General features: G+C 45.2%; 1 protein-coding gene across 1 annotated transcript; it reads right to left on the reverse strand.

The window, feature by feature from the left end:
• Positions 1-30,186: 30,186 nt before the first annotated feature.
• DPP3 (dipeptidyl peptidase 3) lies at positions 30,187-60,403 on the reverse strand. The gene is made up of 17 exons (XM_056852303.1): positions 60,125-60,403; positions 58,788-58,877; positions 58,435-58,572; positions 58,215-58,289; positions 57,215-57,305; positions 55,088-55,218; positions 46,478-46,608; positions 45,736-45,794; positions 44,493-44,687; positions 42,247-42,359; positions 40,134-40,226; positions 38,044-38,106; positions 37,381-37,505; positions 35,980-36,100; positions 34,225-34,404; positions 32,820-32,982; positions 30,187-30,423 (listed from the first exon to the last, which is right to left on the reverse strand). The coding sequence occupies exons 1-17, from the start codon at positions 60,392-60,394 to the stop codon at positions 30,278-30,280; spliced, it is 2,184 nt and encodes a 727-aa protein (XP_056708281.1). The 5' UTR covers positions 60,395-60,403; the 3' UTR covers positions 30,187-30,277.
• Positions 60,404-60,948: the final 545 nt, after the last annotated feature.

Genomic DNA, 60,948 nt, shown 5'->3' on the forward strand with positions numbered 1-60,948 from the left:
CGGAGTCTACAGGGTGGTATTGTGCGTGGGCAAACCTACAGAATGTCTAATCTGTCCTGTGTACCCAAGAATCAAGGAACACTAAAATAAACACTATAATTTTGATCTTTGCTGAACAGAAAACTCATGAGGGAACTAGACCTCCAACAGAGCATAACAACACAACAACTCTGCCTCCCCTACCATCATGTCCAGGCTGAAGGCTGCACATTGAAGAAAGCTGATAGGAAGAAAGTAGATTCCTTTGAAATGTGGTGTTGGTGGAGAATGTTACAAATACCGTGGAGGGCCAAAAGAACAAATCAGTGGGTTATAGATCAAATCAAGCCTGAACTGACTCTGGAAGCTAAAATGACTAAACTGAGGCTATCGTATTTTGGTCACTGGAAAAGACAGTCATGCTAGGAAAAGTTGAGTGCAGCAGGAAAAGAGGAAGACCCAACAAGAGATGGATTGACTCAACAAAGGAAGCCGCAGCCTTCAGTTTGCAAGATCTGAGCAAGGCTGTCAAAGATGGGACATTTTGGAGGACACTGATTCATAGGGTCGCCATGAGTTGGAAGCGACTTGATGACACTTAACACACACATTTGGCTTAACAATGGTGGCAGCATCCTTGGGTCAGACCTGGGGGTGCTGTCATGTCTGGTTCAGCCCTGAAACTCAGCACAAAGGTACAGAGATTCCCACTCACCTCCCTCTGTATAGGAAAGATATCATCCCTCTTGAATTTTGTGGGAGTTTGCCCATTTTGAGGGAGAAAATGGCTACTTTTCTCCCCGCTTGGGAGTTTTCGCAGGCATGTTGAAACCTCCCTCTAATTTACAGATGGCTCTGTTGAAGAGGATCGCTAAGCTGTTGTTAGAGGGAATGATATAACATCATGGTGATGTTTGCCATTTAAATTTCCTTCCCCTGGTGATTCCTAGCATTGAATTTGCCCTTTTCACGTGCTGCTGATAATGGAATCGATGTTTTAATCGAACTGCCAACTGTGACTGCAACGTCTGTTTCCCAGACAGCTCAGACTCCATCATTATATTTGTGGGGACCAAGTTCCTTTGGGGAGAGATCCTTGGCCTTAGCTTTCTGTTTCCTCTAACTTCTGCCCCACTAGAAGAGCTCCAAGAGTCCATCGCAAGGTATAAATAATCTATCTACCAACTCCCTGCCTTTATCTCTTTATAGATTTTGATCCCCTGCTTGCTCTTGATGAAACCAATACTGGATTTTTGCAATGACCTGTGTGGTGTGCACTCAGATTGCCTGGGAGCTTGAATATGCCGTGACACCGGTTATGGGCAGGCAAAGTGTATCGATCCCCAACTCTTTGGCGAGTTAACAGCCTAGCTGGGCATTATCGCCTGGAGGGGACGAAGCACAGCGAGGCCAGGCTGGAAGTAGACGCAGCAGGTTGCTTCCACACAGAGGCAATTCCCTGTTTGGTTCTCATTTGCAATGGAACCTCTACAGGGGACAATTCTCCATTCTTTCCACTGCCCACTGCCACTGCTGGTTGGCTTTTTGCCAACTAAAAAAATTGTAGTATGTATAGTATTAACAACAATCTACTGACAATAATTCTTTAAAATGGCAGAAAGTCTACTAGAGGTCTGAGTGGGGTGGGAATGGTGGGTGGGAGGGAAAATGGTGCCAGATCTGGTAAAACCTTTCAGGAAATGTACCAAATCAGGTTTGGGGGAACCCACAGCAGAGCCAGGGGGAAACACAGAAGTTCAGCAAAATGATACCATGCAGGAAGGAAAAATAAATAAAAACCTATGTGGAATTTTTGGGTGGGGGTCAAGAGCTCCCTGTGGAAGTAGGATACATCAGGAATAACATGTGTGATTCTCAGAAGCATTTCAGTTGAAGGGGGTTGGACTAGATGACCCTGGTGGCCCCTTCCAACTCTATGATTCTATGATTCTAACTCTCACATTTTCACCCGAGCACCAGTACTCTGCCCTTCCCATTTTAAAGCACAATCGGATCTTTTTGTGTAATGACTAACCTTTCAGGAGGCAAACGCTGAGCACGCGCTGGACCTTGGTCTCTCTAGGATCTTGCATTCATTTTAAGATTCATTGACTGCATGGATAACAATAGGGGCACCATGGAGTGGCACATTCTGTTAATACTTCAGCCTAGCAAAACAAGCAAATAGTTTGCTGAGAGTGGCAAGAGGGGTGATGGATACCGTGGACTGCCCCAAAAAATAAAAAAATGAATGGGTTATAGATCAAATGAAGCCTGAACTGACCCTAGAAGCTAAAATGACTAAACTGAGACTATCATACTTTGGTCACGTTATGAAAAGACAAGAGTCATGGAAAAGACAGTCATGCTAGGAAAAGCTGAAGGCAGTAGGAAAAGAAGACCCAACGTGAGAAAGATTGACTCTATAAAGGAAGCCACAGCCAGGGCCGGTGCCAGTCATTTTTGCACCCTAGGCAAGGCTAACTACTCGTGCCCCCCATTGCTAACCGATTTTCAAAAACAGATGTCTTGTCGAAAAATAAAAGCACAAAACTTTTTATAAGACATTATAATTAATAATATTCCATAGCACTGTTATGGTACTTACCTTAAAATAAAAAATATATATTGTCAGTTGAATTTTTTTCAAGGAACGAATCTGTTTAAAACTGTGCCCCTCGGGCCAGTTCTGTGTCCCTCTGAGGTCTGCGCCCTAGGTGACCGCATAGATTGCCCAATGGTAGCACCTGCCCTGGCCACAGCCCTCCGTTTGCAAAATCTGAGCAAGGCTTTTAAAGATTTGATGTTTTGGAGGACATTGATTCATAGGGTCGCCATGAGTTGGAAGCGCATGACGGCACTTAACACACACACACACATAACCTGTTACTCTGGAGGGCCAACAACAGAGCATAGAGGCCAAGATCTTCACCTGTTGTTGCCTCACAGTACTATTGTTCAAAGGTTTGCTGCCTCTACACATGGAGGTTTTCTTTAGGCACTGTGTCTAATAGCCATTGATGGACCTATCCTCCTTGAATCTGTCTAACACCCTTTAAAAGCTATGCTTGTGGCCATCACTATGTCCACTGACAGTGAATTCCACAATGTAACTGCTCATTGAGTAAAAGAGCATTTCTGTGTACCTGTCGAGAACCTATTGCCCATCAATGTAAATAGGTGCCCCAGAGTTCTAGTATTATGGGAGAAGGAGAAACAGCTTTTTCTATCCACCTTCTCTACCACATTTATAATTTTTCAACCTCTATCTATCTTCCTTAGCTATCTTTTTCTAAACTCAAAAGTTCCATCCTCTTCAGCCTGTCTTCATAGAAAGGTGCTCCAACCTCCCTTATCACTTGGATACACTTTCTGTACTTGTTTCCAGCTTTGCATTATCCTTTTTGAGATATGGCAACGAGAACTGTATACAGTATTTCAAATGTGTGGCTGCACCATAGCTCTATACAAGGTTATTAAATATTGGCTGTTTATTTTCAGTCCGTTTCCCTCTATCATAAGCTAAGGGCTGGCATAGGTGGCAGATTTTCAAATTATTTCATTTTTTGTTAGTGTAGCTATAGATAGGGTTGCCAGTTCCCTCTTCACCACCAGCTGGAGGTTTTTGGGGCAGAGCCTGAGGGCGGCAGGATTTGAGGAGGGGAGGGACTTCAATACCACAGAATCCAATTGCCAAAGCAGCCGTTTTCTCCAGGTGAACTGATCTCTGTTGGCTGGAGATCAGTTGTAATAGTGGGAGATCTCCAGCTACTACCTGGAGGTTGGCAACCCTAGCTGTAGATGGCCCTGACCTGGATGGCCCAGGCTAGCCTGATCTCGGTAGCTGAGCAGGGTGCCAGTTCCCTCCTTCAGTGGGAGGTTTTGGGGGTGGAGCCTGAGGAGGGCGGGGTTTGGGGAGGGGAAGGACTTCAATGCCATAGAGTCCAATTGCCAAAGCGGACGTTTTCTCCAGGTGAACTGATCTCTATCGGCTGGAGAGCAGTTGTAATAGCAGGAGATCTCCAGCTAGTACCTGGAGGTTGCACGTGGCTCAATAGTAAAACTAAAGTAAACCCAAATTGGGATATATGTATACATTGTATCCTTATTCGCCTTGTTTGTAGTTTGAGGTTTCCGTGTGCATTCCAACACAGATTATATGACCTCCCTCAAGCTCCTGTGCATTATTTGATGTATGCTAATTATCTGATGTTGGTGTATTAATACTGTTTTGGTTTAGAATTAATCACCCTTGCAGTTCTTTTCATACATATATCCCAATTTGGGTTTACTTAGTTTTACTATTGAGCCACATGCTGCCTTCTCCAACAGTCTCCACTAGTTCCAGCATAGGTTATCCTCTTTGTTTCTAGTACCTGAAGGTTGGCAACCTTAGCCCTGATTAGTGGGGGGTGGCACGCTGGACCACCAAGGAAGTCCAGGGTTGCTATGCAGAGTCAGGCAATGGCAAACTGCCTCTGAATGTCTCTTTCCTTGAAAACCCTATGGGGTCACCATAAGTCAGCTGTGACTTGACAGCATCTTCCACCACCTCCAGCTACAGATGGCCCCCTACCATTTTAAAGAGCAAGGTAGTCTTCTTGTGTAATAACTAAGGCACTTTTCAGTTACTCTTCCAAACACATAAGGGGTTTGGGGGGAAATGGAGCAGAGTAAGGGGAAAACCTGAAAAGTGGATGATTAGGGGACAATGTTGTGTGGATGATTCCCCCCAAATCTGTTTGAATTTGGATGCCAAACTGCAGCAAAACCTCTGTATAGGAGCAGTCAAATCTTCCATTTGTGGACAAAGAAAGATCGAATTCTCCCCGCTCCTCCCACTTCGCCACCCTTCTTATCTGCAGTGTTGCTATCAGGTAGCAGCATCTCTCAGTGTTCTTTCGGTTTCCTTTCCAAACTACAGATGTGAAAGAGACCTTAAGAGAAACCTTTGGCTGGTGTTGCATATATGTCTTGCTCTCCATTCTCTCACTCGCGCCCACACATGCACACAGGACTTTACAATGAGCATCTTCCTTCTGTTTCTCGGCTGTCACCACTGAGCTTACTGCTTCAGCCACATTCTTGGTGGTACAGCAGGCCCTGAAGCATTTCAGAGTCCTCAGGTTTCACCTCATCCTGGTTCTGTCACTGTCATAACTCAGAACACCAGAAGTGCTAAGTGATGGTGGTAGGGTTGCCAACCTCCAGGTACTAGTGAAATGCCTGAAATCATTATATGTTATTGAAAATGTATTCTTTCACTGAAAATGTATTGGAAACGTATTCTCTGATTTGAACTATATTCTTTGTACTCAATAAAGTATATCTGCACTCATGAACATGCCACACTCAGCATATTAGAGGTGGCTTGTATAGTTACACCAAGCACTTGCATAAGTTACAGGCCTCAAGTATAAGAGGCCCACTGTTGCTCCTTAGTTAGAAGCTAATTAAAGAATCCATAGATGGCCTTAGTATGCTTGCATAAGCTGGTTTTCCAGATATAAGAACCAGCTAGGAACCCTCTTAGTTAGCCTTGGCAGCTGCCAGGGTCCAAGATAAGAAGAACTGCAGTAATTTAGGATCAAATAGAGAAGCACCTGGGAATGTGTGTCTTCACTGCTCATTAGTGAGAATGAGATCACCATTTCTATGTAACGCCTCCGAATCTCTAATAGGGTATTCGAATCCTTAAATATCTATTATTGGTTCTATGTATTGACGCCATGTATTTCATCTTTTGTACCTCCCATTACCAAAGATTATATCCGTGCTTGCACTCCTTTGATGTTTATGTGAATTGTCCTGCGCATTTGGGCAATTTTCACCCGGTGTGTATATTGGGCCTAATAAACAAACTGCTTTGGAGTATCAACCTCCTACTGTGTTATTATCATTGGCTACTAAATAATAATACAGAGGCATATCACTAGCTGGAGATCTCCTGCTACTACAACTGATCTCCAGCCGATAGAGATCAGTTCAACTGGAGAAAATGGCGGCTTTGGCAAGTGGACTCTATGGCATTGAAGTCCCTCCCATCTCCAAACCCTGCCCTCTTCGGGCTCCGCCCCCAAAATCTCCCGCTGGTGGCGAAGAGGGACCTGGCAACCCTAGATGGTGGCCTGATTCTCTCTGCCCCATGAGATAGGCCTCATGTACTGCCATAAGGCCTCTTTCTAAAGCTGCACTGTTGTGATGTGTATGGCCTGGCCCTGTGGAAGAGATGCCAGGCCTTGGGTACCAGCGGTACAGCTCCACAATGTTGGGGATCATAGTAGCCCAAGGTGCCCACTTTTTTTCTAACCTCCACTAAGGATGGGTCGGGCTACTGAATTATTTATTCAGATTTTCCCCCCTGCTTCCTCTCCAGGGAACCTGCCTGAGGCAGCTTACACAATAAAACAAAATAAAAAATATAAAACATTAAACGTTTTTAATTAAAACCAAGCATTAAAAAGCCAGCCAGAGCATACAAACACAGAACTGTGAACAGCCTGAAATGAATTTAACAGTTTTCAGACTAAAAGCGCACACTATAAAACTAAATATCTGTTTGGTCTCAACTCAGAGATGCAATAGAAACACCTCTCAGGGAAGGCACAGTAAGGTCTTTAATGCACGGCTGTTTCCCTCGCCATCACCGCCTGACTCTCCCCCTGCATATCCTTGCGTTTTCAAATTTGAGATAAAACAGGTCTCTGAAAACCCCGGGGAAAATGCGGGGAAACGTAGGGGGTGACAGCATACATAATCAAAACAAAGACCCAAAATCGTAGGAAGAGTGAAGGTGAGGGAAACAGCCATGCATAAAAGACCTAAGGCCAAACTACATGTTACATCTACCATCCGATCCACCATGGGGTCTTACAAGAGGATGACAGCTGTGAGTTCTCTGTGGGAAATACATTCAGAAGTGCCATAGGGGCTCAGTTTTGTTGGGGCTGCAGTACTTGGGAGAAGGGCTCCTGCATTTAACATAAGAACAAAAGAAAGGCCCTGCTGGATTGGACCAAGGCCCATCAGGTCCAGCAGTCTGTTCACACAGTGGCCAACCAGGTGCCTCTAGGAAGCCACTAACAAGATGAGTGCAGCAGCACCATCCTGCCTGTGTTCCACCGCACCCAAAATAATAGGCATGCTCCTCTGATACTAGAGAGAATAGGTATGCAGCATGACTAGGGCTGTTGAATTTAAAAAAATTCGGTATAGTTCGGATTCGGCCGAATTCAGCCCGTTTAGATTCGGGATATGCCGAAGTCCGAAGTCCCCCACTTCGGGTCCGTTCAATTCGGCGGGAATTCAAAGTTCGGGAAAAAAATTCGGCCGAATAAAGCCTATAAAAACACAATAGCGCCTTTCCGAGGCTCTGGGGGGGGCATTTTTGGGGTTAGAGGTCCCAAACTTTCAGCAGAGCTTCAAAGGACGTTTATTGAAAGACTCCCCAAGTTTTGTAAAGATTGGGTCGGGGGGGCTGAGATATGGGCCCTGAAAGGGCTCCCCCCCACCCTTAATGTGTATCTCTCAGCAGAGCTTGCCGCCCACGGCAAAGCTCCCAGCCCCGACAACAGCTGAAAAGTTTGCAAAGCAACTGCAAAGTAAAACAACACCTTTGCAACAGGGAAAACCAGAAGACACACAACTGAAACCTCCCCCCTCAAACCAGGGAGCGAGAGACTCGAGGGGGAACACACACCCCAGGCAGAACCGACGAAAGCCCCCTTTGGCTTCCCCCCCACCCACAGAAACTACTCCCTCCCCACACACACACAGACTCTGCTTTCCCCCCCACACACACACACATACACAGGAGAAAAATTATAGATTAAAGCCCCCAAAGGGGTCTTATTGTGGCTGTCTTCTGTTCCATCAGGAGGGGCTGGGGAGGACTTGTAATCCAAGATGATTCCAATTAGGCATGGGACGTTTTGCTCTGGAGATGCACAGGATCGGCTGATCAATTCATCCCAACAGGGGAAAAGGGAAAGGGGAAAAGGGAAAACGGAAAGCCCATATCTCGGGACCCCCTGACCCAATGTTCACAAAACTTGGGTGGTCTCTTAAGAACACTTGTCTGAAACTCCGCTCAAAGTGGGATCTGCACCCCCAAAAATGCACCCCCTGCAGCCACGGAAAGAGAAAAGGGGGGAGGCGATATTTCTGCCCCCACTGAACCCATCTTTACAAAACTTGGGTAGTATCTTAAGAATGATTGTCTGAAGCTATGCTGAACGTTTGGGGGCTATATCCCCAAAAAAGCGCCCCCTGCAGCCACATAAATGGAAAAAGGGGGGAGGGAAAAGGGGGAGAGCCCATATCTCGAGACCCCCTGACCCAATGTTTACAAAACTTGGGGGGTATCTTAAGAAGCTTCATCTGAAGCTCCACTGAAAGTTTGGGGTCTGTACCCCCAAAAATGCGCCCCCTGCAGCCATGGAAAGAAAAAGGAGGGAGCCCATATCTCGGGACCCCCTGACCCAATGTTTGCAAAACTTGGGGGGTATCTTAAGAAGCTTCATCTGAAGCTCCACTGAAAGTTTTGTGTCTGTACCCCAAAAAATACACCCCCTGCAGCCACAGAAAGGAGCGAATGTGCACAAGCACCCCCACACACACACACGAGGATTTCGCTCTCTCTCTCTCTCTCCCTGGCCGGGCCGCACATCAGCTGATTCCTCCAGTACTCAATCCTGACTGATTGGCCAGAAGACCCAGCTTGGCCACCGATTGGCCGGGGGAGGAGAATGCTGCTTACTGACGGTTATGCTGCTTACTGACGGCCCCGAATTTGCCGGATTTATTCGCGAACTCCCGAACTTGCTGAATTCGGCTCCCCGGTTGCCCGCCAGTTTTGAGTTCGGTTCCTCCCGAACTAAAAACCACTGAATCAGGGGAAATTCGGCTGATTTTCAGTTCGGGCCGAACCGAATCAACAGCCCTAAGCATGACTAATATCCATTCTAACTAACAGCCATGAATACCCCTCTCCTCCATGAATATGCCCACTCCCCTCTTCAAGCCCTCCAAGCTGGCAGCCATCACCACATCCTGGGGCAGGGAGTAACACAATTTAACTATGCATTGTGTGAAAAAATACTTCCTTTTATCTGTTTTGTATCTCTCACCCTCCAGCTTTAGCAGATGACCCCATGTTCTAGTATTATGGGAGAGGGAGAAAAACATCTCCCTGTCCACTCTCTCCAAACCATGCATAATTTTATAGACCTCTATCACGTCTCCCCTCAGCCGCCTTCTTTTCAAGCTAAACAGCCCTAAGCGTCTTAACCGCTTCCCATAGGACAGTTGCTCTAGTCCCCTAATCATTTTGCTTGCTCTTTTCTGCACCTTCTCAAGCTCTGGTGACTAGAACTGTACACAGTATTCCAAGTGTGGTCTCACCATAGATTTGTACAAGGGCAGTATGATATCAGCAGTTTTATTCTCTATTCCTCGTCTAATTATAGCCAGCATGGAATTTGCCTTTTTTACAGCAGCCGCACACTGGGTTGACATCTTCATTGAGCAATCCACTACCACCCCAAGATCCCTTTCTTGGTCTGTCGCTGCCAGCACAGATCCCATCAGTATATACGTGAAGTTGGGATTTTTTGTCCCAATATGCATCACTTTACACTTACATTGAATCTCATTTGCCATTTTAATGCCCATTCTTCCAATGTGCAGAGATCCTTCTGGAGCTCTTCACAGTCTGATTTTGTTTTAACCACCCTAAATAATTTGGTGTCATCTGCACATTTGGCTACTCCACTGTTTAACCCCAACTCCAGGTCATTGATGAATAGGCTGAAAAGCACCAGTCCCAACACAGATCCCTGAGGCACCCCACTGCTCACATCCCGCCATTGTGAGAACTGACCATTGATTCCTACTCTCTGCTTCCTATTTTTCAGCCAGCTCTCAATCCATAAGAGGACTTGTCCTCTTATCCCGTGACTATGAAGTTTGCTTAGCAGTCTTTGGTGGGGGACTTTGTCAAAAGCTTTTTGGAAATCCAAATACACAATATCCACAGGCTCATTCCTGTCCACATGCTTATTGACGCTTTCAAAAAACTCTAATAGGTTAGTGAGACAGGACCTACCCTTACAGAAGCCATGTTGGGTTTTGCCCAGCAGACCTTGCCCTTCTATATGCTTGATAATTCTATCTTTAATAATGCTTTCCACTAATTTAACCGGAACAGACGTTAAGCTAACTGGCCTGTAATTTCCTTGGTCCCCCCTGGAACCTTTTTTATAAATGGGTGTTACATTGGCCCTTCTCCAGTCCTCTGGTACAGAGGCTGATCGAAGGGACATATTACATATCTTTGTTAGAAGTTCAGCAATTTTCCATTTGAGTTCTTGAAGAACTCTAGGATGAATACCGTCAGGTCCCTGTGACTTGTTAGTTTGCAGTTTGTCTAGACGTTCTAGGACTTACTGCCTTGTTACCACTATTTGCCTCAGTTCCTCATTTTCCCCTCTCCAAAATCTCTGTTCAGGAGAAGGAATCTGCCCTGTATCTTCAACAGTGAAGACAGATGAGAACAATTCATTTAGTTTTTCAGCAATCGCTTTATCCTCCCTTAGAGTTCCTTTACTCCCATTGTCATCCAATGGTCCAACCGCTTCCCTAGCTGGTTTCCTACTCCTAATATACTTAAAGAATTTCTTATTGTTTGTTTTGATGTGTTTAGCAATATTCCCCTCAAAATATTTTTTTGCATCTCTAATTATCTGCTTGCATTTCCTTTGTGCAAGTTTGTGTTTGCTTCTGTTCGCCTCGTTTGGGCAACCCTTCCAGTCTCTGAAGGAAGACTTTTTTCTCTCTCATTGCTTCCTTCACCTTACCCGCTAGCCATGGTGGTGACCTCTTGGACTTATTACTACCTTTCCTGACCTGCGGTATACAAGCTAGCTGAGCCTCTAGGAATGTGGACTTGAGTAACCCCCAAGCCTTTTCAAGAGATTTAACCCTCCTAACTGTTCCTTTCAACTTCCTCTTTACCAGTTTTCTCATTTTAGAGAAATTCCCTCTTTTAAAGTCAAAGGTAATTGTGTGAGATTTCCCAGTCACTTTACCACTTACATATAAATTAAATTTGATGCCATTGTGATCACTATTGCCAACTGGCTCAACTACATCCACATCCCGCACTAAATCACTGGCAGCACCACAGAGTATTAAATCCAGGATCACCTCCCCTGTGGTTGGGTCTATGACCAACTGTTCGAGGGCACAGTCATTTAGGCTGTCTAAAAACTTTATCTCTTTGGCTTGACTGGAGCATACATTTATTCAATCAATATGAGGGAAGTTGAAGTCTCCCATTATTACTACTTCATTACCTTTACATGCTTCTCTAATTTCATTCTCCATCTCAAGATCACCCTGAGCCATTTGGTCAGGGGGCCGATAGAACGTCCCCAGGACTAAATCTCCTTTGGAGCCCGGAATCGTCACCCATAAGGATTCTGTGGACGAGTCTGCCCTTTCCCCCCCCAGCACTGTTTCCCTGACCTGAAACAGCCCCTGTGGGGTGTTATTTGCCCCCTTAGGGGGTTGCACGTGGAAGCATTCATTGGTTCTTGTAGGTTATCCGGGCTGTGTAACCGTGGTCTTGGTATTTTTTTTCCTGACATTTCGCCAGCAGTTGTGGCAGGCATCTTCAGAGGAGTAACACCGAAGGAAAGTGTCTCTCAGTGTCAAGTGTGTAGGAAGAGTAATATATAGTCAGAAAGGGGTTGGGTTTGAGCTGAATCATTGCCCTGCAAAAAGTATCAAAGGTAATGTGCTAATCATTGTCCTGTAAGTATCAAGATAATGTGCTAATGAGGGTGTGGTATGTTAATATGGAACCATTGTATCCTGAAGTGATCTGTTAATGTGTGACATCCAAAGCTAATCTGCATGGTTATTGTTGACTGTAGTCTTTGTTAGTCTGGAGGTTTTCAGGACAGGAAGCCAAGCCTTATTCATTCTTAAACTCTCTTCTTTTCTGTTAAAGTTGTGCTGATGTTGATGAATTTCAATGGCTTCTCTGTGCAATCTGACAAAATAGTTGGTAGAATTGTCCAGTCTTTCTGTGTCTTGGATTAAGACCCTGTGTCCTGTTTGAGTCAGTCCATATTCAGCCACTGCTGATTTCTCAGGCTGGCCAAGTCTGCAGTATCTTTCATGTTCTTTTATCCTTGTTTGTATGGTGCGTTTTGTGGTCCCGATGTAAACTTGTCCACAGCTGCAAGGTATACGATATATTCCTGCAGAGGTGAGGGGGTCTCTTTTGTCTTTTGCTGATCGTAGCATCTGTTGTATTTTCTTGTTGTTTTCAGCTTGCTGCTCGACCTTGGGCCAGTCAGTGCCTCTCATATTAACCTGCCTAATACACCCCACTGTCAACCCCCTTGTGCACATACCCTTCCCCAGACTGGACGTGCTGTTCCCACTGAAAAGCACATTTGGTTGCTCCAGGCAAGAACAGCATCTGCCCTTGCGGATGAGTGGGAAGTAGCCCTGCCCCAAGCCCTCCCCTTCCCCACCCTAAACTGGTTTAAATCCCAGCTTGTCTTGCCTGTGAGACCCTGACTTCTCTTGGTTGGCTGTACAATGCATCTGGGGTTCTTCGCCCTCCTTGTGGGGATTCTCATCCTCTGCCCTGAGCTGGCTTTGGCTGATGGTGAGTACACTCCTGTGGTTTTGTCAGGGCCAGACTTTGGGGCAGAAGTCCGGGCCCAGGGCCCAAGAGCAGGCTGCACCGTTACTTTTAGACGTATACATTACCATCATAGCTGGGGGGGGGGGGGAGGAGAAGACCATTATGACCAGTGTCTAAAATCACCAGGGGTGCCAACAGGCCCAGACTCAAATGGTAACAAACATCTTATTAAATCTCGATTAAAGGGACAGGACATTAGGCCTGTTGGCAACCCTATAATTTACCCAGACCTTTAACTGGCATAATCAACTAAACTATTTCACCTATTGCTTTCACCAGATTTAAAATTCCCTGGGTTTTTAAGCATATTCTGTTAAAGGCTTCCTTAAAGGGGTCATCCACCAATCTTGGCAATTCAATTCAAGAAGTATAGTTTCCCCATGTTTTGGCCTTTGGGATGATGGGTTGTTTTGGGGAGATCAGCCTCTTGGGCTATTTACTAGTATACTTGTGAGTTCTGCCATAAGGATTTGATAGAGGAACAGTTCTTGAAACAAGTCCTCTGTCATGCCTGGCGAGAAAACATGCTGGGCCAATGACTCCTTTTTTTTCGGTGAGGAGTCTTCCTTTCCTTGCATTCAAGCCATCATCCCTGTCTCTTCGTTGGTGTTTCAAGTTCCACAGTGAACCAGGCATCCAAATGGGCTCCAAATAGGGAAGGGGCCTTTTATGGCCAAAAACGCATAGTTCCTTAACCCACTTTATTCCCCATTCCAGCCAGGATCAAATTTACCCAGGCTGGGGGGGAGGGAACTGTACACATTACCTTGAAAAGCAGGGACGAAACTGTGCCAGTCGATCCATGTAAACAGAAAATGTGGGACACATGAAGTTCCTGTTTAGTTTGGCACACACACACACACACCCGGTGATTGGTCGTTTCAAATTGACCAATGAGGGCCTCCCCTGCCCCGGGAAACAACCAGTCACCGGGGGTGAGGGTGTTGCAAGCGAAACAGGAACTGTGCATGTCTCCCGCATTTTCTGTTTACATGGATGGATTTGCACAGTTTTGTCCCTGCTTTTCAAGGGATGCGTACAGTTTCCCCCCAGCCAGGGTAAATTTGATCCTGGCTGAAACGGGGAATAAAGTGGGTTAAGGGACCATGTGTTTTTGGCCTATATCACCATCCATGTCAACTCTCAACCAGAGTTTCGACAGGAATACCAGTCTTAGGGCTGTTAGGATACTCTTGGGGTTCATCCGCCTCTGGAGTGGGCCAATTTAACTGATCTCCAGTTCACCATTACCCTAGACGACAGAAAACATCAAATCAAGGATATGACTTGCTGATTAACGAATTGTTTTCCTTGATATATCCACAGAGTTGCCAGAGCAATTGCAGTCTGCTTATATTCCAGCAGTATATCTATGGGTAGGATGTTCCTTTGGGGTAGACATTCTTCACCTTAGCTTTCTATTCCCCCATGCATACACTCTTGACCCACTCTTGATCCAAGACCCATCAGACACAAATATTTTGCTCTATCTTCTTTACAGTAGTGCTGTTTTGGGGAGCATCCCCATGACGTTCTCTGTTGGACCTGGTACTGTGTTTCCCCCCAACTTTGGAGCCAGCGTGGTGTAGTGGTTAAGAGTGGTGGACTCTAATCTGGAGAACTGGGTTTGACTCCCCACTCCTCTACATGAGCGGCGGACTCTAATCTGGTGAACCAGATTTCTAATCTGGTTTCCCCACTCCTACATATGAAGCCAGCTGAGTGACCTTGGGCTAGTCACAGTTCTCTTAGAACTCTCTCAGACCCACCTACCTCACAGGATGTCTGTTGTGGGGAGGGGAAGGGAAGGAGATTGTAAGCTGGTGTGATTCTTCTTTAAAAAGGTAGAGAAAATTGGCATATAAAAACCAACTCTTCTTCTTTTTCTTCTTTGCTGTGATCTTCCCCAAGCCTGCTTTGGTATGAGCTTTTTGGAAAGATCACTGTGAAAGTGCCAAAGTGTCTTCAAACACTGCAGGGATGGGAAGATGTGCATTTTTGTAGGGTGTGCCCATATTGGCGCCATTTTCCTTACCTCAGCCCCTGCAACAGGCATTCCATCCTGTTCCCTCTGGGGGTTTTAAAATAAGTAATTGGCAGATCGTTATAGTGTTATAATGAACTGCAGCAACAATGTACCAGTTCCCAGCTTTCATTTATCTTACAGTAAGTCTCCTGCCCTTTTCATACCAGAGTTGTCAAGGGGAAAGGTAGAGGCTGTACATCTTGGCTTTTAAATCTGTAATGACAAGGGCCAGAGATCTGCTGTAGTGATCTGCTGTAGTGATCTGCCAATTACTGTTTCTTTTTTTTTTAAGCCCTAAGAATGGGGAGGGGGGAATGGTGGCTGCAGGGGGCTGAGGCAAAGAGTAGGAAGGACTGCAGCATAACTGCACCATTGCTGCTGTGAATGCCTCTGCATTCACACTGGCAACGACCGCAAGAAGGGGCCTAGGTATTGGTTATTTTTTTTTACATGCTAATTCCCTGCCCTTCTCCCTTTATAGGTCCTGGACCCTGCCCAGTAATTAATCCTGCATATCCAATGCTGGGTTTATGCAGAAATACGTGTAATCTTCACTCAGAGTGCCCAGGAGATTTGTTATGCTGCAGAAATGGCTGTAACAAAATGGTCTGTACCGATCCCACTAATACTGGTGAGTTAGTAGCCTATCTGGGATTTTCTAACCGGTAAACATGCAATATAATAACAAAAATATTTTCTGGCAGGGTATGAGCTTTCGTGAGCCACAGCTCACTTCTTCAGATCAAGTCTCTGGCCCTTGTCATTACAGATTTAAAAGCTGAAATGTACAGCCTTCAGTTCTGAAGAAGTGAGCTGTGGCTCACGAAAGCTCATACCCTGCCAGAAAATATTTTTGTTAGTCTTTAAGGTGCTACTGTACTCTTGCCCTTTTTGACTACTGCAAACAGACTAACACGGCTACCCACTGTGAATTATGCTTCTCACATTGTCTCTTTGCATGCTTAATTATTGACTTACATTTCTTTTGCCACATAATATTTTTTGCCAATGCTATCTCATCGATTATATCATCCCTTTGTATACATTTGATGATATAAGGCAATTATTGTATTTCTTTGTGTAGTTTACTGGCAACTGTTTAATTATTTCAGGTTTCTCCTAGTGAGAAAGAAAGAAGCATATTCCATATCTGAAGAAATTATAACATTTATCTGAAGAAGATAGCTTGAAACGTCCTGCTAGCAGCCGTAATATATGTGCTTCATCAGGTTTCTAGCTTTTTGATTTGTGACTGACTTTCAATTATGTCATTCAGTTCTTTTGTATCTCATCCATGTTTTCTTGCAAGTAGTTATTGGATTTACTTGTATCCTGGTATACCTATTGCTCTTATATAATTGTATACATTTTCTAAATAGACCTTTCTATTTATTTTTCATCATTAGTGAGTAGCTGATTTTTCTCTCTTCTGTGCTGTTCCACTTTTTTACAGGGTGTTTTGAAGGGTTGCCTTTTCCTTTACCTTGTTCATTGTATGACAAGTTTTAGTATAATCAAAAATAGACCGTTGAACCCCATGATATCAATACCTATGAATACAATATATTGTTATCACACCAATGAATAAAGGACAACTTAATAAAGAACTAACAATCTACTCAGTTCTTATATAAAACCAGGCCGCCTATTTATGCAGAGTGATTTTTAAATGATATAAGATCCTGTACCCATACTTCAGGACAACAAAGACAGCTGGCAGGAAGAAAGCTGTTTCCTTTGAAATGTGGTGTTGGAGGAAAGTTTTATGGATATCATGGACCACCAAAACAAACAACAAGTGGGTTCTAGATCAAATCAAGCCTGAACTCTCCCTAGAAGCTAAAATGACTAAATTGAGGCTATTGTACTTTGATCACATTATGAGAAGACAAGAGTCACTGGAAAAGACAATAACACTAGAAAAAGTGGAAGGCAGCAGGAAAAGAGGAAGACCCAACATGAGAAGGATTGACTCAGTCAAGGAAACCACGTGTCAGACTCCAGGACCTCGTTGCATCTCAGGAATAATAAACTTCGCTCCAGACGTTGCAGAGAGTTTTTAAAAGTTTTATTTAGAAAGCAAACGAGTTCAGTGGTCTATAAACGTAAGGTTAGAATGGCAACGGAGATTTTACAGATCAGCTTTATAGGATGCACACACTAGAATTGTTTACATGTAATGGCTTTGAAATGCAAAACATCAGAGTTCTCTCAAACTTCAAGAGAGAGAGGGTTCCGGCAAAATCACACCTTGAGATCAGAGCAGATTTACATTAGGAAGACTACTTTGAAATGGAGACATCGGAGCCTCTGGCCATAGCACCTCTCTCCCAAACTGAAGAGACTTTCCCACGGGACCAAAAGGTGGGGGGGAAACACAGAGCTTGCTATCTGGGGCTCGACTGCATGCCCTTGCTGACACTCCGCCTCCCCAAAGACCCCTCCCCCGGGATTTCTCGGTTTGGCAGGGTAGTGACGATGGAAATCCGCTACTAGGGTGGGGGCTTGTACGTGTACAGCGGACACCCACTCATCGTGACTGGAATTCAGATGTTTCCAATGTACGAGATACTCCAGCTGGCCCCTCCGCACCCAAGAGTCTAATACCTTGGAGATCTCAAAGTGTTGTTCCCCTTGCACCATGATCGGGGTCGCAGCTGCGGGTTCGGGGTGCCATCCGGGCGCCGGTAGGAAGGGTTTTAACAGACTCACATGAAACACCGGGTGCACCCCCTGTAAGGTTTTTGGCAGTTCCAACTCCACTGTAACCTCATTGATAATCCGGGAGATTGGGAACGGCCCCACAAATTTTTGACTCAGTTTCCTGCATGGGCGTAAAGACCTGAGATTCTTGGTGGAGAGGTATACCTTCTCTCCGACCTTCAACTCCCACTGTGGCGCCCTGTGTTTGTCAGCTTGCGCCTTGTACCTGTTCTTCACCTGTTCCAAGTTTTTTACAAGCCAGGGCCAAGTGTTCCTCACTGTGTTAGCCCACACAGACACCTCGGGGGGGTCGCCATCTGGCGGGAGGGGTACGGCCCCCAAGGGTCCGAAATCCATCCCGTAGACCGCTTTGAACAGGCTTATACCGGTCGCAGAGTGTACCGAGTTATTGTAGGCATACTCCGCCAAAGGCAGCAGATCAACCCAATTGTCTTGGTGGTAATTTACAAAACAACGCAAGTAACATTCTACCACCGCATTAACCCTTTCGGTCTGCCCATCCGTCTGCGGGTGATAGGCAGAAGACAACCCCAGTTGTACACCCACAAGTCCTAAAAACACTTTCCAGAATTTAGACACAAACATGGACCCCCTGTCACTCACGACCTTCCGCGGAAAGCCGTTCAGTCTGAAGATGTGGTGTACAAACAAGAGAGCCAGTTTGTGTGCAGATGGCATTCCTTTGCACGGAACGAGATGAACTTGTTTAGAGAAGAGATCCGTGACCACCCACAGAACCGTCTTCCCCTTGCTAGATGGGAGGTCAGTTATGAAATCCATCCCAATCACCCGCCAGGGTGCCTCTGGAGTCTCTAGAGCTTTAGCAATCCCGGGGGCTTCCCCATCAAGCGCTTGCTTGTCGCACACACAGAACAAGATTTAATGAACACATCGATGTCCTGGTGCATCCCCGGCCACCAGAACTGCCTTCTTACTAGTTGCAAGGATTTCACGAACCCGAAATCCCCCCCCCCCCGTTTTGGAACTGTGGCTCCATTCCAATACCTCTCGCCACAGCTCCAGGGGGACATAGTGTTTGTCCTTATGGGTACCATTCTCGTCCGTTGCCTGGGACGGGAGAGACTCTCCCCCCCCCGCTCCCGCCGAAGAGCTTCCCCCCACCTCCTCCTGACAGCTTCGGGGAGGTTCCCTGGAACTGCCCAGAAGCGGGAGACAGCAGCATCCGACTTTTGAGAGGAGGCTGGAACCGGCTCCTCAGCCCTGTTCTCCGATCTTGCTGAGGGGACCCCCTCCTCCCCAGAGACTGTATTCGGAAGATCCCCGGGGGGCGCTGGGGGTGAGGGGGCAGGAGCGGCCTCCTCCCGAGAGGGACTTGGGGTTGACCCTTCCGCCCCAGCACGGGTTTGGGCTCTGGTCAGAACCCCTGCGCGGTTCCCTTCCGGAGTCAAACCCAGGTGTTCCCGTGTAAAAAGAGAACCCACCGGCCGCTCGACCTTACATTCATATTGCGGCATCCAGGATAGTCTGTCAGCTAGGCAGTTTTCCTTCCCGGGCATGTGTTTAATGGTGAAACGAAATTTGGAGAAAAAGTCTGCCCAGTGTAGCTGTTTGGCGGACAGCTTTCGCTGACCCAAAATAGCCTCAAGATTCCGATGGTCCGTACAGACCTCAAAAGGTTCGGCCGCCCCCTCCAGGAACTGCCGCCAAACCGTGAGGGCATGCTTAATTGCCATGGCCTCCTTCTCTCCAATCGGCCAGTTGAGCTCCAGCCCAGAGAATTTCTTGGAAAAATATGCACAGAGTTTAAGCCTCCCTTGGTCATCCCTCTGAAGGAGTGCACCTCCCATCGCCTTCTCCGAGGCGTCTACCTGAAGGGTGAACTGCCTGGAACAATCTGGGTGAGCCAGCACGGGCTCGGAGGTAAAGCGTTCCTTAAGAGTCTCAAAAGCCACCTGACACCGGTCAGTCCAAGGCACCTGGTACTGTGCAAAGGTGGCCTCTTGCCCCTTCCCTTTGGTTTTAAGCAAATCAGTGATTGGTAAGGCTATTTGGGCGAAATCCTGGATAAAACTTCTATTAAAATTAGCGAACCCCAAGAATTGCTGAACCTGTTTGCGAGTTCTGGGGGGTTCCCACTCCCATACCACCTGAACCTTCTCGGGGTCCATGATCAACCCTTGGGGGGATACAACATATCCGAGAAACGACAACTGGTCCTGATTGAACGCACATTTCGACAGCTTAGCATACAAATGGTTCTCCCTTAAACGACGCAAAACCTGTAATTTACCTTGTTTAGACAAGGTAAATTACAGTTGTAAATTATTGAATTTTGAATATATGCAAGTACAAATATTGAAGATGGCCATTTCAATAAACATATCCTATCTTTTTGCCAACTTATTTTTTTATCCCTGCTTTTGGAATTTTCCTTCGGGGACTGGTGGAAGCGAGGCAAGGATTCTGTGCTGATTAGAGCCATGGCAGACTTTTTTAAAAAGAGTTCTATACCAGCCGAAGAGGCTAATGTGATGGTGCCCCCACGTGGCTGATCGTACTATTATCACTGCCAGTAAGACAGGAGGCAGTAGACGTTCTAAGGTCCCTTCTGAATTATGAAATCCAGAATTGTCGGCCTTACGATGCCACTATTTCCTATAAAGTGCCTACCTTGTATGAATCCTGGTGCTATTAATAACTTTCAAGGTTTCCAACAAGATTATCTTGTGCTATAGATACTCATCGTGTTTTTTTTCTGATAAATCTTATGGGTCTCCCCTAAGATAATTCAGTAACCAAAATGCTTGATCAGGAATATCCATCTGCGTCTCTAGAATCCTAAGTTAACGCCTATACCCCACCAGTTTACTCTCTGCCCTATTTTTTACATTTAACCCCCTCTCTCAGTGAATTTAGCTCAGCTATGTTCCACATCCTATTTCTACTCAGCTTCTGAGATTGCAGACTACATCTCTGATACCCTGCTGCCCTATACCTTGTCAGACCACTGGTCTATTGCAGTCTGTTTTGGTTACTTGAAGGTCTCAGGAAGAAGTATTTCACACCACTGGCAACCTGAATCTTTTTAAATTGGAGTTGCTGGATTGAATCTGGGATCTTCTACATGCAAAGCAATGCTTGGACAATAAGCCACAATGGACCCATTACCTCTGGCCCTCTCCATCCTACTGTTAAAAGCGCACAGCTCCCAATACTAAACCCTACTGCACTAACTCTCCCAATCAAGACCACCTTTCGCTACCTGCTCAGGTTACACGTGCTTGTGAACATTCTACTAATGAGTATTCCCCATTTGGAATGCTTCAGGAATGTTCTACAGCACACTCAAATGAAGGGAGGGCTCGCTCACAAAAGCTGGGCGTTAGTTTAAGGCTGTTTAATAAATGACTGTTGGAGGAGAGGGTTACAGATTCCGTGGACTGCCAAAAAAACAAATCCGTGGGTTCTAGATCAAATCAAGCCTGAACTGACCCTAGAAGCTAAAATGACTAAACTGAGGCTATCGTATTTTGGTCACGTCATGAGACGACAAGAGTCACTGGAAAAGACAGTCATGCTAGGAACAGTGGAAGGCAGCAGGAAAAGAGGAAGACCCAACAAGAGATGGATTGACTCAATAAAGGAAGCCACAGCCTTCAATTTGGTTGCACGTGCAAGCATTCAGCTTGCTGCGCGACCTTGGGCCAGTCAGTGCCTCTCAGATTAACCTGCCTAACACACCCCACTGTCTACCCCCCTGTGCACAAAACCTTCCCCAGACTGGACATGCTGTTCCCACCGAAAAGCACGTTTGGTTGCTCCAGGCAAGAACAGCATCTGCCCTTGCGAACACTAAGATGGGATGAGTGGGAAGTAGCCCTGCTCCAAGCCCTCCCCTTCCCCACCCTAAACTGGTTTAAATCGCAGCTTGTCTTGCCTGTGAGACCCTGACTTCTCCTGGTTGGCTGTACAATGCATCTGGGGTTCTTCGCCCTCCTTGTGGGGATTCTCATCCTCTGCCCTGAGCTGGCTTTGGCTGATGGTGAGTACAGTCCTGTGGTTTTGTCAGGGCCAGACTTTGGGGCAGAAGTCCAGGCCCAGGGCCCAAGAGCAGGCTGCACCGTTACTTTTAGACATATACATTACCATCATAGCTCGAGGCAGGGGTGGGGTGGGAGAAGACCGTTGAGACCAGAGTCTAAAATCACCAGGGGTGCCAACAGGCCCAGACCCAAATGGTAACTAACATCCTATTAAGTCTCAATTAAAGGGACAGGGCATCAGGCCTGTTGGCAACCCTATAATTTACCCAGACCTTTAACTGGCATAATCAACTAAACTATTTCACCTACTGCTTTCACCAGATTTAAAATTCCCTGGGTTTTTAAGCATATTCTGTTAAAGGCTTCTTAAAGGGGTCATCCATCAATCTTGGCAATTCAATTCAAGAAGTATAGTTTCCCCGTGTTTTGGCCTTTGCGTTGTTTTGGGAAGATCAACCTCTTGGGCTATTTACTAGTATACTTGTGAGTTCTGCCATAAGGATTTGATAGAGGAACAGTTCTTGAAACAAGTCCTCTGTCATGCCTTTGGCGAGAAAACATGCTGGGCCAATGACTCCTTCTTGTTCGGTGAGGAGTCTTCCTTTCCTTGCATTCAAGCCATCATCCCTGTCTCTTCTTTGGTGTTTCAAGCTCCACAGTGAACCAGGCATCCAAATGGGCTCCAAATAGGGAAGGGGCCTTTTATGGCCAAAAACACATGGTTCCTTAACCCACTTTATTCCCCATTCCAGCCAGGATCAAATTTACCCAGGCTGGGGGGTGGGGTGGGGAACTGTACACATTACCTTGAAAAGCAGGGACGAAACTGTGTCAATTGATCCATGTAAACAGAAAATGCGGGAGTCATTAAGTTCCTGTTTAGTTTGGCACACACACCCACGCCCCCGGTGACTGGTCGTTTCAAATTGACCAATGAGGGCCTCCCCTGCCCCGGGGAAACAACCAGTCACCGGGGGTGAGGGTGTTGCAAGCGAAACAGGAACTGTGCATGTCTCCCGCATTTTCTGTTTACATGGATGGATTTGCACACAGTTGTTTTTTTTTTAAATAATTTTTATTGGGTTTTTTTACAACTATAAATTCTTCATAATTTTAACAACAATTTTAAAGATAATGTCAAAGCACGCTTGTAACAATTGTTGTCTTAATTACAAATAGATATAAAATAAACAATTTGACTTCCCCACCACCCCGTTCTGCCACTTAATAAAGTAATATAATCCATCGTTAATATATTCTGATCCTAATATTAATCTCATAGCATGTAGAATATTACATTCCGGATCAGGATAAAAGGTAACCTTTCATTTTTCCCAAATCTTATAAATTCTAAAAATTAATTCAATCTTCCCATTTTCCCATAGATATTCATTAACTGTTTAATTTAATTTAACAAATTAATTTCTCCATCTCCACCAGCTCTAAAATCTTAAAATTCCAGTTTCTTTTCTTTCTTTTTTTTCCTGGAACTTCCGCCTCTTTCCATTTGGCTACAGATAGTGATCTTGTAGCCATTATAAGATAAATTCAAAAATATCCTTTTAACATTATACCATAAATAGCCATGCCAATACTGTCAATACCATCCTATTCCAATAATCATATTTGAACAAGTCTTTTAGCCATGATCTAATATTTCCTTCTGCATTTGAAGTAGGTCAGTTAGAAACAGAAACAGGGTCTCTTTGTTCTCTCTCAACTCCTCTGGCAGGTTACACACACCAAAATAATTTTATCTGGAAAAAAAAATTAAATAAAAAAATTAAAAAAAAAAATTAGAGAGAAGATTTGCACACAGTTTTGTCCCTGCTTTTCAAGGGATGCGTACAGTTTTCCCCCAGCCAGGGTAAATTTGATCCTGGCTGAAACGGGGAATAAAGTGGGTTAAGGGACCATGCGTTTTTGGCCTATATCACCATCCATGTCAACTCTCAACCAGAGTTTCCACAGGAATACCAGTCTTAGGGCTGTTCGGATACTCTTGGGGTTCATCCGCCTCTGGAGTGGGCCAATTTAACTGATCTCCAGTTCACCATTACCCTAGACGACAGAGAACATCAAATCAAGGATATGACTTGCTGATTAACGAATTGTTTTCCTTGATATATCCACAGAGTTGCCAGAGCAATTGCAGTCTGCTTATATTCCAGCAGTATATCTATGGGTAGGATGTTCCTTTGGGGTAGACATTCTTCACCTTAGCTTTCTATTCCCCCATGCATACACTCTTGACCCACTCTTGATCCAAGACACATCAGACATAAATATTTTGCTCTATCTTCTTTACAGTAGTGCTTTTTTGGGGAGCATCCCCATGATGTTGTTCTCTGTTGGACCTGGTACTGTGTTTCCCCCCAACTTTGGAGCCAGCGTGGTGTAGTGGTTAAGAGTGGTGGACTCTAATCTGGAGAACTGGGTTTGATTCCCCACTCCTCTACATGAGCGGCGGACTCTAATCTGGTGAACCAGATTGGTTTCCCCACTCCTACATTTGAAGCCAGCTGAGTGACCTTGGGCTAGTCACAGTTCTCTTAGAGCTCTCTGAGACCCACCTACCTCACAGGATGTCTGTTGTGGGGAGGGGAAGGGAAGGAGATTGTAAGCTGGTGTGATTCTTCTTTAAAAAGGTAGAGAAAATTGGCATATAAAAACCAACTCCTCTTCTTTTTCTTCTTTGCTGTGATCTTCCCCAAGCCTGCTTTGGTATGAGCTTTTTGGAAAGATCACTGTGAAAGCGCCAAAGTGTCTTCAAACACTGCATGGATGGGAAGATGTGCATTTTTGTAGGGTGTGCCCATATTGGCGCTGTTTTCCTTACCTCAGCCCCTGCAACAGGCATTCCATCCTGTTCCCTCTGGGGTTTTTAAAAGAAGTAATTGGCAGATCATTATAGTGTTATAATGAACTGCAGCAACAATGTACCAGTTCCCAGCTTTCATTTATCTTACAGTAAGTTTCCTGCCCTTTTCATACCAGAGTTGTCAGGGGGAAAGGTAGAGGCTGTACATCTTGGCTTTTAAATCTGTAATGACAAGGGCCAGAGACTTACTTTAAAAATAAAAAAGGAAAGAAGAAATCTAGGAACTGGTACATTCTCGCAGTAGATTGTCATAATGCTGTAGTGATCTGCCAATTACTGTTTCTTTTTTTTAAGCCCTAAGAACGGGGGTGGGTGGGGGGGAATGGTGGCTGCAGGGGGCTGAGGCAAAGAGTAGGAAGGACTGCAGCATAACTGCACCATTGCTGCTGTGAATGTCTCTGCATTCACACTGGCAACGACCGCAAGAAGGGGCCTAGGTGTTGGTTATTATTTTTTTTACATGCTAATTCCCTTCCCTTCTCCCTTTATAGGTCCTGGACCCTGCCCAGTAATTAATCCTGCATTTCCAATGCTGGGTTTATGCAGAGATGAGTGTAGGCTTCACTCAGAGTGCCCAGGAGATAAGTTATGCTGCAGAAATGGCTGTAACAGAATGCACTGTAGTGATCCCACTGATACTGGTGAGTTAGTAGCCTATCTGGGATTTTCTAACCGGAAAACATGCAATATAATGTTGGGGATGGGGTTCAGAGTGTCATAACTAACCTACACATATCCTGGCCCTTATCAGCCTGCCCATACTGTTACGCCAAGCAGAGGGGTCTTCTTTTATTGGGGTAAATTAGCTGGAGACTGATTGAGCTTTGCAAGAGGTTGGCATGTGGGTCTTCGCACCAATTTTTAAGGAGAGGGGCGCACCAGTGGAAAAGGTTACCAAATAAAGAGGCTTTTAATGAATAAGGGCTTTATTAAAAGTAATCAGATTCATTGCACACACACACAAATCCCAAATACATACAGCGCTAAGAAAGTTAAGTTATGAGGGGGATGTTGATAGTAAAATAAAGCTGTGTACTTGTTTAAGAGAGTGACTTGCTTCCCACCTGTGAACCTTGGTGAGGTTGCCAACATTGCAAAACAGCCTCATTTGATGCTCCTCCTGACATCAAACTGGGCTGGGGGTAAATAGCAGGAATTTCTTGTGGCTCCAGAAGGGGAAGGTCCCCCGAAGCTCTTAAGCGAGTTGGGGAGCAGCAAGGGATTCCTACTGGGTTACCCTCAGCAAAACAAGCCCCTGCTGCTTTCTAGGCGGGGTTGTGTCTCACTGGCCTGTTTTTTGACTTCTTGCACAAGTCAGGAGCGAGGGTAGCCTGGCAGATGGGGAAACGTTCATTTATGTTTAATATTTTGCTATTGTGGTTTAATTAGTATTATATTATGTTAATGATTTTGACGGGGGTTGTTGTTTTTTTAAGTGCTCCGAATATGAAAATTGCGCTAATGTAGATTGCAAGGCTTGGATTTTAACTCTGTGATTTAAGGAAGTTGTCTTTTTTATTTCCTTTGCCCTTGTCTGCCTCTTGGTGCTTTGAATGCTTTACATAAAAAACATCACACGCACACATTTAGAGCCCTTTTAGGAGAGGAAACCAAATTGATGCCTACACTAGAGCCTCTAATAAGAAAGCTTTCAGGGGCTTTTTAAACCTAAGGAGGAAGCAACAGAGATGATGATGTCAAGGTGGCAAGTTGTGGAGGAAGTGATGTCACATAAGAACATAAGAAAGGCCCTGCTGGATCAGACCCAGGCCCATCAGGTCCAGCAGTCTGCTCACACAGTGGGCAACCAGGTGCCTCTAGGAAGCCACAAACAAGATGACTGCAGCAGCACCCCCCTGCCCGTGTTCCACCACACCCAAAATAAGAGGCATGCTCCTCTGATACTAGAGAGAACAGGTATGCAGCATGACTAGCATCCATTCCAACTAATAGCCATGAATACCCCTTTCCTCCATGAACATGTCCACTCCCCTCTTAAAGCCTTCCAACTTGTCGATGAGGGGAAGACCTTCCCCTTCCTGACCATGCTGGCTCCTTTAGCAATCCCTTTATTCCTTGGTCATCCAAAGGCCCACTGCTTCTCTGCCTGGTTTCCTGTTCCGGATATATTGAAAGAAATGTTTATTGTTTGTCTTGATGCTTTTAGCAACCTGCTTCTCACATTGTCTCTTTGCATGCTTAATTATTGCTTACATTTCTTTTGCCACAGAATATATTTTTGCCAATGCTATCTCATCGATTATATCATCCCTTTGTATACATTTGATGATATAAGGCAATTATTGTATTTCTTTGTGTAGTTTACTGGCAACTGTTTAATTATTTCAGGTTTCTCCTGGTGAGAAAGAAAGAAGCATATTCCATATCTGAAGAAATTATAACATTTATCTGAAGAAGATAGCTTGAAACGTCCTGCTAGCAGCCATAGTATATGTGATTCATCAGGTTTCTAGCTTTTTGATTTGTGACTGACTTTCAATTATGTCATTCAGTTCTTTTGTATCTCATCCATGTTTTCTTGCAAGTAGTTATTGGATTTACTTGTATCCTGGTATACCTATTGCTCTTATATAATTGTATACATTTTCTAAATAGACCTTTCTATTTATTTTTCTTCATTAGAGAGTAGTTGATTTTTTTCTCTTCTGTGCTGTTCCACTTTTTTACACGGTGTTTTGAAGGGTTGCCTTTTCCTTTATCTTGCTCATTGTATGACAAGTTTTAGTATAATCAAAAATAGACCGTTGAACCCCATGATATCAATACCTACGAATACAATATATTGTTAACACACCAATGAATAAAAGACAACTTAATAAAGAACTAACAATCTACTCAGTTCTTATATATAACCAGACCACCTATTTATGCAGAGTGATTTTTAAATGATATAAGATCCTATATCCATACTTCAGGACAACGAAGACAGCTGACAGGAAGAAAGCTGATTCTTTGAAATGTGGTGTTGGAGGAGAGTTTTATGGATATCATGGACCACCAAAACAAACAAACAAGTGGGTTCTAGATCAAATCAAGCCTGAACTCTCCCTAGAAGCTAAAATGACTAAATTGTGGCTATTGTACTTTGATCACATTATGAGAAGACAAGAGTCACAGGAAAAGACAATAACACTAGGAAAAGTGGAAGGCAGCAGGAAAAGAGGAAGACCCAACATGAGAAGGATTGACTCAGTCAAGGAAACCACACCCCTCAGTTTGCAAGGCCTGAGCACAGCTATTAATGGTAGGACGGGTTGGAGGACATTAATTCATAGGGATGCCATAGGTTGGAAGCAATCTGACAGCACTTAACACACACACACACACACACACACACATATCCATGCTTCAGAAAAGAACATTGAAAATATGCATCTAAATGGAGTACGTTTACACAATACAATACGTGTGGTCCTTGATCAGATGTTCCTCCCACTTCACATAATCCTGTACCAACATTAGAGTACTATTGTTTAAGTTGTTCAAATGATTGTACCGAATCCTAGTTAGAGGAGCCCCGTGGCACAGAGTGGTAAGCTGCAGTACTGCAGTCCAAGCTCTGCTCACAACCTGAGTTCGATCCCAACTGAAGTTGGTTTCAGGTAGCTGGCTCAAGGTTGACTCAGCCTTCCATTCTTCTGAGGTCGGTAAAATGAGTACCCAGCTTGCTGGGGGTAAAGGGAAATGACTGGGGAAGGCACTGGCAAACCACCCTGTAAACAAAGTCTGCCTAGTAAACGTAGGGATGTGATGTCCCCCCGTGGGTCAGGAATGACCTGGTGCTTGCACAGGGGACCTTTACCTTTACTTAATCCTAGTTAACTTGTAACATATTTATGGCCAATACTTAGCCACATATTCAAGAAAATATTCCCTTCCAAACTAGCGCCATGCTATTTGGATATTTGGATAAGAACAGAGTCACCTAGGGTTGCCAGGTCCCTCTTCGCCACCAGAGGCAGGTTTTTGGGGTGGAGCCTGAGGAGGGCAGGGTTTGGGAAGGGACTTCAACGCCATAGTCCAGTTGCCAAAGCGGCCATTTTATCCAGGTGAACTGATCTCTATCGGCTGGGGATCAGTAGTAATAGCAGGAGATCTCCAGCTAGTACCTGGAGGTTGGAAATCCTATACAGTAGCAAACTCCCATCCCATGCCATTTTGGAAGTGGAACCCTATGGTGGCTGTAGTTGGGGTGTCCAGGTGGTGTGGTTTTTCTCTGGATTGAAGAGGAAAGCCCCAGGAAAGCTGTGAGTCATGCTTGGAATGAGCATGATGTCATGAGGATGGACTTCAGAAACCTGGGAGCTTCCTGCCTTCTATGCAGGGAAATATTACCATGTTGATGCAGCACAAATTTCAAAGTGTACATGGGAAAAGGAAACAGCCCCCACTAGACCCAACTGGCACAACAGAGTCTAGTAGATTTTGGTGATGCATAGAATTGTTGTTTAATCTCAGAACTGTAATGGAAATGGGTCGATCCTTACCAGGATGTAGCCACCAGGCCTATTTCCCCTTATTGAAACAGCTGGTGCTCTTGCTAAACACCAGCTGTGTCTGCCAGTTCTCATGGCCTCAGTCGAGGTTCAAACCCTTACTTTGCCACGAAACTCACTTAGGCACAAACTTGCTCAAAGCTTAATTTTCTTAACTTGCCACCTAGGCTAATAACTTCCACACTGAACACAGATTTATCTCACCGCACTTGACACCCCCCCTCACTCAGCCCCTTCACACACTTCACCTGTCTCTCACACAGAGCCTCTCTGAACCCCTGCAGTCAACTCCGCCCCCTCAGGTACAGCTATCGATCACCCATCCAGCTGGGAAAGAGAAGGCCCCATGCTGGTTCCACATGCTTCTCCCTCGTGCCATCTTTGCTTCATACTCTACAGGCCTGCCTTTTAAATCACAACACCTCAAACGTAAGACTCCACATTAAAACACAGAACTAAAACTCGCACAAAATATTTACACGGTGAAAACACGGCAACTCTTGTTGGAGTTTGAGTTCTCGGAACTGCAGAGGGTCTCTAGAATGCTCCTTCTGGCTAGAAGAAATAATCCTTGATGCTCGCTCAAGGTTGCCAGCTCTGGGCTGAGAAATATCTGGCGATTTTGGGGGGGAAGCCTGAGGCGAGTGGGTTAGGGGAGGGACTTCAGTGGGGTATAATGCTAGAGTCCACCTTCCAAAGTGGCCATTTTCTCCAGGTGAACTAATCTGTTGCCTGGAGATCTGTTGTAATCCCAGATCTCCTGCCACCACCTGGAGGTTGGAATTCAAAGTATGGCACCAAATAAATATTTCCAATAGAGGAAAGAGACAAAGCAATACTTGCAATTAGAAGAATATAATGAGAATATTGAAAACAGGTACACTTCCTCCACCATGGCAAATTGGTCTGAAACATTTGCTTATACAGCAGAATGCTTCAGGAACGTTCTACAGTACACTCAAATGAAGGGAGGGCTCGCTCACAAAAGCCGGGCGTTAGTTTAAGGCTGTTTAATAAATGACAGTTGAGCCTCTCCAGCCTAGCAGTGTGCACAGAAATGCCGAGTGCTGCAGGGCCGAGTCCAATGCAAACAAGGCCAGGGACTGTCTGGTCTGTGCCTCAAACCTAAAGTTAGTTGCCCTGGCCAAGCCAAGCAAGGATGAGGACATAACAAAAAACGGAGTCAAAGCACTTTAAAAAAAGCAGGCTTTATTGAATTATGAGTGCAACAGGAAGCCAGAAGCATCCCTGGCATTCCCGTAAGTGGATGGTGGGTATCTTGCACTGAGAAGGGCCGGGCCATTCACTAGTATTGTACCGCATGTTTGACAGGAGAGGGTCGAGGAACTCTTGGCATGCCTGGGCGGCAGGCCAAGGGGGAGTCCACAGAGGGTAGGAGGGCCAGGGCCTGCGCTGCTCAGGGCCTCAGCTTGCCCAGAAGTGGGCATCGGCCTGTGCCAGCTTCAAAAGCTGCTGTTCCAGGAATTCAGCATCTTCAGGAAAGCGGTCACGGAAGGATTTGATCAATCCTGCTGCATCGCTGTCGTATTGCACCAGTACCACATCCTCGCCTGCAAAAAAGGATAATTGTTAGAAGGCCAGCACAGCTATCTGGAACCCTGGAGCTGGAAAAGCCATTGTCATGGAGAGTTAACAATACAAGTTGCTATTAGAGAATTAAAAAAAAAAAAAAACATTTACACCTCACCTTTCTCCCCAATGGGGATCCAAAGTAGCTTACGTCATTTTCTTATCCTCACAGCAACCCTGTGTGGTAGGCTAGGCTGACAGAGTGTGACTGGCCCAAAGTCACCCAGTAAACTTCTGTGGCCTAAGTCAGGGATTTGAATCTGGGTCTCCCGGATACCAGAAAGCCCCATGGCGCAGATTGGTAAGCTGCAGTACTGCAGTCAAAAGCTCTGCTCACGACCTGAAGTCGGTTTTGGGTAGCCGGCTCAAAGTTGACTCAGCCTTCCATCCTTCCAAGGTCGGTAAAATGACAGTAAGTTACAGTACTCTTACGGTAAGAGTTGTTCGGCAGTGGAATCAGCTACCTAGGGAAGACTGCTGCTCACTGGCAGTCTTTAAGCAAAGGCTGAACAAGCACTTGTCAGCGATGCTCTAGGCTGATCATGCATTAAGCAAGGGATGTTTGTGCTGCACAATCACGGAGTCATCTGCGCGGTGCAAAATGCACACAAATGTCTATGCACGCACTCCTTCCCCGTGATCAGCAACATTTGTTAAGCTGTCTCATTGATCGAGGGGAGGGAGAACATGCACAGAGGAAGGGTCTGCGTATTCACGCTGCATGGACAGCCATGCAATTGCAGGGAGGCAAGGCCAGCGTGCTTGTGCCTGCTCTCCCCTCCCCTTGGGGACTTTCTTTTCAAATATTTTATTTTCAAAACAATATAGAATAAAACAGACAAAACAAGCAACATATACACATTATACATAAACACAACTAAGTACCTATTACAAAATATCCATCGGCTACTTTTTGGAGTGGGTATAAATCATACCAGACCTATTTACTTAGTTGTAAAACAAGTCTTTTAAAGGGAGAGACCTAACCATATTCTCCTACCTACCACCATATACATGAGTAACAATATTTAATTGCTATTATTTAATCCTAGCAAATATACTATATTCAATATACGTTATGTCTTTAGTAGGTAGCAATACATAATTGTTATTCTATAGATCTAATATGAAACACTTCAACCTCTCAAAATTGTATAGTAAAAATAATGTAAAGTCATGTAATGCAAATAGCAGATAAGTCTGGATAATTATTTCCCCGTGTGGACACACAGATGGGTCATCTGTAGAGGGCTTAAACTGCAGGGCAGGGTCAGTATTTGTGTTCCTCTTTATTAATTAGCACTGATGGATTCACCAGCCGTTTATTGATTAGTCCGTTAGCTATTATTTTCATTGCATCTCTCCATGTCTACAGGGAGAAAACTTACTGTTTCTGTTGTATTATTCTTCAGTTTCATAATCTTGCTTTACTTGTAAGTATTCTATTAATTTCTGGTGCATTTTCTAATTCTGTAATCCAGCATATTGTTTGTGTTGTTAGTCTGTTCCTATAGCATGGCTTTAAACTGTGTAATCTGCCTTGAGCCTCAGTGAGAAACTCAAGATTGTAAATTAAGTAAATAAATAGAAACTGTGGGGGTGACTTTCATTTTGAGCTGTCCTGAAGGCTGCTTTCGACAAAAGGGAAAGGGAGACATTTTTTAAAAGGAACACAGCAACTAATGTGTGTGTCCCTTTTCTGGTTTATGTAAACTCTTCTGATCTGAGGTAGGGGAGATTCTAACCCATTCTGTCTGTTTCATTCTATATTAATGCCTAATTCGTTGTGTTCACTGACCCTCCTGGGGAATGGGGCAGTTAAGAGACTGGGAGCTGGTCATGTTCCAGCCGTTAGATCTCTCCCCTGCAGTAATACAGAACAGCCTGGCTGCTCCATAAGAGTGGGGGTAGATACCAATTTCTATGTATATTTTAGGATGGATTTCATCCCAGTATAGTAAAGCTGGAGCAACTAGACACCCACCCCAATCCAGTTTTAACAAGTCAGTCTTAGGATACCCCGGCAGGAAAAGAGTTAAGGACTCTTGGTGTGCCACTGGCACCTAGAGTGTTTCACAGTATGTTGCATTTGGTGGCTACATCCCTTGGAGCACAATGTATTATAAGCGCAAGGATGCTCCTTTTTATGTACTTCAGTTGCTTAGCTGCAATCAGAGGGCTTAACCCCTTCCTCATCAGCATGAAGTACCAACGGAGGCTTTGGCCGTTCCCTTAAGCACCAGGCTCTCCTGCCCTTGCATGGGTAGAATATGGCCTCAGCTAGTTGCCAGCCTAGTGTGGATACCGATTAACCTGATTAATCCGTTCCAAACCAGGCAGACACCATGAAGTCTGTCAACAGTCCTGGAGCCCTTACCTTCCAAGCGGGTGTTTGCTTGTACGAACAGCTTACGGGCTTCTTTGCGCAGTAGCACGGTGTGGCGCAGGGTGAGGAAGCGTTCCGGCTCTTCATCTGTCACGGCAGAGTATGCCTCGTAGAGCGCACGCCCCCCTGCCACATCTGCCGTGGACTTCAGCACCTTCAAGATGGACAAGCAGTGGCAGAACAGGGCTGCTGCACCTTCTCTCGAAGCCCAACCCACGATCAACTTTCTCCCACCTTCTCCTTTTAGCGTAGTGCTCTGCCACCCTCCCCTGCCTTCACCTATTCCTGATTTGACCCAGTTCTTCTGGACTGTGTCCAAATGCATGAGTTAATTTTAGGCTTCCAATATTTAAACAATTAAAGCTTTAATTGGTGCAGCCAAAATCTGTTTAGTTCTCAGCCTATTTGGTTTTTGGTGTGTTACTGTAAGTAAGGTACCAGGTAATAAAACCGTCCCTCCTCTCTAAGGACCTCAGAAGTGAGAGCGACTGACACCCCCCTTTATGTGTCTTGTCTTTTTTGTTAATAAACCTAAGGGCTCGGCCTCTTTTTCTTAATTATTATACATTCTCACCACTTCCTTCAACACCTGTAACAGCCCATTCCTGAGCTGGCGGCGTGCGGGGACGGCAGGGAAGAGGCGCAGCTGCGCCTCCTCCTAAGCCATTTCGCGCATGCTGCGAGAACGAAAAAAGACTTGAAAAGGCTTTTTGTGTTTTCAACGGGGCTAAAAACACATGAACAAGGGTTGTCTGTTGATCAGTCTGTACAGGAAAAGGAAGTGATAGATAAGTTTATGCTTATCTGACAATCCTGCCCGTGACCAGCTGGGCCTGTAGTCCCTTAGCGGTGAAGGAAACATGCTTGTCACATACTCAGAGACACTGCTAATATTTCCTGTTCTTCACTCCCCAGACCCGAGTGATGGAAGAAGGCATCTGGGGCAGAGGCTTGATGCAAAATGAGGCCCAATGGTTTCCCTGTCCATTGTGTGGCTTAAACTGCTCAACAGCCTTCCCTAGATCAGGCGTGGAAACAACCAGCTTGTCTGGCTGACTGTGGGGTTGGTGGAAAACAGCCTTTATCTGCCCTGAGCCCAACTTTGGCTGGGAAAGGGCAGGGTAAAAATAAACAAATAAGTAAAGCGTATGGAAGATCAGCAGCCTTTTTATTTTTTGGATCACTACAATGAACATGAGTGTACCTAGAGAGAAGCTAGGAGCACCTTTTATTCAGCTGCTGTCATAGAGTCCTATGGAAGTCCCACTTTCAAAGTCGCTCTCCCCACCCAGTTCCTGGCTTTTCACCAGAACCCACAGCTCTGCCAAGACAGGCAGACATGGGCCCCCTCCACGCAGCACTGAAGGAACCCCTCTCCCATCTCGCTACCACCTACCTGCAGTTTGCAGAGAAATCTCTCAAGGGCAGGCTTCCCCACCGTGGTGATCTTGCTGCGATCCAGGGAGACAATCGCATCAGGCTTGCCGTCTGCCCCTGTGATGCGCTGGAGCGACACCAGCCCTCCACCGGCCTCCAGGAGAACCCTCAGGATGACAAAGCGAGCTTGCATGTGAGCCTGGCTCAGGGACAAGGAACACAGGGAGAAATTGAACACTGGAAGCTGCCTTATACCAAGTCAGATAGCTCATCTATCAAGGTTAGTATTGTCTGCTCTCACTGGCAGCAGCTCTCCAAGGTGAACACATGAATACATGAAGCTGCCTTATACTGAATCAGACCCTCGGTCCATCAAAGTCAGTGTTGTCTACTCAGACCGGCAGTGGCTCTCCAGGGTCTCAGGCAGAGGTCTTTCACATCACCTACAACCTGATACTTTTGACTGGAGATGCCGGGGATTGAACCTGGGACCATCCACATGCCAAGCAGATGCTCTACCACTGAGCCACGGCCCCTCAGGCCGAGATGTTTCACATCACCTTCTACTTGATCCTTTTAACTGGAGATGCTGGGGAATGAACCTGGAGCCTTCTGCACCCGAGGCAGATACTCTACCAACTGAACTGTGGCTGCCATAGGAGGCAACCAAGGTAGCACCTAGGAGTCTTGTCGCTCAACCCCACCCATAAGAAAATACAAGTTGCTGTGTGGGATCAGACCAAGACCCAACTGTCCCAAGCACACTGCTTCTGACAATGGTCAGCCATTTACTGAGGCACCCACAGTAGCTCCCCCGCCCCCGTCAACTCACCGCTGACTTATGGCAACCCCGTAGGGATTTTGAGGCAAGAGATGTTTGGAGTTAGCTGGCCATTGCCTGCCTCCACGTCAGGACCCTGGTATTCCTTGAAGGACTCCCATCCAAATACTAGGCAGGGTCAGGGCTGATAGGGTGTGACTGGCCCAAGGTCACCCAGCAAGCTTCCATGGCACGGTGGGGATTTGAACCTGGGTTTACTGGGTTTCAGTCTGCCACCTTAACCACTGTACCATGCTGGCTCTCCAAGGTAGCTCACATGTTTGAAAATCCGTATTATTGCTGTTGTCATTATTATTAATAATAATAATAATAGACCCAGAGAGAAACCAGAAGCACCAGCCTTTAGACCTCAGTCAGTGGAGGAACATTTATGACACCAAGCCTCTGAGGAAGGCAAAAGTCTGAGATACCAGCAGGGGGTCTCACATCAGTCATAAGAAAGATCTTAGCCATGTCATTGGGCTGCACAAACTGAGAAATGGACCTGGAAGCAACGTCTCTAGTGTGACCCAGAACCAGCTCATGGGTTAAACATCCATTTAGGTATTTATACCCCATTTTTCTCCCCCATGGGAGCCCAAAGCAGCTTACAAGAGTGTTCTCCTCTACTCTTATCCTCACAACAACCCTGTGGGGCAGATTAGGCTAAGGATGGGCCCAAGGTCACCCAATGAGTTTCTATGGCAAAGGGGGAATTCAAACCTGAGTCTCTCAGATACTAGTCTGGCACTCTAACCACTACACCATACAAACTGCTCTGCAATTTGTCTGGCAGGGGTGCAGAGAGGGTTCCTCCGACTCCCCTTGTGGGTCAGAATGCAACAGATTCACCCCATCCACCAGCAAACGCTCCATCGGCCACCACTGCCTAGACACAACGGTGAGGAAGGAATGAGTTCTACTATATTATAAGGAATGAGTTCTACAGCCTACCTGGCGCCACGTTCCAGATTCTGGCGTGTAGAACTCCAGTGCCAACAGTCCAGCGCGCACCATGTTCAGCCAGTTAATATAGATCACGTCCTCAGCGTCTTCTCCTTCAAGGTCAAAGATCCTGGTGGAAAAGGGAAGAAAGGAAAAGTGGGAGGGAATGAAAAGAACACAGAAGCAAGAAAAGGGGGGCAGCCAGCGCTAACGCGGAATATTTAGTGTACAAAGTGCTTTCCCCATTTCCATCTTGCACAATCAGCTTGTGAGGCTCAGGGCAACCATTGTTCCCATTTGGCAGATGAGGAAGACCGAGGCTGAGGACTGACTCAGCTGTGAGGCAAGACTGGAATGTAGCTCTTTCACAGGCAAGCCCAGCTCTCTAGCCACTGGAATGCACTGGTGCTCAAAAAGAAGAAGAGCTGGTTTTTATATGCCAATTTTCTCTACCTTTTCAGGGGAATCAAACCGGCTTACAGTCTCCTTCCCTTTTTCTTTCCACAACAGACACCTTGTGAGGTAGGTGGGTCTGAGAGAATTCGGAGAGAACTGTGACTAGTCCAAGGTCACCCAGCTGGCTTCATGTGGAGGAGTGGGGAATCAAACCCGGTTCTTCAGATTACAGTCCACCGCTCTTAACCACTACACCACGCTGTCTCTCATTGTACCAACGATGCCTTCATGCCCCAGTGGTGACACCCAGTGTCTAGTAGCCCTTAAGGATGCTAATAGAGATGCAAACTTTTGAAACAACTTATTTATTCCCTTAAAGGACGTATTTTAAAGGGTCACAGCTCAGGGGCAGATCACCCTCTTGGCATGCAGAAGGATCAACCCCTCAGCATCTTCCCACCTTACCTCCAATATTCCATCTGGTATAGCTATAACAGCACCAGACTAGGGCTGGGGGACCCTAGGTTCAAATCCCCACTTAGCCAGGAAACTCATTTGGCTGACCTTGGGCCACTCTTTCAGCCTAACCTACCTCACTGGGTCGTTGAGAAATTAAGGGAGGAGATAAGAACATAAGAAATGCCCTGCTGGATCAGACCAAGGCCCATCAAGTCCAGCACTCTGTTCACACATAGGCCAACCAGGTGCCTCTAGGAAGGCCACAAACAAGACGACTGCAGGAGCATTATCCTGCCTGTGTTCCACAGCACCTAATATAATAGGCCTGCTCCTCTGATCCAGGAGAGAACAGGTATGCATCATGACTAGTAGCCATTTTTACTAGGAGCCATGAAGACCCCTCTCCTCCATGAATATGTCCACTCCCCTCTTAAAGAGCTCCAAGTTGGCAGCCATCAAGAAGCTCCACCTCCACCATCTTGCTCTTTAATGACGCTCCCCCGAGTCCAAGTCCAGCCCCACACCCTTGGTCCCACTGGCATCTCAGGCCCTCACCTCAATACCTCCTTGTTCAGGCAAAGGTACAGCCCCACACACTCTGCCCGACACTCCTCGTAAGTCGACGCCACGCTTGAAAACTTGCTGTCCCAAGTCTCACCACCCCGGTACCAAGTCCGAACCTGTGGGAATAGGACGAAACTGAGGGGCTAGATCTCCTTGCACTTCAGAGATAGGTAAGGCGGCTCTGGCCAGCCCAAACTCTTAAATCATCAGGCCAAATATTTCAAATATGATAAACTTAAGTTCTGTGCTTTAAAAAAAAAAAATCAAGGGAGGGGGAAGAACTTTCTACATCCAGATTGTTTATAAGGATTTGCATAATTTATACTACTTTTGATAAACATGGAGGGCAACTCTACCTCCTCCCTGTTACAGGAACCCTGATTAGCACTACTGTAGCCTTTGGAATTTAACCAGGCATCTCTGCAGCCTTGAGGACCAGACACATGGCCTTCAGGAGAACCAGCTGCGATTCTTGAGATGCTCAAGCGAGGGTTTCATCCCAAACTCCGCAATCCTTGCAAAGGCAGTATCAAAAAATAATAGCTTTGCTAGTATTATGGGAGTTCCTATTTGAGAAGGACGGAAGAGATGGAATTAGAGCATAAACCTACCAGGTTTGTAACCCCCCCTTCCAACCTTTCCTCAAGTCCTCACCAGTTCCCCAGTTTCTGGGTTGATTACTGCATCCCGGTCGAAATTGAACGCACCCGAGTCGTCCTGCCCGGAGAAGAGAGAAAGCGTTTAACTTAGAGCAGATTTTGCTGCAACAAGAGAGGCCACCTTCTTGGTGGAAACAGCATTCGTGTGCCTGAGCTGTTCTACTTCAGACTACCCAGGACTGATACCATACGAAAATGAACCCCTGAACACAGAAATCTAGTGTGTCAGGGAGAAGGATTTGAGCATAGCCCTCTCTTTGACTCACTGGTGTGCTTTGTGCAGGGATTATTTATTTATTTTTGCCTGCAACAGCATCCAATCATGTGAGCCCTACCTACAGTCCAGATCAGCCCAAGTGCACTTTGACCAACTAAACTTACACTAGAGTCATTCAGAAAATCCTAGCAAGTTTAACTAGGCAGGGATGGTTCCTTCCCCCAACTATCAAGGCTAAAGCATCTGGCACTCAAGCAACCCCCCAAATTAAAGAGATGACAACTGGCAGTTTTTTAAATGGAATCAGCCCACTTGCTTTCAGTCTCTCCATCTGCAACATGGGTACAATGTTACTGGCTGATTTAAGGAGGCTCTTAAGGCTGTTGATGGAAATGAAAATGCTTTGAACTTTCTAAAAAGCAGAATCATTCTCACGAGACATAGGGGCTGCCATTTAAAAATTACAAATAGGAGACCTGCATCCTCTTTCTTCTCTCCCCTCCCACTCCACACCAACCTTACCACTTGGTTAGGGTCATGGAACATGGCAAGCAATTTTGGGTTGCCACACCCAAAATTCCATCAAAGCATCACTTTTTCCCTTTAACTTTTTGGGGGAGTGTTAACCCCCCTCTTTTAAATGTTTCTGTGTTCTTCTGCAAATCTGGGGAGCAGTCCCCAGAACTGCAAAAAGATATACCCTAGCCCTGAGCAGCCCCCTAGTGTTTTTTAAATAAAAGCTGCATGGTAGAGCCATTAGATATGTGATGGCAGTATGGGGTAGTGTCTAAAGTGCTGGACAGGAACCATTTGCTGGGTGCAAATTCCAGTTCAGCCCTGAAACTCACAGGGTTACAATACAATCTTTTATCAGCCTAATTTACCTCACTGGGCTGCTGAGAAGATAAATAGGGAGCAAGAAGTCAAATAGGCTGCCGTGAGCTCATTAGAAAAAGGGTGACATTTGAATTTAAAAAAATCTTTCAAATTCCATCTCTAATTCGGCAGCAATTCCCATTCCATTTTTTTTGGAGGGGGGTGTCAAGTCACATCTGACTTATGGCAACCCCTGGTGGGGTTTTCAAGGCAATAGACGTTCAGACGTGGTTTGCCATTGCCTGCCCCTGCATCACAACCCTGGTATTCTTTGCAGGTCTTCCATCCAACTACTTGCCAGGTTTGACCCTGCTTAGCTTTTGAGATCACTGCTATAAATCTCCACCAGTGCTGTAGGCTATGGTAAGAAGGCAAAACAACAACAACAACAAAACAGCACTGGAGCTCCAAGTGAAAAACGTTCCTAAAGTTCATACATGTCAATATTTCTAAACACCTTCTGCAAAATGTGAGGTCATACAGCAAGTTATTCATTTTCAAGAAGAGGACTTACCTGCTGTGATACTGACCTGGAAGGATTTACCTGTTTGATATGGATTTAATCCAGTTGTATAGCAGTGTTCTATAAGTTCTCCTGCTGCCTGTCTTATGTTTTGTCGCATGTTTGTATCTGTGTCATTTTGTACAATTAGATAGTTAGGTTGTTTATAAGATCTCACATTGTTTGGTGTATGACTTCACATTTTGCAGAAGGTGTTTAGAAATATTTACGTGTATAAACTTTAAGAACATTTTTCACTTGGAGCTCCAGTGCTGTTTTTTGCCTTGTTACCATAGCTTCTGAGCTATCCAGATCAGGGCCATTCCACCTTAACTGAACTTTTTCCTGCATTCAACCAGATGACAACGATGTACAAAGATGTGGAAATGGGACACGTTTATGTGAAATGCACCCTGCTGTACCACTTGTGCAAGGGCCCGCAGCATGCCATGCTCTCACTTGAGCAAAGAGTGTGCCCGAGGACACCCACCTGGACAAAAAGCTTCCCGCTGCCATGGCCCAGGAGTTCGTGCAGTCCGACCTGCACCTCGAAGGAGGGTCCCTTCCACTTGATGTAGAGATCCTGCAGGAGAACACCACAGATCACACTTGAGGGCAGAGGCCCCTTCTCCCCGACAAGCCTTCTATGGTTGGCCAGGAAGGATCGGTTCAGCACACCAGATTTCCCCAAGATTTCACTTCTCAGAATAGACCTTGCTCAGAAACTGTGATACAGCTTCCGGTGTATTAACAGTGTATTTCACAAACGCCTGTAACTGTTAATCTTGCTTTGTAGGGTTTGTTTTAATGATATACAGCATTCCTTCATGCATAGCATAAAAAATTCCGCCCCCCCAAAAAAGCCGAATCATTGTGCTGGGGGGTGGGGGGAGCCACAAAGAGCAGAGTTCCATCAATCCATTAAAACTTAAAAACAGTAACAATGAAGAGAAAGCTTTGCTAACCAGGAATGTTTTAGTGGTAAGGAATTGTCAAGTTGCAGCCATTTCATGGCAATCCCGTAAGGTTTTCCATAGCAAGAGGTGGCTTTGCCATTGCCTGCCTCTGCGTAACAACCCTGGACTTCCTTGGTGGTCTCCCATCCAAGTACTAACCAGCACCAGAGAGCTAACGAGATCAGGTCAAAGCCTGTATGTTTCACACGCCCTGCAAAAAATCAGCCTGGAAGGCACGTGATGCCCCATTCCACAGATGCCCTAAGAGCAAACCTGGTGCATTGGAACAATGCTCTATCACATGGGTGTCAAACATAAGGCCCGATAGCTGGATCCGGCCCCTTGAAGGCTCTTATCTGTCCCGTGAGCAGCCGTGGCAGCCACCTCCCCCCAGTCCCGAGGTGTCAATGGTCAAAGACTGTTAAATAAAACACTGTAAGAGTGCAAACGGTCCCTCAGTGGAACAGGCTTCCTCAGGAGGTGGTGGGCTCTCCTTCTCTGAAGGTTTTTAAGAAGAGGCTAGATGGCCATCTGTCAGCAATGCTGATTCTATGACCTTAGGCAGATCATGAGAGGGAGGGCACCTTGGCCATCTCCTGGGCATGGAGTAAGGGTCACTGGGTGTGTGTGGGGGAGAGGTAGTTTGGAATTTCTGGCATTGTGCAGAGTGTTGGACTAGATGACCCTGGTGGTCCCTTCCAACTCTTTGATTCTATAATTCTATGAGTGTTATTCTGTAAAGCATGTTTGTATTTTAAGTAAAAAATAAAGTAAAAAATCATAGCACTAATTGGCTTTTCCTGTATTTTCTATAAAGTTTTATCTCCGGTACCTGGCATTAAATTTCATGGTACATATGCACCGGCCCGACCAAGTGAGTTTTATGTAATATCCGGCCCTCATAACGAATGAGTTCGACACCCCTGGTATAGACAGAAACTCTTTTCATTTAATTTAAACCCATTGGTTCTGGTCCGACCACCTGGGGCAACAGAAAACAACTCAGCACCATCCTCTATATGACAGCCCTTGCTGCTTTAATCACACTCGCTGTAACCGATTCTTGAGCTCCAGTTCTTGCACATCACCCTCAGGATGCACACGCCAGCAGAAAGGCCATTTGTAGGTGTTAAACAACATAAGAACATAAGAAAGGCCCTGCTGGATCAGACCAAGGCCCATCAAGTCCAGCAGTCTGGTCACACAGTGGCCAACCAGGTGCCTCTAGGAAGCCACAAACAAGATGACTGCAGCAGGACCATCCTGCCTGTGTTCCACCGCACCCAATTAATAGGCATGCTCCTGATCCTAGAGAGAATAGGTATGCATCATGACTAGTATCCATTTCAACTAGTAGTCATGAATACCCCTTTCCTCCATGAACATGTCCAGTCCCCTCTTAAAGCCCTCCAAGCTGGCAGCCATCACCACATCCTGGGGCAGGGAGTTCCACAATTTAACTATGCATTGTGTGAAAAAATACTTCCTTTTATCTGTTTTGAATCTCTCACCCTCCAGCTTCAGCAGATGACCTCGCGTTCTAGTATTATTGGAGAGGGAGAGACATGCAAAACAACACCATCTGTTTTAGAGGATGCTGCACAAGCCCACCTCAACACGGTCCCACAGACCCACACACAAACAGACCTTGTCCTCCTCTGCAAGGAAAGTCAGCTTTTCCTTCTGCGTCGAATAAGCCACGGCCAGGACATTGCCCAGCGAGACGTTCTTGAACCCATCTGTCTGGCGGATATCATCATCTAAAAACACAAACATGCAAAACAGCCTCATAGAAAGGCAAACCACTGGTCAGTCTATCTACCTACTGACCTACCTACGGGGAGGGGCCGTAGCTCAGCAATAGAGCATCTGCTTGGCATGCAGAAGGTCCCAAGTTCAATCCCTGGCATCTCCAGCTAAAGGGACTAGGCAGGTAGGTGATGTGAAAGACCCCTGCCTGAGACCCTGGAGAGCCACTGCTGGTCTGAGTAGGCAATGCTGACTTTGATGGACCAAGGGTCTGATTCTGTATAAGGCAGCTTCATATGTTAATGTGTATCTACAGTTCAGGACTGTCTGCTCTGATTGGCAGCAGTTCTCCAGGATTTCAGGCAGAGAAAGGCCTTCCTTGAACACCTGCAATCTGTGACACTTTAACCGCAGATGCCAGGAATTAAACCCGGGACTTCTCCAATGCGAAGCTGAGAACAGTGTACAGGACCTGCCGGCTGGGTTTCCTGGGGCACCGTAAGATGAGAGGAGGGGGAAATCCCTCATTCCCCACCCCTGTCCAAACACAGAATTCTGCAACAGCAGCAGGATTCAGAACCCCCAAAGCTCCCTTAAAAGGGGGAAAGGGAGCGACAGAATGGTTTGTCAGTCCAGGATGCTGCTCTCTTTTAAAGGTAAGGAACATTCAGCTTGAGCCATCCTGGATGGGCACTCTTCTCCGGAGAGGAACCAGATAAAATTAAAAAGCAACTGAAAATGAGAGGCACCGGGGCTCGAGTTGCCTGCAAGCCACTCTCTGTGACCAGCAAAACCTAGACACGCAAGGACTGCTCTAAACCAGAAAAGGACTGGCACTCTGTACATGTACTTATGAAGTTGCCTTATACTGAATCAGACCATCAGTCCATCAAGGCCCGCACTGTCTATTCAGACTGGCAGTGGCTCTCCAGGGTCTCAAGCAGAGGTCTTTCACATCACCTACTATCTGATCCTTTACCTGGAGATGCCAGAAATTGAACCTGGGACCTTCTGCATGCCAAGCACTGTCACTGAACCGAAGCCCCTCCTTACATGTTCTAGGCCTAAACCCTGCCATTCAAACTACATTTCAGGGAACAGCCCTGCCCCATGTTAAGACGCAGCTCATACAAACAAGATTTGGGGGGTGGGGGGTGGAGAGTGAAACGGCATCTCTTCTGGAAAAAAATGCAAGAAGGTAACAAGTTAGTCATAAAGGCGAGGTGTAGTGGTTAAGAGTGGTGGTTTGGAGCGGCGGACTCTGATCTGGAGAACCGGGTTTGATTCCCCACTCCTCCACATGAGCAGCGGATGCTAATCTGGTGAACCGGGTTAGTTTCCTCACTCCTCCACATAAAGCCAGCTGGGCGACCTTGGGCTAGTCACACTCTCTCAGCTCCACCTTCCACACAGACTGTTGTGGGAAGGGGAAGGGAAGGTGATTGTAAGCCGGTTTGAGTCTTCCTTAAGTGGTAGAGAAAGTTGACATATTAAAACCAACTCTTCTTCTAAAAAAAATAGCTGTGCCGGTGAATAATGGGGAGGGGGAGGCGTGCCTAGGGAACCCACCAAGCTGAAAGCACAGAATGCGTCCAGGAATTTGTCATCTGTAGCCTCAGTTCCTCTCCTCCTATCCTGCTTCACAGCAGGGCTCAGCACCTGTCAGTCCCTGGACCACATCTGACCCCACCTGGTGCCTTCGTGGAGCCAACGTGGTATAGGGGTTAAGAGTGGTGGTTTGGATCAGTGGACTCTGATCTGGAGAACCGGGTTTGAGTCCCCTTTCCTCCACATGAGCAGAGGAGGCTAATCTAGTGAACTGGATTTGTTTCCCCACTCCTACACATGAAGCCAGCAGGGTGACCTTGGGCAAGTTGCAGCTCTGTTAGAGCTCTCTCAGCCCCACCTACCTCACAGGGTGTCTGTTGTGGGGAGGGGAAGGGAATGGGATTGTAAACTGGTTTGAGTCTCCCTTAAGTGGTAGAGAAAGTTGGCATATAAAAACCAACTCTTCTTCTTCTGTATCCACAATTGTTAGCCCAGAGGGAAACAGGGCAAGATGTGAGCCAAGGGGGCCTGCTAGCAGGTCATTCAGTCTCTGGGCCACCATCCTCCCACAAAGATGCTTGCTGACCAGGCCTTACAGTTTGGGATGTTTATGCCAGCAGGGATCCCGCTTCCAGCGAAGGTCAACACATCCAGTGAAGTGAAGTCAGGCTTCAGGAAAGCGTCTTTCTCGAAAGCACGGGGCCAAGGCAGCTTCTCCAGCAGATCCTCTGCAGCTGCCACCAGCCGAGCGAACTTTGCGCTCATGGCTTTGTTCACAACAGCCACAAATCCTGGGAAAAAGAAAACATGCCAACAACTGGGCAACAAAGCCCACTTTCCTTCATCCTGCCACCTCTTTGTCATTCAAATTTCTTGCAGCCTGATCCAGCAGATGTTTACCGGGAAGTAAGTTCTACCAAATTCCTATGGACTGACACCCAGGTGACTGTGCACAAGATTTCATCCCCAAAGAACCCCTTCAGTAGCAATGCAGGCATCCCAAGTCACCCAAGAAGTTTCACTGAAAAGGTTTAAAACTGGGTCTCCTCCAATGAAAGAAATGACGGCACTCATTTCAAAATCTAAGCCGGGCTGTGCACATCCTTTGATTTCACTATACAAGCACCAAACTGGATACTTGGCGAAGAATTCTATGATCAATGGAAATTCAGCCATTTACTTTTGTTCCTCAAAGCAAGTTTCTAGCCATCAAGGAAGGCTTGGCAGCAGACAGCTCCAGTACAGACTCTGTTCAACACCTTTCCTCTGACAGTTTACGGTAAAGGCAAATACATGCCAATGTGCTGAATTCCGCATGAGCAAAGTCACAAAATTTGATCTGATAGATTCTGAGAGACTATGCACAGCCCTGCACTTAAAAGGTACAGAACCAGAAGGCCCATGCACCCTTAAACTGACTCCAGTCCACTGCAGAAATGCCCTGGAGATACTTTGCAGGCAAAACAGAAGAATGGGCACCCTTCAATTTCAAAATGAATGTGACAATGGAATACTAAGAGGAGGTTCAGGGCCAAATCTAGTCCCGCTTTATGGTATTATCTACCTCGCCCAACTTGCCAAACCAGGGAAGCCGTGGCTGTAACAGTGAGACTGCCGGGCAGTGACCTTTCATCATGGGGCGGGGGGAGAGGGAGACCAACTCTGGCCCAGAGTGTGAAGCTTTTCTTCCTTGCAGGACACACTAAATACCAGCAGGATGCTAGGTATCGTGTGTGTGAGACGTCTCCTGCACTCCTCATCAAGGTAGGCCAGTAGTCCTACTTCGGTCAGATCTGACAACTTAGCCCCAAATACACCACTGCAAAATCAGGGTGGTACCTTCAAACTCCCCTCTTGAGCCATATGGATCTCGGTAGCTTTCAATGAAGCCGATGTAGCTGTGAAGGAGAGCAGAAAATGAAAATTACGTTAACTTGGCTAAACTTGGGGCGAGCGATGCTCTCCCCTCCAAGCATTCAGAAGTGAAACCCAGTTCTCAATCAAAAGCAATCCTTTCCCTGTTCCTCTGCCCTCAGTCACAAGGTCCCTTAAAGCCACCATGTGGTCTCACATGAACACATGAAGCTGCCTTATACTGAATCAGACCCTTGGTCCATCAAAGTCAGTATTGTCTACTCAGACTGGCAGCGGCTCTCCAAGGTCTCAGACAGAGGTTTTTCACATCACCTACTTGCCTCATTCTTTTAACTGGAGATGCTGGGCATTGAACCTGGGACCTTCTGCTTGCCAAGCAGATGCTCTACCACTGAGCCACAGCCCTCCTCCAAACGAACACATGAAGCTGCCTTATACTGAATCAGACCCTCGGTCCATCAAAGTCAGTACTGTCTACTCAGACCGGCAGCGGCTCTCCAGGGTCTCAGGCTGAGGTCTTTCAGATCTCCTACTTGCCTAGTCCCTTTAACTGGAGATGCCAATGACTGAACCTGGGTCCTTCTGCATGCCAAGCAGATGCTCTACCACTGAGCTATGACCAATTTTTACCCTGGAGTAATAGCCCAGGAGTAGTAACTGGGCTTGTGCATTTGCACCGCAGACGTCAACGTGGCCTGAAGCTCACCTCTCCACAATGGGCCCCTTGTCCCGGATCCAGCAGCGGGAGCCCTCCTTGTGAGCTGCAATGGAGCCCCGGGTGAAACTGCTGATGTAGTGGGTCAGCATCTCGGCCTGCATGGGGTTGGCTGCGTGTGGCTGGTGAGGAAGACAAGATAGGCAGGCAATTTCAGAGGGCAGCTGTGTTGGTCTACAGTCGAATAACTACATTCAAGTCCAGTAGCCCCTTAGAGACCAGCAAGATTTTTGGGGTATAAGCTTTCGAAAGTCAAAGCTCTACTTCGACTCTCGAAAGCATATGCCTCGAAAATCTTGTTGGTCTCTAAGGTGCTACTGGACTCGAATCTAGTCAGGCAACTGTCTCCTACCCTACAACTGAGTTTTGCCCCATTCACCTCAACTTCTGCTATGGCATTCTTCTACCCTCCTCTCTCTCAAAAGGGATGCATGCATATCAGGATTTTTCAGGAGCACACAATGTGGTTGAAGTAACAAAGGAGAGCTTCCCAAGGATATTAGCTTCCATTTAAGTTTCAAGTCCTCATGGCTACAAAGATGACCTCCAAGGACAATGCCTGCAAAACCTTAGAGCTGCCACTGAAAATGGCAGCCAGGTTCTTTTGCCCTGCCTGGAGTTAATCCAGATCATGATGTATGGTGCTCCCCAGATCCTGATCTATATTACAGTCTTGGGGGGAAGGGGCAGGGAAGCACAATGCCTGTGTCCTGATGCAATTTTTATTGGACGTTACAAAGGGGGAACACACATGGCAGCCATTTTCAGCAGCAGCTGCACATTTATTTATTTATATTTTTGTCCTGCCCTTCCTGACTGAAACCAGGCTCAGGGCGGCTGACAGTATGAAATCATTGTAATTAAAAGAATAAAAAACATATATATAATTAAACACATAAAATTACTGATAAACAATGTCACCTTGATCATGGGTCCCATATGATGATATGATTTCAAATTAGTACCCAACATGGGGAGCTAGAAGATGTTAATGGATGGGAGGGAAGAAAGAGGGAAGGGAAAAGGGGAAAGATGGAGGGAGGGGAAGGGAGAGAGAAGGGAGGGGAAGGGAGGGGGGAAGAGAAGACCAGCTAAAAGAATTGTTGCCATCTTCATCTGTAAGCCTGGCGGAACATCTCCATCTTGCAGGCCCTGTGGAACTGCGCCAGGCCCTGCAGAGCCCTGGTCTCATTTGACAGAGTTCCACCAGGCTGGGACCATGGCCGAAAAAGCCCTGGTCGAGGACAGCTGGATATGTTTTGGGGCAGGGACCACCAGGAGATTGCTATTTGCGGAACGCAATATTCTTGGGGGGGGGGCATAATGCCCCCAGGGAACACTAAGCCAAAATCCATTCTCACAGGGCATTATCATCAGTCACATACAATGGATTTCCTAGTAGGTACCTGTGGTGGTTCGCACACCACTTGATACTTTAGGGATCCAAGCTACAATAGATAATGCACAGTATTTACTGTGCTCACAGATTTATCCCCATTGCTTCCCTTCCCCAACCCTCCCAACCATAAACCCAACCCTTACACAATAATTATTTTAAAAAATTGTCAAAACGCCAAAAGATCAACAAGAACCTACAGTAGGAGCATGAAAAAAAAATCAGAGGGGGTGGGAGGTCAAGTATGTAATGGCACAGCTTGTATCAAGTAGTCAATTCTGATGACTGAAGAGCAGAGGGCAGGAGCCAATTATTTGCTTCCACTGTAGACCCCCATTTTGCCCCCAATCTTTTTTATGAGGGTTACCATGATCCCCAGGATCAAGATTTTGGGTTAGGTGGGTGGAGCTCAGTGAGAGGCAATGAGAAGCGCAGGTGGGAAAGTTACTCTTTGTGAGCTCTGCTTTGTTTGTGGATCTCGCGATGTACGGTAGACTCTTATCTGGAGAACCGGGTTTGATTCCCCATTCCTCCACTTGAGCAGCAGACCCTAATCTGGTGAACTGGATTTGTTTCCCCACTCCTACACATGAAGTCAGCTGGGTGACCTTGGGCTAGTCACAGTTCTCTTAGAGCTCTCTCAGTCCCATCTACCTCACAGGGTGTCTAGTTGTGGGGAGGGAAGGTGATTGTAATCAGTTTTTTTTTTTATATAAATTTTATTAGGTTTTATACTAGAAGTTTTCCATTACATTGAACAACATCTATAACAATATCAAATTTCAATTCTAACTTAAAGTTGTTATAATTCCATATCATATAATAAAAAAAGAAAAAAGAAAAATGGAAAAGTTTTTAGACTTCCCCTTCACCTCTGTCTGCCTCTTAATAAAAAGTTCATCCCGTCGTAGGTAATCTAATCTTAATAAACTATCAATACTATATATAGAAAAAAAAATCATAGTCTGTTAGTAAATATACTTATACTTAATCATTATAAAAAAGATCAGAAATAATCCTCTGGATCAGATTAGAAAATATTCTTCCATTCTTTCCATTTTTAACTCATATTCACAATAATGCATCCACGCCCCCCATTCCCCCAAAAACCGAACGTCATTTTCTTCATTTAGAATGGCTGTGAGTTTTGCTATTTCTGCCACTTCAAACATTTTAACAATCCAGTCTTTTTTCTCAGGAGTTTCTAGCCCTTTCCATTTCGCTGCATAAAGCAGTCTCGCAGCTGTTGTGGCATAAATCAAAAAAGTTCTTTGTATTGCTAAGTCGTCTGGAATCATACTCAATAGCATCATTTCTGGTGTTTTGGGTATATTCTTTTGTAGTATTAATCTCAATTCATTATAAATCATGTCCCAAAAGTCTTTGGCTTTGTCACAGGTCCACCACATGTGATAAAAGGAACCAATTTCTTTGTTACATTTCCAACAAGTAGGGGACATCGTTTTATAAATCTTTGCAATTTTCTTGGGTGTTAGATACCATCTATACATCATTTTATAAATGTTTTCTCGCACTGACTGTGCTTTTATTCCTTTTAGATCTTTGGACCATAATCTTTCCCATTTATTTAAAACAATATCATGTCCCACATTTTGAGCCCAATCGATCATAGTTGGTTTAATCGTATCCTGCTCACAGTATATTGTTAAAAGGAGATTATACATTTTAGAAATCAGTTTTGTATTATTATCTAGTAAAATCCTTTGAAAAGAAGATTTTTCTTTAGAAAAACCTTTTTTAGCATCTTGTACAAAAACTGATTTGATTTGGTAGTATTGGAGCCATTGTAAATCATCCTTAAGAAGTTGAAAGTCTTTTAGTGAGAATTTCTTTCCTTCCCAATTAATTAGATCTTGATAAGTAATAAATTTGTCTGGTCTAAGTGGGCGCAAAGTTAGCATTTCTTGAGGCGATATCCACATCGGTGTTTCTGGTTCCAAAATATGTTTATATCTCATCCAGATACGAAGTAAAGAGGACCTGATTATATGATTACGAAATGTTGCTTGTAATTTAATTTTATCATACCACAAATAACCATGCCATCCACTTAAATTATTATAACCTTCCAAGTCTAACAAACGTATATTTGACAAGTTCATCCAATCTTTTAGCCATACTAAAGCTGCCGCTTCAGCATAGAGTTGAAAATTAGGCAGTGCTAAACCTCCTCTAGTTTTTAGATCCACCAAGTATTTATAAGCAGTCCTTGGTTTTTTCCCTTGCCAGATGAAGTTTGAAATGTCTTTCCTCCAAGTTTCAAAATATTTAGTTTGTGATATTATTGGTAAATTTTGGAATAAGAAGAGCATCCTCGGTAAGACATTCATTTGGATCGTTGAAATACGTCCCATTAGTGACAATTTTTTGTTTGACCATATAATCATATCAGTTTTAATCTTACCCCATAACTTGAGGTAATTGTTGGTTATCAGATCTTTATTCTTTGCAGCAATCCAAATTCCCAGGTATTTAACTTTGTTAGCTTTCTCCCAGCCAGTATATGATATAAATTCCTGTTGCTGTGTTTCCGATAAATTTTTAAATATTATCTTTGTTTTTTCTTGATTCACTTTAAAGCCTGATACTTTTCCAAAATCGTCCAAAGTCTCCTGAAGTATATTCATTGACTGTGTTGGATTTTCCAAAATTAGCAGTAGGTCATCCGCGAATGCTCTCAACTTAAATTCATGTTTTTTAATTCTTAACCCGCGGATGTCCTCCATACTTCTTAGTTTCACACATAGCGGTTCCAACACCAACAAAAATAAAAGTGGAGACAAGGGACATCCCTGTCTAGTCCCTTTCGTGATTTGGCAATTATCTGACATTGATTCATTAACCAAAATTTTAGCTTGTTGGGAAGTATAAATAGCCGATATACCTTTCTGAAAACGATCTCCAAAATTCAATTTAACCAAAATCCGTTTCAAAAAGTTCCAAGAGACCATATCAAAGGCTTTTTCTGCATCCAAAAATACAAAAGCCGCAGTTTGTTGAATATTCTGGTCATAATATTCCAGTGAGTCTAGTAAAATTCTTACATTGTCTTTTATTTGCCTTCCTGGTATAAAACCTGCTTGGTCCTCGTGTATAAGATCCTTAATAAATTGTTTTATCCTACATGCCAGAACCGAAGCAAAAATTTTGTAGTCCACATTTAACAGGGATATAGGTCTGTAATTAGATGTTTTTTCTGGATCTCTTCCTTCTTTGGGTATCAATAATATAAATGCATGTGACCAAGTCTCCGGGGATGTTCCCTCGTCCAAAATTGCATTGTAAAGTGAGCCAAAAAATCCAACTAAATTGTCACTAAATGTTCTATAAAATAATGCAGTAATTCCATCTGGTCCAGGTGTTTTATCCGTTTTTTGTCTCAATATTGCTTCTTGTATTTCTTCCCTTGTTACTGGAGCTTCAATATATTCTCTCTGGGTCATTGACAAAGCTTTCATCTGTATTGAGTTTAGAAATTTATCTATTTTCTGTTTTGGAGTATTTTCTTTCTGATATAACTTAGAGTAGAATGAAACAAATTCTTTCTGAATTTCTGAAGTTGAGTAAACTGGTCCTTTAACAGTTTGGATTTTTGTTATAATCTTCTTTTGGAATGAGTCCTTCAGTTGTGTTGCTAAAAATTTTCCTGGTTTATTTGCATATTCAAAATACTTTTGTTTAGCAAGTTTCAGATTTTTATTCATTTCCTCCATTATTACCAAATTTAATTGGTGTTTAGATGCAGAAATCTTTATTTGAATTTCTCTTTTCTCTTCTTCCTGTGTTACCGTTACCAATTTCTGCTCCAAATTTTGTAAGTTCCAAAGTATATTGTTTGTAAATTGCAATTGAGTCTTCTTCCAGGCCGAATGTTTCTGTATCATAAAACCTCTCAGAACAGCTTTGAATGCATCCCAAACTGTATTCAAAGAAGTTTCCCCATTAAGGTTAATTTCAAAAAAGTCTTTCATTAAGGCCTGTAATTCCTTTTGTATCTTGTTATCTTTTAAAAGTTTATCATTCATTCGCCATCTAAATGCTTGTTTATTGTTCCAATCAAAAGTAACAGGATTATGATCAGAAAAAGTTCTAGGTAAGATATGAATTTTACGTAGTTGCGTGAAGATTGATTTACTGGCCCATATCATATCGATTCTGGAGTGTGAATCATGTCTTGCTGAATAAAAGGTGTATTCTTTAGCTGTTGTATTCATTGTTCTCCAAATGTCTTGTAATTCTAATTCTGAAGCCATGGTAAAGAAAGTTTTAGGCAAGCATCCATCGTTGATGTCTTTTGCTTTTGATTTTTTGTCCAGTGATGGGAGAATAATTCCATTGAAGTCGCCCATCAATAAAATTTGGTCTTTTGCGTGCTGGACTATCAAATCGTGTAATTTTTCATAGAAGGATTTTTTCCCTTCATTGGGTGCATAAATTCCAACCACTATTGTCCTTTGTCCCAATATTTTAGTTCTGATAATTACAATTCTTCCTTCATTGTCTTTATATACTAATTCTGGACAAAGATTGGGGTGGGAATAGATTACCACTCCCTTTGTTTTAGTTTTGGCTGAAGCAATAAATGCTTGTCCAAGCACCTGTTTCTCCAAGTATTTTTTATGCTTTGAAGCTATGTGGGTCTCTTGTAGACAAATTAGGGAGTATTTATATTTCTGTAGATATTTGAAGATTCTAGCCCTTTTAGTTTTCTCATTCAGTCCATTTACATTCCAAGAAATTGCTTTTGCCATAATGTAGTATTTTTTAGCAAAATAAAAAGTCTATAATTTGGTACCTCCTTCTGCACCCTGTACCTCTTCTTCTTCCTCTTCTTCTTCCTCCTTCTCTCCAGGTAATTCTTTAAGGTCCATCTTATATTTTCTCAGAAATTTCCCCACATCTGCTTGAGATAGAATTGTCGTTTTCACTTCCTTGTAGGTGAAAGCCAAACCTTGTGGCATAATCCAACGGTATTTGATACCATTAGCTTTCAGTGTAGACACAAAGTCTTTGTAGTTATTCCTCTGTGAGAGTAGATGCCTTGGAATATCCTTCAGTAGTATAAGAGAGGAGTCTCCTGCTGACACTGGATTTTCATAATGAATCTTCATAATCTTATCTTTAACTCTGGTGTCATAAAACACTATCATCAAATCTCTTGGCTTAGATCTTCTCATTCTAGCAGGTAATGGTATCCTATATATTCTATTAATGGCTTGTTTTAATTCTTGTTCATCTATCTGAAATAAGTAGGCCAAGTTTGGTATTGCAGTTTCTTTATTGTCTCCCATCATATCTGGAAAGTTGCGTATACGAAGATTGGTCTCTCTCACTCTCATCTCCATCATTGCCATTTGATTTTTTGCCGCCATCTGATCAGTTTGTATTGTTTCAATCTGTTTTTCTTGGCTTGTTAATTTTTTCTTTGTGTCCTTGTGCTCATCCATCACTTTCTTAATTGATACATCCATCGCTTGCATATCTGTCTTCATAACAGTCATTTGAGTTTTTACTTCTTTCAAGTCTCCAGTGACCACATCCAACTTCTGATTAATAGCTTGGGATGCTTGACCAAGGTTTGTCATCATAGAAGTCAGCTGTGCCATCTGTGTAGACATCTGTTCAAACTGTTTATTTGTTGCCTCAGTTTGTTTAGTTAGCATATCCTGTAGCTTTTTTTCCATGGTCGAGGTTTGTAAAGAGTCCCTTAGTTTAGTATAGGCAGGGCTATGTAGTGAGCCAGAGCGGGGTCGAGACATTTACATTCAAAAAAAGCTGGTAAAATACATGTCCACAGACAGGGCCTTTAAGGTGCTGATTAAAAGATGATAATTCAAACATCAGCCTAATAATTTTTTCGGGTTGAAAAGAGTCGAAATTGGCTTTAAAATTGCATTTTAAAGTTTTAAAATACCAGTGAGTTTTTTCGGTCACTCTAGGTCGGGTTAATCAGGAAGTATACCGGAAGTTGCAAGTGCTGCGGACCTTCTACCGCCTCTTCTCGATGGTTATTCCTTCAGGAATGATTTCAATGTAACTCGAGTGCGACGCATATTCAGTCCCACAGCTACTTCCTGTTGTTTTAGTTCCGATGATAGAGAGGGTGTTATAGAGAGTCTTCCGTTCCAGGCGCTCCCTTACTACAAACGTGGCAGGAAATTCTTTTCGCCGGAAAATCAGGAAGAAAGATCACCCTCCCCTTCCCTCGGACCTTCTCATTGGTGATAGTTCTTGTCAATCTAAAAGGTATCCTTCCGACTCTTTGTTATGGTTTAGGCTGATCAATTTGATAAAGGTCCTGTCGCTAATCCCGATGACTAACTCAGATCAAACTTTTTCAGTTCGAATTAAGGAGGAATGGGGGTCTCAGAAATGTTCTTATCAGCCCCCCGTCTGTTCAAATATTCCAGTAAGTAGACGCAGAGTTCTTTGTACTCACTTGGGTGTCAAGAGGTGAGGTTCTTTTCTTTATGTAGTCCTTATGCTGGTAATAAGGTGGTGGAGGGTAGAGCTTGAGGCCAGAGTTGCGTTTTGGCGATGTCCTTCCCTAGTGCCCTCGCAGGACCGGCGTCCAGGACTCCGAGGGGCTTAAAAAAGCCCCCTCAGAGTACCTAGGAGGTCAAACCGCGTTTGCGGGCTGCAGGGAGTTCCTGCTTTCCAACCCACTTGCAAGGGTCGGATTGGGGTATCTATGTACCCCAGAAATAACGCAAACTTGGATTTCTCCCAGGACAGCCTGGGGAAATGGAGTGCTCTCTCCAGCGGCACCACCGGAAGTCAAGGTGATTGTAATCAGTTTGATTCTTCCCTAAGTGGTAGAGAAAGTCGGCATATAAAAACCAACTCTTCTTCTTCTACCAGGCAATGCATATTTTAGGCCCCCAGAAACCAGGGGAGCTGCTGAACCAGCAGATGAAGAAGGGGCGTCTTACCCCTCCCCAAGACGAGCAAGACTTGAATATATTATGTAAAGTAGGTGATGAAAATAAGTTCAGTTGTAAGTTTAAACAGAAAACCAGGGAGAATTTTTAAAATCCTGTCAGATTCATGGAGTCAGAGGTGGACAACGAAACTCAACACCCCACCAGAAACACTTCATTTGAGTTCCTTGACTCAAGGAAGAAGCTGCAGGCAGGAAAGGACAGTGCCACGCTCCCCCCTCCCAATTGCCCTCCAAATCTCACCACGGCCTTCTGCAAGTTCTCCACAACTTTTTGCAGAAGGGGGGCGTAATCGCCTCGTGTCACCGTGAAATCACAGCCTCCAAACTCAAAGCACTTCATTTTCGCATTCATTTCACCATCAAGCTTGGAATCTGGAGGGAGAAGGGAAAGAAAAAAACCACATGGGTATATAAATGGCTCTTAGTCCAAGGATGGCTGAAGTTTACAATCTTGACATATTAGTAGAGAGGAAGGGCTCTTCCCCAGCACAGGGAACAAGAATAGTGTGGCAACTCAGGGCCAAACTACACATTACTTGTAACACACGATTACCACAAGGTCCTGCAGCTGTACAGCAGCTATGAACTCCCTGTGGAAATTAAATTATGAAGCACTGCAGGGCCGAATTCAGATTGGGACCTTGGAAAGGGGGAGGAGGGGCTTCAACCCCCCCCCCCACCGTTCTCCTGCGGCTGTTTCAGGGTGGGAAAATGAATGGGAGGGAGGGCTGAAGTCCAGCGGTGTGGTCCTAATCAGAATTGGCCCCCACGGCACTTCACAATTGAGTTCCCACAGTTCATGTGTTTTTATTACATTATTCTATAATTTTAAACCTTATTTTTCATTGTTTAAATGTTTGAAAGTTTTTATGTGCATCGCCTTGGGGACCCTAATCAGGGGGAAAGCTAGCATTAAAATGTTTTTTATATAAATAAACATGCAGGTGCCTTAGGGCTGCAAGCCCCCCATGGCGATCATGTGCTACATCCCTGACTCATAGACTAATCTATGACTCTGAAAGGTACGGGTTCTCGCCCACAATGAGCCCACTGAGCGGCAAGCCACGCTGTCAGCCTCAGTCCCTCCCCCGTTCTGAAACCTGGGGCTACGTCTCCATGGGGTTTATTGCATTATTTAAGACTTGTAATCAGCCTGGAGTCTCCGTTTTATTTATTTATTTCGTTATTTATAGTCCGCCTTTCTCACAGGGACTCCAGGCGGATTACAGAGTGAGCCAGTACAATCAACAAAATGGGACTTTCAATAACCAATGCATTAGGACTGTAGCAGTCTGGAACCACCAGAACGAAGCATAACATAAATATCCACATGACACATTAAGCGGTACAGAAATTATACAACAGGATCTTATTTAGAATAAGCTAACCACTGCGGTCTAGACCACAGTCCCATATCTTTCATGCAGACAAGTTTGTAAAATTATTTTGTACAGTGCAATCCTATTACCTGCACAGAAAAGCCCTTTGAATAGTTCATTTTTGCATACTTTGCAGAAAGCCAGAAGTGCAGGAGCTTTCCTGACTATCTTGGGCAGGCCGTTCCACAAGGCAGGAACCACAATGGAAAAACCACTTATGAGGGCAGTGGTTAATTTTGCCCATTTACAGGCTGGCACCTGTAGAAGCCCCTGCTGACTTGATCGAAGTTGTTGCGGTGGAGCATAGGGACAGGGGCAGTCCAGCAAATAAGGGGCCAAGGTTAGTGAGAAAGATGGACTTAAAAAAAAGGGAGAAAATGTTTAAAAGGGACGACTCCCACAACAGCCATGATAACAGCATCCCCTCCCCCCAGAGAGCAAATGCAGAGCTGCTGCAGAGCCGTGTGGGAACACGTTAGGAAGAATTTTCTAACAGAGCGGTTCCTCACTGGAACAGACTTCCTCGGGAGGTGGTAAGCTCTCCTTCCCTGGAGGTTTTTAAGCAGAGGCTAGATGGCCATCTGTCAGCAATGTGGATTCTACGACCTTAGGAAAATCATGAGAGGGAAGGCATCTTGGCCATCTTCTGGGCATGGAGTAGGGGGTCACTGGGTGTGTGTGTGGGGGAAGTAGTTGTGAATTTCCTGCATTGGGCAGGGGGTTGGACTAGATGACCCTGGTGATCCCTCCCAACTCTGATTCAAAACCTCAGGAAAAGTGGACAGCCCGTTGCCACCGCAAACGCCTCTGTGCCCAAACACTGTATAGACTCACGGCTGTTTGGAAGTAACCGGAAACTCCACCTGCAGCTGCAAATGGTATGGTCCATATTACCACCTCTGGAATCTACCACACTGTTCCTGGTATCTGCCCAGAGCAGGGGTGGGGGCGAAAGCAACGACACTAAGAAACCCAGAAAAGGCACTTACCACTGGAAAGTACCGAGGCCAGCCGAACCTCATAGCATAATTTGCTGTGTGTCTTCGTTCTGAAAAGCCTTGTGTTGTAAGCGCTGATGTTCTGGAGAAAGAGCCGAGCAAAGAGTTGGGAAAATCCTGCTTCTAGAAGACTACCCTTCTAACTAAGCACGTCCAGAGGCTTATGTCACCTGTCCCCCTCCAGCCATCCTAACTCCACTCACGGGCTCTATGTGTAGGTTTGTTTTTTTAAAAAAAAGAGGAAATGAGAACATTGAAAATAAGCTAATTTAAGTGGTGAATAAATACTTGCCAAAGCAAATAGTTTAAAAGGCCTTGGTCAATTTCATCTTCAATAAACTGACTTTTTTGTGCCTTATTTTAGACCTGTAGGAGAATGTGGTGGAAGAATGCTTAAATGCTAGATCAGACTTAATCCCTGCTGACTGTACCTGGTGGATACCAAGTCTGAATATTCCTTTGCACTATAAATCTTGGCTGATAGAAAAGTAGAAGAATAAGGGAAAGACTTGGCCATCCTCTGGGCATGGAGTAGGGGTTGCTGGGGGTGTGGAGTGGGGGAGGTAGTTGTGAAATTCCTGCATTGTGCAGGGGTTGGACTAGATGACCCTGGTGGTCCCTTCCAACTCTATGAGTCTATGAAATCAGGGCTCAGCCCCCAAAAATGATGCAATGAAGAAGAGTGCTCCAGGGCATGGATAGAAGGCCTTCCCCAGCTCAGTGGGTCACCTCAACTGGTCTCACACCCCCTAACTAATATAGAAGGCTCAACTTGAAGTGTTTCTGCTCCTGCACCTCTCCTTTTCAGCTTATGCCCCAACTCAATCCCAAAGATACCTGGAGGGATTCCCCATCATGCTCCCTCAACCAGAGCAGACCCCATGAAGCCCCCAATCCACCTACCCCCAGTGTCCGGAGCCTCCCACTCCATGTCTTATGCCCTTGGCAGGGTGGGGACCACCCAAGAATGGCAGAAGAGTTCTTGCGGTACCTGCGAGTCGAGAAATTCCTGGGCCAGCTTTGCATCTGCCATGGAGCAGTTTGCCGAGAAGTATGTGGAGATACCCTACAGAAAAAAAAGAAGTCACAGGATAACCACCTGCCCCCAAACAGCAGAGCTGCTGATCCTGGTTCAAGAACACAGAATGCCACCAACTCTCTGACTCTTCTTAGGACTAGAGTCCTCATAAACAGGTGTGGGGAAGCAATACCTGACCACAGAGTCCCAAGTGCTTTTGTGTCGGTTCTAGGGAGAACATGAGATCTCCACATCTGCCCCATAGTGCTTCCATTTCTTCCGGATGCTCCTTGAAGGCCTGGCTCTCCCACACCAACTTTTTCAGCTTCTCCTAGGATCAGAAGGACACAAGGATGCATTAGCACACGTGGGAAGAGCCAGGTGACGCCTCAAACCACTGGACTCGAACACCTCTGTTGGAAACTCAGCCAGGAGGGTAAAGGGAGCATTCCCATTAGCTACAGACCAACGGATAAAATGGCTCCTTCTGTCTCCACAGGTGAGTACCCTATTGCCAATACTTAGCACCCTTCTCATCATGCTCACCTTGGGAAGGTTAGGCACAAATTTGGTGTCCCCAAAGGATTTGTAGTTACCCATATTGGCGTATATGCCAGCAGCATAAACCAAGAATGCCTGTAAGAAAGAACAGTTGTGGTTAATGGGCACACAAATGTAACTGAGGTTCATGTGTTCTGCCCTTCCTTCTCACAATCCTGTCAAACAAGACAGCATTACCTGCACACATGCAAGTGCGCACACACACAGTGCTCTAAACTGGGAGCAACAGAAGTCTGAAGATCCGATACACTATGATTTGTTATCTATTTTTTTAACTGAAAGCTGTCCTCAATAAAGCAGTTTTCAGAGACCTGCAGAAAAGTCCATTTATTTTGATATTTTTCTATCCTACCCTTCTACCAGAATTGCATAAAGTTAAAAAATATCTAAAAATGCCCCAAAATAGCCTGTATTCAACCATCCCATGAGCGGAATGCAGCCTCTTCTACCCGCATCTCTCTTGCAGCCTCTTCTGCCTCTCGGAAAGAAAATTTGCAGGGTTGTGGGATCCATGCGGAGAAATCGTGGAACTCACTGCCACAGGATATACTGGGGACCAGTAGCTTAGAAGATTTTTAGACAAATTTAGAAAGGAGAAGTCTATCAACAGCCACGATGGCTAGATGAAACATCGCTCTTAAAGCTCTGAATATCAGCTGCTGGCAAGCCAGCCACAGGCGTCACCTGGCTCTTCTTATGTTCTTATGGGGGCAGTTGACCGCTGACAGGTGTCTGGTCAGCCACTGTGACAACCATATGCTGAATTAGATGGAGCCCCTTTGGTACGATCCAATAGGCTTTTATAGGAGCCCCATGGCGCAGACTGGTAAGCTGCAGTATTGCAGTCCAAAGATTTGCTCACGACCTGAGTTCGATCCCAACGGAAGTTGGTTTCAGGTAGCTTGCTCAAGGTTGACTCAGCCTTCCATCCTTCCGAGGTCGGTAAAATGAGTACCCAGCTTGCTGGGGGTAAAGGAAAGATGACTGGGGAAGGCACTGGCAAACCACCCCGTAAACAAAGTCTGCCTAGAAAATGTCGGGATGTGACATCACCCCATGGGTCAAGAATGACCCGGTGCTTGCACAGGGGACCTTAACCTTAAAAAATAGGCTTTTAATGGTGCAAGAAGGCAGTTGCCCCAGCAACTAAGGCCAATGAGGAAGGCACCACCAAAATCCAGCAGGTGAAAGATTCAGCTTTGCAGAGGCAGGGATGGAGTGTGGGAAGGAAAGGAAGAACGTCAATGCAGACACAGCTAGAAGAAACACTCAAGCGTTCCAAAAAACAGGGGGAGCCTAGAACAACACAGAGTTTCAGGTACCTGATACTCCTCATCGGAGAGACCAAGGGAGTGTGCCAACTCTCCTAATTGAGCAGGGTCCTGGACCCGGAAGAGCCGAGAGATAAGGGCGTAGATTGCGGGTGCCTCCGGGGAGGTCTGCAGCAACACCACTAGGCCTCCGTACCAGCAGGCCCGCGAGAGGTAGTGGGCGTAGAGCCGCTCTTCCGGCGACAGCAGCTGGAAAGCTTCGGCACAGTCCAAGTTTGCAATGCCAATATCATTGGGCAAGACATACTGGGAGTCTACCATGGTGCCAACCTGGGGAGAGACCATTGATGAATGGTTAACTGTCCTTTGCAGAGCTGCATAACTGCATTAGAGGTTAGTGCTTAATGTCTTTAAGCAAATAATAAAGTAAAGGGAGTATTAAGACTTCAGTCTGCCTTCAAAACCCTGCACATCATACCTTAACAAGGGAACAGACTACAATTGCCCAATGGTGGCAGAAAAACCACTCCGTGCATCCTAAAGTAGACAGCCAGTGTGGCACAGTGGCTGGACTGTCGAACTAGAACTGAGGTAGACAAAGGAAAAGAGGGAGAGGCAGCAGTGACCACTGGTCAGGGAAAGATGTCTGTCCGTTCCAGTTACTTGAGGGTTGTGCCAGAGGTACAAAGCAACAACACTAAGAAACCCAGAAAAGGCACTTACCACTGGAACCTGAAGGGAGGCACATCTATTCCATGGTTCTTCTTCCTTGCATTTTATTCTCACGTGCCTACGATGTAGGCTAGATTGAGTGTGTGACTGGCACAAGGACACTTCCTTTGTCACAACCGAGTAGGAAACTGAGTCTCCTAGTC

This window comes from Euleptes europaea, chromosome 7, assembly GCF_029931775.1.
Source record: "Euleptes europaea isolate rEulEur1 chromosome 7, rEulEur1.hap1, whole genome shotgun sequence".
NCBI classification, from domain to species: Eukaryota; Metazoa; Chordata; class Lepidosauria; order Squamata; family Sphaerodactylidae; genus Euleptes; species Euleptes europaea.

Coding starts and splice junctions, on each gene's coding strand:
- DPP3 (XM_056852303.1), bottom strand. CDS start 60,394: ATGGTAGACTCCCAGTATGTCTTGCCCAATGATATTGGCATTGCAAAC. Junction 42,360..44,492: donor TGGCATAAACATCCCAAACT/GTAAGGCCTGGT, acceptor TTGTGTTTTTAG/ATGATGATATCCGCCAGACA. Junction 38,107..40,133: donor GCGGGAAGCTTTTTGTCCAG/GTGGGTGTCCTC, acceptor TTCTCCGGGCAG/GACGACTCGGGTGCGTTCAA.